We start from the raw sequence: 72,089 nt of genomic DNA, 5'->3' as shown, positions 1-72,089 counted from the left end.
ATGACAAAATCAAACCGACCAATGTGACAGAGGTATTATTGGATTCAATAAAGAAAATCACAGAGTGTAATGCACTAGCATACAAAGCTATTGATGATACAATTCCTATTCTGAAATTGATTGCACCCAAGTGCAATGTGGAAAATAAAGATTCTTTGAGCCAATTAGACACATTGTCTAAGTAAATCACCAGTAACATTTTGACAGTTGATCAGATTAATGAGGAGACATTTAAAGAGAAAATGAATAAGGAAAAAGATAAATTCTTTGATGAAACAATAAAGAAGTGCATGGGACACATTGATACCCTATTACCGACACTAAGCAAAACAATAATAGAGTTTAAGGAGTTGTACAGAGACACATGTAAAACTAATATTTTGATAGTGGATATAGACAAGGAGATCAGCAAAGTACAGAAAGAAATAAATGATATAGCTGAAAATCTCATTGGTTCACCAGAACCCATATCAGTTATAGAGCAGGAAATAGTAGGTTTTGAGGAGAAAATTGAGAAATTTGAAAAAGAGAAGGAAAGAATAAAGTACAAGGCAAAAGAACTCAAATGCAGACTTGGTCCAAAACTTGATACCTCATCTCTTTGAGAAAAGAGATCTTAGAGGCACTTGTTCAGGGAATGAAGACATCGGAAGAGAAAATGCACACCCTCACCGGTACAATTCAAAGAATAGAGGCAGCATTGAAGGATAGTGATAGGTTCACTGACAACCTGAATTTTGCATTAGCAGACCTTTTTCAGATTGTAACCAACCGGTTAAAGGGTTCTAGCTGATAACTACACTTAGTTGACATTTTGACAGCCTTTTTCATTGATGTCAAAGGAGGAGGAGTAGAGGAGAAAAATCCAATGACTTAGATATCATCTGCTCAGGGGGAGCACACTATTTTGGTAAGATTTTTGGACTTCAATTTTTGGATACACTTTTAAATTTTTCTCATGAGTGTTGCCATCAATGCCAAAGGGGGAGATTGTTGGCATTGCACACTCCAATGAGAATTGTAGGTGATTGAAGGTATTGTCATTGATGGCAACCTTGCACTCGTATGGCACCGGCACTGGCAGACTCTACACCGACAGATAGTTCACCGACAGTGACAAAAATGATTATCGACACTCTAGCCAACAGGATTTTGATTATTGTATATTGTATTTAATTGTAATATCTTTTTGTAAGCCGATATGGCATATTGTAATAAGACTCATCTATAAGTATGAGATCTTGTAGATCATTTTGAATATATAGGACATACACATAGATGATAGATGGATATGATGAGCGAATATTAAGGCAGATTTTGGATTAAGGTTTATGGTTGTTGTATGAGCTTAAACCAGTACTGAATCTGACATAGTAGATGCTTTTTGTAGCAGTACATCACATTGGATTTCCATAATCCATTATGTAAGTCAGTGAGATTTCCTTTTGTAATTGAGCAGTGAGCTCTAGGTAGTTGGCCTTCTTGCATGTGCAGGCACTACCTCTTGTAAGTATTATCCATTCATTGGCCAGTGAGTGAATACTGTGGGTCACAAATCCCACCGAGGTTTTCCCCACACCAGGTTTCCTCACCAAAAATCTTATGTTATGGTGTGCTTTCTATGTTGTGTTTATTGTTCATATTTACTGCATTAATTCTTGTTTATCAGTACACTGTTTTGGAATGCAATTTATTTGATAAGGTCAGAAAATCTGCTAACCGATTAGATACTGATTCACCCCCCCTCTCAGTATCTTTGAGAATCCTAATAGAATCAGTGTCTAACTAGTTAGCAAAATATTTAAACTTATTAAGAACTTTGTATCCCAAAATAGTGTATCGGTAAATAAGAATTAATGCAGTAAATAAGAATAATAGAGACAGCATAGAGAACACACCATAACACAAGATATTTAACAAGGAAACTCGGTGTGGGAAAAACCTTGGTGGGATTTGTGACCCACAATATTCACTCACTGACCAATGAATAACTATTACTTACAATGAGGGGCCTGCACATGCAGGAAGGCTAATAGCCTAGAGCTCACTGCTCAATTACAAAACATAAGTCTCACTGACTTACAAATGGATTATCAAAATCCAATACAATGTACTGCTTTAGATCAGCATCAACTATGCGAGGTTCAGTACCGGTTTAAGCTCAATCTATTACCAAAACCTTCATTGTCAACTATATCACCTTATACAAAAATCTCATCTATATCATATCTTCTTATCTCCTACAATGACCTATAAGATCTCACACACATATATATGAGTCTTTTACAATATGCCATGTCTGCTTTTACAGAAGATAATTACAATATAAAACAATAAATAAAGTTTATTCCATGTCGGCTTGAGTGTCAGTATGCATTATTACCATTGCCAGTAAAGTGTCTGTAGGTGTATGTAGAAGTCTATTGCCAGTGCTGGTAACTACCGGTGGGTAGCCAAATGATTTTCAGTTGGTTGCCAATTGGTTTCCATCAATGACAACATCAACTATTCTCATAAGAGTGTAGAATGCCAACAATTAGCTTATGTGTCCTCTTCATCTTGTACATTATCTACCGGTATATCCTCGGTTGCAAAATTTGACTCACTAACTGGTACAGTGCTAGCCGTTTGCTCAATATCTACACTTTGTTGTTCTATATCTGCCGATTATTGATCATTTGGTAACTGAATATTTTTAGACTATATAAAAATGGGACTCAGTTCATAACCCAAACTCAAAAGAATTCTTACCCAAATATCTACAGTTTCCTTTCAAATCTCCTCATTGAACCTTTCCAACATTAGGTTGTTTATTCTATGTTTAGGGTTAAATTCGGATGAGCCGGTTTTATTTATTAGATCAACCATCTCTAGAGGGGTTATCGCTGGACAGAGATTAACCAATTCTGTCTCTTTTATTTTTTGTTCCAGAGTCTGAGCATGTAATTTTCAGGCCTCTAACTTATCATACAACTCCTTACGCAAAATTTTCTCAAGTTAAATCAATGCCCTACTAAAAGAATCAAGATATAAAATAATTGCTTCCTCAATTTGCTTTTTGTCCTTCTCAAATCCATCAAAGAATAAAGAAATATTATCTAAGTTCCCATCATTAATAATTTGATCAATTAGATCCTGAGCATCCAATTTATTCTTACCAGTTCTCCTCTTGGCTTCCGGTTTGGGTTGCTCATCTGAATTATGTTTTCGCTTATGTACAATTATTATTTTGGGCTTCCAAGGAATCTCCTTAATAGGTTCTTTTTTTGCTCCTCCCTCTTCTCCCTCACCACTCCTTTCTTCTTTAGAATTTCCTTTATACCCTCATCTGATTCTGTTTCCTCAAAAGAAATAGTCATGTATTGTCGGGTAGCCTTCTACTTTTTCTTTGTAGGCTCATTCGGTTTAGAGTTAGCAGGCTCAGTGGATGATGCTTCTGGTTGCTTGGAAGTGTTTGTTTAAACTGGGACAATATTGGGAGTGGCCTGAGCTACTTTTCGAGCTTCCCTTTCCTCTTTACTCTTCTTCTTCATCTCTTCTTTCCTACGGGCTTTAAGAATTTTAACTTTCTATTCAAATTTTGCCTTGTCATGTCCTTCACTGGTAAATGGTTCCACTACAACCTTAGTCATCTTCTTTCTAATTGTCGGTGCAACCTCCTCTTGGTGAACCTTAAGCCCCTTTTCTTGGGCTATGCCAAATTTCTCTTCTTTTTCATCTACCAGTGCCTGCAGTAAGTTCTGTGTATAGGCATCCAGTGTGGCCTCATCCACCTCATAGCCCATAGGCATGATCCATATAATTTTGGGTTGTATGGCTTCCATCATGCATTCATCTTTATCAACCATAAAACATATAGTATCCTTATACTTTTCTACTATAGATTTTGGAATTCTAGATCTTTTTTTCATTTCTTCTTGGAATGTCTTGAAAAATGCCCATAAATTAGCCTTACTAAGCTTATCTCCTTGCCTATCCAAAATTTGACCTATCCGAGTTGCTACCGGGCAGTCAAAAGTCCATTAAATCTTTCCAAAACTGGGAACAATGCCCAAAAAGTAAAATACCAGATAAATAACAAAGGAGCCATACGAGAAAGTATTCTTCTTATCTTGTTTGATTTTCTGGAGGTTTGTCATAAGTTCTTTCAGCATCACACTACAAAGATCGTAGTGTGCATCCTCCTTTACCATTTGGTGAACAATTAAAATATTATTCTCAAAGATATAGTTTAGCCGGTTAGACTGATAGACCTTGTAGCCAATAATCATTGCGAAAAATTTACATTAATATCTCTTACATCATCAATCCTCATTGATCGTCCATCAAAAGTAGTGTTGATAAGTTTGTTGAGTTTTGTGTTAGAAAGCTTGCACCTAGGGCTGGGTACACCTCCAACCTTGTGAAGACAGGTGACATTCTTAATCACTTCCTCTATGATTTTGTATGATCGGTCCAACTAGATAAACTCTCCATGAATACGACTCAAAATGTATCGCACCCATTTCACCTCATCAAAAGGAAAAATCCATGAACTGTGTAAAACCCTTCTTCTATAAGTTTACAAATTATGGTTTCAATTGGTTGTTGGTGATCAAGTTTTCTGTGAAAATGTAGAATAACTCATATCCTTTGAGCTCCTCAATATTGCACTGAATGTATGCCCTAATATCTTCAGTGTGAAGAATACCATGGCAAACACATGAGAACGCTCCCAAAGGTTCATCTAGAAGTGACTTTGAAGGATGCTTCTTGAAAAAAGAATGGGGCCAGTTCTTGATTTCCACCACCAAAGGAGTGTCAATGCTCGATGATGAAGAAGCCATGATAGAAAGATACTGAAACTAGGGTTTTTGCAAACAAAAAATAGCTTAAGATTCTATAGGGAGATGAGATCACTTTTGAAAGAAAGTGCTTGTACAAATCATCCTCGACTCTAAATCGCTCTATAATCGCTCATTTGAATGCTCGATCGTTGTGTGAAGAAAATAACTTTACTTTTCCCTCTTATCGTTGTTAACTCTAATTTTTCACTATCATAAATGTTGTCAGGAGGTATTACCAAGTCGCATAGTCTACGAGTAGGTTCCAGTAAACAATTAAAATTTCCTGAGTACCTATCTGCAATCAGAATTTTCGGACTACAAATCTAATTCAGGGTATTTGCATGATCTTCAATTACTTGCCTACCCCTAAGGCAGAGTGCCTTAGTTACCGGTTGTGTCTGCTACCGATGTAGGACCTGATGACTCTACCGGATGTTCTACCTATGGTGTATCTGATCTTCTTACCCATCTTTTCTCATGTTGTTTTCTTATGTCTTCCACTTTTTCCTTTCCCTTCTCATCTGCATTTCCATTAGTTATTGGTGGGTTCTTTCTTCTGCAATGTTTAGAAATATGTCCAAGCTTGTTGCATGCATAATAGATAGTATTATTCCTCTAAATTTCTTTGTTAAACCCTTGATTTCTTTGATTTCCTTTTGAACTTCATTGGTTAGCCATATGTCCAAATTTCCTACATGCATGACATCTTACATTTCCAAGACTGGTGAATGATACATTATTCTGATTATTCTTGTTTCTGCACTAACTAGCCATATGATCACATTTATTGCAAACAAAGCATGTACCATTCAATTTGTGAACATTAGGTTGTCTTACCAGTGATTTATGGTTCTAGTTGTTGACATGATTCTGCTTTTGTCGAGATGATTGATCTTGTTGTGTAGTACTAGAGCTTTCTCCTTCATAACCAAGACCTCTCTTGTCATTAGCATCTCTCTGATTCTTCAGTAGTTCATCAAGTTTAGCAGAGCTGGCTTGAAATTTGTCGTTGTACTCATTTTTAATGACCAAGTCATCCCTCATGATTATAATTTGTCTCTCAAGTTCCTATTCATTGTTCCAGGACTGGGTCAACTCAAGTTTCATCATATCATTCTCATGTGTCAGTCTGTTGCTTTCATCAGATCTGTCCTTCAATGTTTTTGCTAGGTTTTCTTCATTTTTCTTTTTGTCCTCATTCTCCTTACACATACTCATGGTTAGGGCTTGCATCCGATTCTTCAAGATAGTGTTCTCCTGAGTAAGTTTCTAACATTGATCCTTCATAGCATCTTCCTCACCACTGTTCTGATTTTGCAATTGATCACAAAGTTCCTTCCTCTTAGCCATAACAACTGAAATGTTTCCTTGCAATGAAATGATGTGCTCTTTGGCTTGCTTCAGTTCATTTTTTAATTTACTATTCTCCATCTTCTCATTATCAAGATCCTCAAGAGCAAGTCGAAGTTGTTGTTGCAAACCGGTTTCCATTGATTCTAAATTCCAGATCTTCCTCAAGTAGTTAAACTTCTTCCGAGGAACCAAGCTCTGATGCCAATTGTTGGAATCCAAGAACACTGAGAGGGGGGGTGAATCACTGTTCTACTGGTAATGTTAGTTTTGAACTTATTGCTTATCAACTGGTTAATAGTAAATAAAAATAAAGTGCATACACCAAATAACACATAAAGAGGCAACACCATAACACCAATATTTATACATGAAAAACCTTGCAAAGGGAAAAACCACAGTGGGGCTGATACCCACAATATCTATATACTTGATCAAGGTATACAAATATTACATAAAAGGGATTGCACATGCAATTAGGCCAACCGCCTAGAGCTCACTACTCAACACAAGAGAAGAAGTCTCACTGATTTACAAAGCATTACAAAGTAATTACAAGAAGTATGTACTTATAAGATGGATCTAACCATGCTAGATAAGTTCTGGTTCATGCTCTATTCTACCCTAGACAAGATTCACTATGTACTGGTTTGTTGATGCTCTGTTCTACCCTATTCTACTACCGGTTAAGATATGCACGTGAAACTGCACACAAACGCTTCTAATCACTGACCAAAATATATACCAATAATCTCTGACTAATTCACCACCAAAATTCGCATTCCAAAATTTCATTAATCCGTCACTGAAAGGATCTCCTTAAATATCCTTCTATCTTCCACCATGTCAGCTTCAATAACAAGTATAAACCTATCGGTTGTCAGATCAAATAAATTTCAAACATAATCCCAATGATCATGTCGGCCTTCACATGTTACCATAAATTCCAAGAAAGAAATAATTGGGGCCATAAAATCTCCTAGTCGGGTCCTATCCATTACCAGGGTCCAAATGCACTTTACTGAGATCAGTTACTGGGATCAAGACTTAGCTAGTTGTGAAGCAAAGTGAATGATGATTAAGTGTAATGAATGTTGGTTAAGTGTAATGAATGCCAGTCAAACCAAACAAAGAATATGTACACCTGAAGATGAGTTCCCATGAGTTGCAATCACCTAAAGATGAGTTGCCATCAATGACAACCCAAAATGCCATTAACTCTTACCGGATGAGTGTCAATTGCCAATAGGAGACTCCAATTTATAGGTTAGAGAGGGCCAAAATGGAGGGCTAAGATAGATTTGGAATGAAGGGTTGAGATTGAAAGGAAGTGGGAGAGGATTGAGAGGACAAGGTGTGGGACTCAAGAGATTTGTCATTAAGGCATTTGTTGTCTTCACACTCTTCAAGTACATGGGGAAGATATCCTCAAGTACATTGGAAAAATAAAAAGGAATTCAAAATAACTTGGGGGAGGACAAAGGAATTAAAAATTCTTGAATAATAGATTGAGTGGAAGGAATAAAGAAGAAAAGGAATTAAAAATTCTTTGGAAAGAGGAGGCATGGGGATGTGCAAAGGATTTGAAATCCTTTGACATGACCAAAGTTGGTGCATTTAAGGTTTGGAGGGTGAGATGGAGAAGCCATTTAGGGCAAGGCAATGACTCATTCCTAATCAGGGTGATTAGGGATGTGCAAATGATTAAGGGGATTGATGAGGAATTAAAGTGCAAGTGGGAAAGCTAGGAGGATGTGACATGAGGAGAGATAATGAGTGGATGAATATAAAATTGGGGGATAATGGTAAGCACGATTAGCAGAAGAATTAATTAGGCTAGATGAAGATTAGAGGAAGTGATTTGTAGGAATCACATAGTTAGGTTAATTAATTGAAATTAATTAACTAAGTGGAGATTAGAAGAAATAAAATGATGAAGGTGAATTTAAAAGAATAAGGAAATAATTAATTTATTGATAAATTAATTATTGGATTATAGTGATAAAATTAATTAAATTTGATATAATTAAGTTTAAGAAGAATGGGATAGACTTAATTAAATAGATTAATTACGTAGAAAGGCTTAAATAATTAATTAAATAGTAATTTAATTAATTTTAGACATCTACATTAACATCAACACTTATTGAATTCTAATGTTTACCAACATAAAACTATAACTGTAACCTTGACCCTTATTAAAACCTTACCCTAACCCTAACCCTAACCCATCCAAATTGAACGGTAACCCTTATAAAATAATAACCATAAAAATAATAATATAATAATCAAAATATTATTAAATAATAAAATAATATAGTAAAATAAAGGATGACCCCACAATGCAACGGGTAGCTGTGAGCCTCCTACATGGGAAGTCTTGGGTTCGAGTCTACTCGAGCCCCATGTGTCTCAGTCACGGACAATGGAGAGATAAGGTGATTGCAATTAAAGACGGTTACCAATTCGATCAAAGAAAGCATTTACACTATACAAATTTTGAAGCTTCATTTTGTATTATGTGTTTATGAAAATGCACAATACGGTTTTATAGTGAAGGTAGAACTCTTTCTTTTATTATTCCGCATCATGCATGCATGTCTAACAGACTTTTTAAAACTATAACGTCTGATGAAAATCTCCATGCAATTATATTTTGCTCCATCTCCATGCCCTCTTCAAAAGCTTCCATTTTCACATCGGTAGGCATAATAAAGTTAAGTATATTCGGGCTCTATAATAAGATTTTAGAATTGAATCAGAATTCATATATGTCAACAAGATTTTCATAAATTATTGCATGTTAACTAATTGTGCCATGTGTATTGATTGTTTTATCTGCAACAATGGTTTTATTGACTGGTTAGTCTCCATTGTTTTCTTATCTATAATTTCTCTTAAGGAATTCTGCCGACTTTATCTTTTGTTTAATATACATATAAATTTTTATAGATTATGGATGCAAACTCTTATGAAGAAGTGTTTGTGAATGAAAATACAAATGTCGAAAGCAACAAGAGAATTCATTCCCCAACTTCTGTTAAAGCCGAAAGCAACAAATTTGTTCACGCCCCCAGTCCCGCAGATTCGAGTGGCTCCAACAATTACATTGAATCTGTAATGGACAGAGCAATTGGGTCCATTGACAGACACATTCGTGGTATTGCATTTCAAAGGGGAACACGTCCCTCAGTGGTGGCAGTTTGTGTAAAATAATAAAAAACTTTGATTTTTTGTTTTTTTTTAATTTTTTCGAATGTTTTTGGGAATTTCTTATTATCAAATAATGTTTTCCATACTTTATTGTTATTATCAATTAAAATTTTTCCTCCACATTTATATATTATATTCAAAGAATATTAATAAATTTTGCAATATGCAATTTATTTAAATATAAAATAATTACATTGTTGAACATATCTACGTAATACAAATTAATCAATCAAAAAATTAATTTAGTACTATAATAAATTGATATATATATATATATATATATATATATATATATATATATATATATATATATATATATATATATATATATATATATATATATATATATATATAAAATTAATTTTAAAAAATTAATTCGTTCAGAAAAATATTTTAAATCATTCATCACATCAATATCGACATTATTGAAAATATAAAGTTAAAAATGTTAAACCATTATTGATCACTTAATATTAATCAAGTTATTATGAATAAAATATAAATAATATTAATATTAAGTAATACATCTTTACTTATAATTTAATTATTAACACAAATAATGGTATTAATGAAATATTTATAAATAAAATTTTAATTTAATATTGAATTAATAAACAATTTTTTTTCGAGAACCATTAAGAAAACCCTACCCTACCTACCCATTACAAAAGTCGACTGGGCACATTCCACCAAAACCCCATCCCATATTATATACAAGCATAATCTATCATTCAAATCATAGAGAAGAGCAGCAACCACCAAAAAACTGAAAGATCAGCACAAAAAGTTGTCCACGAACCACCCCTGTCTACAAAGAATAAGTCTTCAAGCCACTTATTAGTATGAGACAAAGAACAAGAAAATAAACCACTACAATGGATCCTGCCAAGATAAGAATCACGAGCAAACAAAGAATAATCCATATAGGAAGGAGGAGGGGATGCTGGAAACCTGATGGAACCAAAATGAGGCCAATCCAAAGAATAGCCCATAAAAATAGCCAAATAAGCAAAAGAGAAACCATCGCATATACCATACCACTTGCAATCTCCAAGACCCCAAAGACAATCACCATCTTCCGAGCCTTAACAAATTCATTCGAATGAAACAAAACATCTTAACATGTGAGAAGAACCACTAGAATAAAGGAGAGAAAAACATGGATAAAGAAAAAACAGAGCCCGTATATAAACCAAGCTAGGTTAGAGAGACCATCATGAATGCAACCTTGGCAAAGCATGATATAACACAAAAAGTGTAGAAACCAAACATACCCAAGCATAATTACCAAACCCACTAGCCAAAGGAGTGAACAAAGCACATCCAAACATAATTACTCAATCAAGCAACCAGGCTGCAAACCATGATAAAAATAACTGCTAAAGAAACAAATAATTAACCGAGACGACATCACTAAGAAGATGTTGTAAACCAACTTACCCAAGCAATTACCACCATGATTACCAAATCAAGCAATCAAGTGTAGATCATGCTAAAGAAGAAATGCCAACTTATAATAATGAACAGTTGAATAAGAGCGTGTATGGGCATCAAACCTGTGATTAACCAAATAAACCCAATCTGCCAGATAGGATAATACCACACGGATGAAGATCAAACACCCTCCACGCTTGAAAAAGAAGTACTAACTATGAATGCCATCATAAAAGAAAGTTGTCATCCTCCTTAATGTAACGAGGATAAAGAACACTTCCCACCATGATAACCAAATCAAAACATCCAACCTGTAGATCAAAATGCCCACTAACATTAATAACCAACTGTGTGAGGGCATCAAAACCTGAGAATGACCAACTAAGTCCGATCTGAGAGACAAGATACAAACCACACGGATGAAGCTTCATCACCCTCCTTACTCGTAGAGGAAATACTTACCATGAATTAATAAACAAAATTGTTCAGCTTACCAATTATAAAATTTATGATAATTAGTATCTTATGTAAAATAATAAAAAAGTTTGACTTTTTGTTTTTGTAATTTTTTTGAATGTTTTTGGGAATTTGTTATTATCAAATAATGTTTTCCATACTTTATTGTTATTATCTATTATGATTTTCCCTCCTCAATTATATATTATATTCAAAGAATATTAATAATTTTGCAATATGCAATTTATTTAAATATAAAAAATTACATTGTTGAACATATCTATGTAATACAAATTAATCAATGAAAAAATTAATTAGTACTATAATAAATTGATATATATAATTAATTTAAAATATTTAATTCGTTGAAAAAAAGATTTTAAATCATTCGTCACATCAATATCGACATTATTGAAAATATAAACTTAATATTAATCAAGTTATTATAAATAAAATATAAATAATATTAATATTATATAATACATCTTTACATATAATTTAATTATTAACACAAATAATAGTATTAACGAAATGTTTATAAATAAAATGGTAATTTAATATTGAATTAATAAACAAAATTGTTCAGCTTACCAATTACAAAATTTATGATAATTAGTTTAATAAACTATTGAAATTTCTTAATAATATAAAATGACTAATTAAATAAATGTTAAAATGAATATTAATAACTTCATACTAATCAAGATAATATTCATAACATTATAAGTTTTAATATTAATAAATTTCTTAAAATTCTGAAATTAAATTAAATTTTTAACTGTAATGAAACCTTAACCCTAACCATACCTCTAAGACTATTTGGAACATAACATTGATGAAATTGATGAAATTATCTAATCTGCTATACTATAATTTATAGTGCACTTGAGGATGTCAATTGGATAATTTCATATAGATATTTGTATTTGTAAACATCCAATAAAGATCGATAAAATGCTTACATGAAACATGTAAATTTTTTTGTGAAATGTTGTGTTTAGAACTTTTCTTTCGCAAATATAGTGTATTAAGTTTCAATCTACAATATTGGTAATTTTTTAAATAAAATGCATTTATTAAGTTTGTTGAAATCTAAAATTTCCTGTAGTGATGCCATGACAAAGAATGAATTTTGAGTCAGAAGAACAACAGAGGCAACATTAGAGGGATTATCAAAGAGAATGTCATAGAAGACAACATGAACAAATGATGGATGTTGATAGGGAGGAACAAAGACAAAGACACAATGTAATTGAAAGGCATAGATATTGTAGACGTGGAGCAAAAGTAGCAGTACAAGAATTGGAAGCTCAAAATAGACAAGGTTTTAATATAATTGGAAGTGGTTATCAACAAACTTGTAAACAACAATCTCATTCTTAGAGAGATGATACGCAACAAGCTCATCAACAATCATACAGACATTTCAATCACATACAGACATTCAAATGAATTATCATAATGAAGAATTTGCATCTGTTGACTATATACCTCAAAATACTCAACATATTCCTCTATCTGAAATAAATGTTGGAACAGTAAATAATGTCCAAAATATAGGAAATCCTAATGGAATTCTTCAAAACAATTTGAAAAATATTCAACTTGCATTTCAACACCGAATAGACAACTTTGTTTCTCCAACAGTGTGTTATATATCTCAATAATTTTACCTTGGCATAAAAGTGTATCGCACTACGCAAGGCCTTGCATGTGGTAGGTGTCGTCAATAACGAGTGAATAACAGATTCTCTTTGTTGAATAATATGGATCCAGGACCACAGCCACACGAACTTGCCAACCTTACACAAGTAGAAGAAATGTTGATTGCACGTGTAAGTCCGATTCTACAAGTCACACATGCAACAGGTGGTCAATATAGGTATAAATGACACACAATTAGTTTTCCACAAAATATTGAACGAATTTCCAATATTCTACCACATTCAATCAAAGACTTGCCAATAATCATTGTTCGAAGAAAAGATCAGCATGGCACAAATTACAACTTTATAGTAAATAGAGAATGTGTCTACAAAGCTTTAAAATACAAAATTGAGCATGACAAGTTCTATTCAGGTGTTACAATTGATCATAATGCTCTGCATGATTTGGACAGAGATTGTGATCAAAATATCTTTGACAAAATAAGGACTGTGCATATGGAATTTTATTCTAACTCAAACCAAATTGTATTTGTTGGTCCAATTGTAGAAACAAATGATTCTAATATCATAGATCACACAACATCAATGGCCTCAAAACCACCTAACGTACAAAGAGAAATATAATTAATCCAGGCATGGGTGAATAATCCAAATGCAGATCCTCCCACATTGATTGATTGCCCTGCAATTGGTGTATCTCTAATAAATGAATACATGACAACAGGTTTACTTGACATGGCATTTCCAACTCTATTTGTTGATGCTAGGTGTGATTGGTTGGAACCAAGAATAAGATGAGTACACCTATATGAGTATGCCAAGCATTTGCTTTGCTATAGGGACCACTGCTTTTGCAAACACCCAAGGTTTTGATATTACATGATGAACATGATAATGAGGCACAAAGCACAAAATTCAATTGATTTATTTGCAAAAAGGAACCTTTGAGAGTTGCCTATCATAATAAATGAATTGTGTGAACATATGCAGAACTTGCCAAACTCACGACTGGCTGATAAATTGATGCGATTTGGAACAACATTGTGAGAAACCAGATCATATTGGATAAAACGCAGAGCAGAACTATCTGACATGCTCCATCAAATCGAAACATAGATAATATTCTTTACACTTAGTGCTGCAGAATTGTATTGGCTAGATTTGCATGGACTGATGCCAGGAATAGCACCAACAAGTCCACGTGAAGCTCAAATCTAGAGGAAACAAAATGTGATTGAATACCCTCATATAGTCGCCCACTATATGCACTTAAGAAATTCTATATTTAGAAAATACATATTGGAAAAGAGATTTAATGTTAAAGAGTATTGACACAGATATGAAAGACAACATAGAGGATCACCACATGTGCACGGTTTTCTATGGATATATGGAGCACCAAATATGGACAGTATAGATTGGTCTAATGAACGAGAAATAAAGATTGCTCAAAGATATTTCCATGGCATTGTTCATGCATGGAATCCAAGAGTAGATGTTCATCAACAAAACGTACAAGTATCATTACAATGAGTTTCAATCGTAACTTATGTAATCCAATGTAAATGTGAATGTTTTCTACATAGGAAACTAATACGTTCATCTTTACTATTGCAGGCATTCCAAAACTTTGCACAACATCCATGTTTGAAAAACACAAGACAACTTGCCAAGATAGATATTGGTAAGGATTACAAAGAAATTATAAGCACAGTACAAAGACATACAATGTGTAGAGAGGGTGCATGTTTAAGAAAGAAACAAGGAAGAATGGTTTGCAGGTAATTACTTTATAATAAATAATTTTCTATATACATGAAATGTAAACATTTGAAAAAAATGCTAAATAATATTTATAAATAAAATTGTAGATACAATGCACCCTGGGCCTTAAATATACATGGATCAAAATTATATTAATACATACAGAGTAGTGAAAATAAATTTGAGCCAGCAAGAAATGATGACAGAGTTAATTCACACAACCACTACATACTACAACTGTGGAGAGCTAATATAGATTGGCAACCGATTTTCTCAAAACATGTAGTGATAAAGTACATTGCAAAGTATGCAGCGAAAGCAAAGAGGAGCTCAGAAACCTACCATCAAATGTTGTTGCATCTTGCAAATATAGAAAACCCAGATGATCTAGCAGCAAAGGCATACAGGAAGCTCTTGACTGAAACTATCATAGAAAGAGATGTTGGAGCTCAAGAAACATGCCATATGCTCTTAGAACTTCCCTTGGTTGAAATTAGTAAAAGATTTGTTAATCTAAATGTTTCACGTGAAGTATTCAAACCCGTTGTTATATGTGATGAAGATAACGATGAAGAACAAACGAAATCATTCATTGATGGATATAGGACATGGCCATACTCAATGGAAGCTATCACACTTATTGATGCAGCAAGACCATGGATATATAATCCTTGATGGATAAGAGATAACAAATGGGGGGCTAGGAAAGAGAAACTATTGTCAGAGTGTTTCCAAGGTTTCTATCCATTCCTTCATGTGGATCACAAAAAAATGTTGATTTCTATGTTATCAGAATTGTTACTTTACAAGACATTTCATGGCTTTGAAAGAGATATAGGTCACAAAAATGACACCATAATATCAAACTAGGAGTCGCTCAATTATACCCCTTGGCATTTGGAGCAAACAATAAGTACAAAAAATAATGAAAATATTAGTGATTCAAAAATTGAAGACAATGGCATCGTTCAATAAAAAATGACAGAGCATGAATGGGAAATCATATCTAGGCTACATCATTATGATGCAATGCAACTCTCAAAAATAGATATGTTAGGAAGAAGGGATATTGACAGACAAACAAATTGGTCTAACGAATATCAAAATAATAAATACACAGCTCAGACAATCAATTTCATAGAAACAATGAGAGAGAATAGATGCATTATATATGATGATATAACACAATATATCAATTATGCAAGCTTGAGTGAGAAACAAGAGAAAGCATTGAACATAAATGTGTCACATTACCATATGAATGAAAATAGGATGCCATTGTATATGACAATTCAAGGAACAATAGGAACAAGAAAGTCTTATCTAATTGGTGCAATTAGTGAAAGTCTTAAAAGTGCAACAATGCCTAATCGATCTCCCCTTCTACTGCTTGCACCAACTGGAGCAGCAACATTCAACATAGGAGCTTCGACTATTCATTCCAAGTTGAGAATTTCAATAAAAGATTTTGCTCAGTTAGAAGGAACAAGACTAAAAACTTTCCAAGAAGAACTATCACATGTGAAGTATATATTGATTGATGAAATGAGCTTCATTGGAGAGAACTTACTAGAGAACATCGATTCCCGTCTTCGTCAAGCATTCCCACAAAATTCTGATCTAAGATTTACAGGTATGTTCGTAATTGCCATGAATTATAAAAAGCATTTTAGAATGTAATAAATGTAATATCCACGTATTAAATTTCCATATTTTCATTATATAACATTTAAAATTATGTTTGTATATTATTTTCAGGTGTTTCAATCATTTTAGTTGGAGACCTAGGCCAGTTGCCTCCCATCAAAGACAAACTGACATATGAGAGCAACGAACGAGCAAAGATTCTATGGCAAGACTTAAAAATTGTGGTTACCTTAGACAAAGTTTTAAGATAAGATGTAGAAGATGTTGAACAAATACAATTTCATCAAATGTTGACAAACTTAAGAGAAAAACAACCTACAATTGATGACTGAAAGTTGCTAATGTCGAGAACAAATAGTAACATGAGTACAACAATCAATGAATCCTTTGACAATGTTGTTCATTTGTTCTCCACAAATGATAATGTTCACAATCATAACAGGAAGAAAATATATTCTCTCAAACAACCTATTGCACGTAGCATTGCAACAAAACTTGGAACTATTAATGCAACTGAAGGAATTTCTCATGACGAGCTCGATATGGAGTTATTGATTAGCAAAAATGCAAGAGTTATGCTAACTTCTAATGTATGGATAGAAGCGGGTCTTGTAAATGGAGCATTAGGTTATATTGAAAATATTGTATACAAACCTGGAAGTATGCCAATAGAACCACCAACATATGTAATGGTTAAGTTTGATAACTACTCAGGATTTCTGTTCGATGATCACAATCCACAAACAGTTCCTATTAGTGTAAGATAAAGAGGTTCTACACTTCAAATACCATTGAGACTGGCTTGGGCATTGACAATACACAAGTCGTAAGGTTTCACACTTGGAAAAGCCATAGTTGATAAATGACCGACTAAAAGAACATGAATGACATTTGTAGCTATATCTCGTGTAAAGTCTTTGCAAGAATTGAGAATAATGCCACCGTTCACATATGATTGCTACGAAAAATGAAAAAGGGAAAACAACTTGCAAAGAGAAAAGATGAAGAAAGTAGATTGAAAGATTTAGAAATAAATTCATGTAATACTTTTTCATAAATATTCATTATTTCATGTGGTCAACATTAAATTTGCATATTGTATTAGATTAAGTAGTAATCTGGATTTTTTTTGTATCATTCTATTTGTAATCAATTTAATTACATTCAGGTGTTTGTGCAATAACTACCATGCAATACTATATTGTTATTAATTTAATTACAACGCAAAGTTTCAACTTGATTATAAATGATATATAAATAATATAAATTGTCCATAATACTTCTTTACATATAATTTATTTATTCACACAAATAATAGTCATTTTCCTTATTGAACACTAGATAAAATTGAATGATCTAACCATAGATCAAATTGAACCTAAATCCAAAACAAGTTGAACCCTCACACTACAACAAATTAAATTATAACCCTTAACCAAAAATGTAATAACCCCAAACCTAATTGAATATTAAACTAAATTTAAACTTAACCATAATCCTAAACCAAAAGATACCTTTTAAACCCTAACACGACTGGATAGAACCAAACCAAATTGAACCCCAACCCTAATCCTAATACTAAACCAAAGTGAGCCACATTCACCACATTAATTGAATGATAACCCTAATCCAAATTGAACAATAAAACCCCAACTTTAATATGAACCTTAAACCAAATAAAACCATAACCATATCCCTAACTTTGAACCAAATGAATTTATAACGTCTAAAAATTATTAATCTTAAAACTAAAACGAAAACAAATTAAAACCTAACAGTAAAAATAAATTAAAACCTAACAATAACACTAAACAAAAATCTAACTATAATCGTAAACAAAATTGAACCACAACACTATCCTTCAATTGAACATTAAACCAAGTTAGACACTAACCCTAAACCAAATCATAAACTAACCTAAACACTACACCTAATTGAACCCTAACCCCAAACCAAATCGGGCCCTAACCCTAACACTAAACATAAAAAAATTATACACCTTCCACTAAAACAAAATCGAACCCTAACGATAAACCCAATTCAACACTAAATATAATTAAACCCTAACCCTCATTAAATTAGGGGTTAATGTTTTCATCCCAACCCTACATCTAACACTAAACACTAAACCAAATAAACCTATATCCTAAATCAAATTGAACCATAACTCTAACCCTAACCCTAACCCCAATGCTAAACTCAACCAAATTAAGCAATGAAACAAAACAAAAGGGAATTGTAACCCGTTAACTTTAAAATATTATGAAATGATAAACCTCAATGAAATGAAAGCATAATAATAAAAATAAATAACATATAACAAGTCTTGCTAATTTTAAAATTATTTCAATAATTGATTTAATATAAATTATTTGATTTATAAGTTATTAAATATTTAAATAATTAATATAACATAAAATCTTGTACTTATAAATTAATAAATATTTTATAATTTAATTTATTTCCAATTGCTCCTAGAGATGCTACTAGCATATATATATAAATATATATAAAGAAAGAGAGAGATATAGCTTTCATTTATTATTTACAAAGTTAAATTTTAAATCTCTAGACTTCCTTTATACATATTTCTATATATATATGCTAGTAATAATAATATTTAAATCAACATAGTAAAAATTAAATTAAACAAACTTTCCACTTTTCACCTAAATAAATCAATTTAAACCATCTTTTAATATCTTAAATAACTGCCGCGAGTTAATTCGATAAATATAAAAGAAAAATAAATTGTAAATTACTCCCCACATGATTTTAACGGAAAAGACACTCCCACGTTGAAACAAGAAAGAAAGCACTAATTTAAAATAAAATAATTTATTCATAATTTTATAGGTGAAACTTTTCTCTTCAAACCATTAAATTTATTATTAACTTCAAGTTATCTTTCATTGGAGTGAAAGTGAAAGGCACTAAAAATGAGTAGTTTCTAATTTTATTCTTGCGTCCGACTTACGTTTTGGATCTACGGTAGACTTTCTTGAGCACCGAACTTGACGGGTCAAGCAGATTAAGACAACCTTCTTTATCACCTTGTTTTAAGGTATATGTAATAATGTACCCCAAGAAAGGGGCCGTCCGCCACAACGCGGGAAGATTCCACGCAATGCATTTTATTTTATTTTAATGTATATTTGTTATTTGTTATTTGTTATAGTGGGAAAAGTGGGTAAGAGATAAGGATGACTGCAAATGAATAATGTGAGTCGTACAGATCGATTCCATGCAAAAGATGAAAAGAGTATTATTGGTCATTGGGACATAGAAAAGACTGAATTACCATTAACCACGGGTTGAGCTCATAAGGATCAATTGAATAATGAAATTATGGTAAGGATCATTTGTTTGAATAATGAAATGATGTAAAATGTTTCTTTACAAAATCAAGCAAGGTAGTAAATGTTTTTGTCAAAAATCACATGAGAAATATTGCAAAACTTTTAAAGAGCATATTTAATTATCATTAGTTCTAAAATTTTATAATATAGTAAGAGTAAGGAGATCTTGTTAAAAAAAAAGAAAAGGTGAATTTTTTTAATTGGAAACTTAAAGGTTGGAGTTTATTGCATTGCAAATCATCCTTTGAATCATAAGGATCAAATTTTAAAATGAGTTCTTCATTTTAGAATAAAAAATCACAAGTGCATAATTGAATTCAAATTTCATCTTTAATAAGTACCTTCATTTCTATAAAATCCATTCATGTTGTTTAGCCAATTTGAACAACAATTTTCATAAACTTTGTTTAACTAACTGCTATAATAGATAATCTTCATGCTCATCCACCCTAGAATCCTTGTTCATTTTAATAATAAAATCATATTATATAAATATGGATAAAAACCCTTTCTAACATTTCTCTTTGACTATGTGTTTGACTTGTGTAGGGAATCATCATCCAAAGATGGGTTAAATTCATTTTCAAGGTAATGGATGTCCTAAGCCATCCGACATCATAAGTTGGATGAAAAGTGTGTTGTTGAGCTAAGTCATAAAAAATAGTCTAGGAGTTCTCATAAATATAGAAGCCCGACATACATACCTTACTCCCTTTGAGAGATTTGAATTTGTGACCTCTCTTGCAAAGATCACAAATTCGTCACAAATTCTCCACCACTAGAACAACTAAATAATAAGTACAATTAAAAAACAAAATATAATAATAAACCCAATCAACCTGTAAAAATGATATGATGACCTTGCCAGACCTTTTAAGTAGAAAAAAGTTTCCTCTCTCGTTTCTTTTGTTTTCATTATTTATTTTTCTTAAATTTCAATTTCGGGAAGAAGCGAAAAAGGTGACGTCTGTTTCCGCGTCCTTTCGAGGAAAGAGGGTGGGATCAAACCTGTAGGCTCTTTGACAAAGAGTCTTTCGTCTTTCTCTCAACATAGGTACCTATTCCTGCTTATTTGCGGTAAAAAATAAAGGGGAACGGTTTCCTTCATTTCCCCATCTTTTCCTCGAAGGAGGAGGATCCATTTATATGCAGGCCTTTATCTACTCCGGTTCACTCAATTCTTCCTCATATCATATACATCTTTTGCGAGATTTGCTTGGCTTTTGTGTTTCAGCTCCATTCTTGCATTTATGGCTTCTTCGTCCTCATCTCAGCAGCAAAATGCTTTGTTTGTTATCGAAGCACCCAACAAACCTAGAGAAGTAGAGGAATCTTCGAGAGTGTTTGATGTGTTCATAAATCACAGAGGTCCCGATGTCAAAAATACTCTGGCTGCTCATCTTTACAATTCCCTTAAGGCGCTAGGTATAAAGACATTTCTTGATTCTGAAGAGAAGGAGCTTGGAGACTCATTTCCTTCACTCATCGAGACTGCGATTAGTTCTGCTTCTGTACATATCGCTATCTTCTCAAAAAGATATGCAGAGTCAGCTTGGTGTCTGGCTGAGCTAGTTCTTATGTCACAGAGTAAGGGCAAGATTATTCCCGTGTTTTACCAAGTGGAGCCGTGGGAACTCCGCTACTTCGAAAAGGAAGGAGAAAAGAGAGGAGTATATGCCGAGGCATTTGTTAAGCATGAAGGGAAGAATAGGTATCCGGACAAGCAGCTTGACGAGTGGAAGAAAACCCTTCAACAAATTTCATATACCGCAGGCCACGAATTCAAAACTCAAGAGTAAGCTTTCTGTTGATTTTCAATTTTCCTTCCAAATCTATTTATATGTTTTCTTCTGTCCAAACAGGTTAAGATCAAAGAAAAATTTCGTTCTCATCAAATTCCCCTTTCTCTCTGCAGCTATGGTCATTGCAAAGACATAGTGTCTGCTGTAGAAAAAGAAGTACAAAGGACGAAACGTTTACTTGTTGCCAAATATCCAGTCGGACTTAATAAACTCGTAAAAGATTTTGAAAGGCGGTGCCTTGATGAGCTTGTTCAAGATTTTGAAAGCCAGTGTGGAACCAAGAAAGCCAATGTCGTTGGCATTTTTGGTATGGGCGGGGTTGGGAAGACAACTCTCTCAAAAGAGTTGTTCAACCAAAAGAAATCAAAATACACAAGGGCAAGTTTTCTGTTTGATGTTCGAGAAGCCTGGGCCAGCGGTAAATTTCCTTTATTGCAAAGTAGACTTCTCAAAGATATCTTTTGTGAAGATCGCAATTTTCTAAGTCCTGAGGAAGGGACAAGCTATCTGAGGGATTGCTTGGAAAGGAACAGCGCTTTCAGTTTCCTCATTGTTTTAGATGACATTGATCGTGTGGATCAGTTAGATTCTCTCTTAGTAATGGATATATTAAATAGGCCTGGTAATAATCTGGTACTCGTTACAACCCGAGAGGTAGGGGTCCTTACAAGTGCAAGAATTGACACAGCTTATCATTTGAAAGGACTAGATAGAGAAGACGGGAGAGAGCTGTTTTGCTGGCACGCTTTCGGCCAATCTCATCCATGTAGAGGTTACGAGGATCTTGTTCAGGGCTTTGTTAATATTTGTGGAGGCTTACCTCTCTCTCTTCAAGTTCTAGGCCGGCATGTATCTGGTAGAAAGGAGTGGTATTGGCAGGAAGAATTGCAAAAAGCACGTAAGGCTCTGCCCGGAGATATAAAGCAGAGACTGAGGATAAGCTTTGATGGATTAGATGACGAAGAAAAACAGATTTTCTTAGACATAGCGTGCTTTTTTATTGATAAATCTATTGCCACGGCCATGACCATATGGAAGGGATCTGGATGGAGGGGTCGTCATGGTTTGGAAAAGCTAAAAGAGAAATGTCTGATTGAGGAAAATGTAAGTTATCTGCCTTTCCTGGAATGGGAAGTAAAATGGAAATCGAGGCAGGACGAGTTTGCTTTCAGAATGCATGACCACCTGCGGGACTTGGGAAGAGAATTGGCAAATGAACTCAGCCATCCTCGTCGTTTGTGGCAACCCAAAGATCTTAAATCATTGGTATGCTTGACCCTCCTAATTTCTATTTTCTTGTTGATTTTTAAATTTCAAAATCCTACAAATTTAAGTTTCATTCTGTGGATGCAGGAATCAAAGGAATTCCAAAACATCGTAGCCCGAACCACAAGCAGGTGTTTTCATTCCATTCTGGACAAATCCATGGATTGTCAAATTACATTCTTTATAGGGGAACCGGAAGATAGTTCCGAAACTTCTCTGCTTTGGCTTCAGCTTGATTACCTGAACCGGACTCAACTTGAAACGAATTCAGACATAAACCCAAGTATTCCTCAATGGATTGATCTTCAAAACTTGAAGTGTTTAAGAATCAGCGGTGGGCGTTTCCAAAGATTGTGGCAGAGCGATGAGCAGGTACTTTGTTCTTCCACATTGACAAATAAGTCTTCATTTTAAGGGTATACGTAGATGTGCATTATGTTAATGGTAAGACTCTTCTTTTTTTGAATATCAGGCACCTACCCATTTAAAAGAGCTGCAGGTTCGTGAAACCTTTGTGAAAGAGTTCCCAGATTTGTTACGAAAATTAAATAATGTGCAAGAGGTGGAGATTATATGGAAGAGGTAGTTGAAGAAATGCAAATGGATGTCTACAAATGAATCTCCGTGGTATAACATGGGACTTGGCAAAGGACTCAATGGTGGAGTCGTTTTTGGTCACTGCTGCTGATTGTTTTAATTTGAGGGAGCTATTGAGATGCTACTACGGATTCTTGGGCTTCTGCTGTTCTGTACCTTAAAAGAATGTTTTAGGTAGCTGATAGTTATTAATTTGTCCAATTACAATGCTGGCTGTTTGGTTTATTTTGCTGCTGTGTAGCTCATTCTGTAATCTCTGTTGTTTGTAAATTCTTCTTTGTTTCAATATAATATTAAAAAAAAAACACGGGACTTGGCTTCCACTGATAAGTCCATGTTTATCTAAGCTTTGTTCCTGCAGCAATACTGAATTGCATTCATAAATTGGAATGTGATGCATTCATACTGCTTTTCAGCAGGCTATCATAAATATTGCTTCTTAACGCAGTGTTCTTTCATTTCTGTATTGACCGTGGAGGAATTAGAGCATTGTCTTCTGGTCAAGAGTTTGCCGTCAAAGGGATAGACTCTCTGTTTTCTGACATTGATATTGGCGTCGACCGAGTCATTGAAACCGTTACTCTTGAAAATTATATCAAAGGTTAATTCATTGTTTAATGCCCATATGCTGTTGATTCATTATTTTAATGGTCGTATCGGTCAAGCTCAGAAGAACTGTAGAACTCACCTACTCCCACTCACACTATTTCCAAAAAGCTTTACGATAAACGAGTGTACGTTTCACAAAAAAAGGTGAGATGCCTGTTGAATGCATCTTTCCAGAAAGGAGTGGACGGCAAGTTGACGCTTTTTGTCTGAGTAGTTTGCAAAACGACTGGAACTCACTGCACTAAAGGCGGGAGTAATTTGAGGGAGTGAAAATATCTCAAACTAGTTAAAAAATGACGGTATTATTATTTTAATTAAAAATTAAATAGTAGAATTTTAATCATGTTAATAGATTTCTACAATTCATAGATTTCTACAATTCATAGTATAAAGTATAGAATAAAAGTAGTTTTTAGATTCAATGTATACAAATTTTTTGCATCAACATTTTGGATCATAAATACATTTGTGATCCATCATCAGAATGATGTGAGCCAAAGGAATCAAATAAGATGTAAAGTGAAAGGAAACACAAAAATGGAGAGGCCACAATGATAAAAAATTCAAACTAAATTAACAAAATCAATTAAAGAAGGGAAAAAACAAGAAGAGATGAAATCAAAGTTAATAAAATGATAAAAATAAGAAAAAGGAAAGGAATAAGTAGCACAATAAAATAAAGCAAGAAAGAACAAGAAAGCATAAAAAATTACAATATTAAATACAAGCAACTAAAAGAAAACAAAAGACAAAGACGAAGAATTGTAAATAAAAAAGACAAAAAAGGAAGGAAGAAGAAATCAAATGAAATTAACAAGCAAGTTATATATAATTAATTTATATTTTAATTTTTAATTTTATGTGGTGTGTGTACCACAAAAGAGAATGAGCCTTATACCAAGTAAAAATACTAAGGAAAATAAAATAAAACAAATAAAAACTACCTAAAAGAGAAGGAAAAAAACAAATGAAGAGACCAAAAAAGAAAAATACAAAAAACTGAAAGCAAAGGTTTATAGACAAAGGTTTATAGACCAGTAAAGAAACACAGAGCAAGAGAATCTAAAGTAGAAAAAATAGACAACAGAAACATACAAGAGAACAATAAAGGAAAAGGGTAAAGCAAGGGGAAAGAAGAAGACAACAAAATGCAAGACCAAGAGAAGAGAGAGGTAAGGAGACAAAAGGAGATCAACTAGAAACAAAAAAGGAAAAGAGAAGCAAGGACAAGTGGGGAAGAAGAAAATCAAAAGGAAGAGGAAATAAAGAAAGAGAGTGAAAGGAGAGAAGAGGAACAAGAAGGAAAAGGACTAGGCCAAGGAAGGATTGGGGAAAAAGAAGGGCAAGGAAAAGAAGGGAAGAAAATGAAAAAAAAGGGGTGCAGGGAAGTCGAGGGAGCAACAAGATAATCAAAAGGAATTGGCGGGCCTAGGGATGGTGAGAGGCAGAGAGGAAATGACAAGAATAAGAAGGAAGAGGAATACTAACAGATCTTGGATAATAAGGGGTGCCAAGAGATGCTAAGACTCCAATCGTCATTATGGTTAAGATTGGTTGGGTGATTGTAGATCTCAATAGCTTCCTTGAGCTTTATCTTGAAGTTGTCTTCTTTGAACAATACTTGGTTGTTCTCTAAACAAATATGGTGTTAGGTAGAGAGGGAGTGGTCAGCAAGGGTTGACTTGAGGGTTCGCTCATGCTTGATATCTACACTATGTTCTTTGATTCTAGTAATAAATGAGCATCTAGTCTCGGCTTTATAAGGTGTGCCACAAGAGCAGACAATCTTGTAGACACCAAAGTCTTGAAAGATGTTTCTATGGTCTTTGAGAGGAGGGATGCAATTATTCAACATAGAGAAAGGCTTGAAAGAACATCAAAGGCCTTTTTAAGGAGAATCTTGTCTATTTTATGGGAAATGCCTTCGATGTAATGTATGGAAGCACTAAGGAGGAACTAGAGATGGGTAGGTTCGTTTAAGCATTACAAGCAAGACTTGGCTTGGTTGAAGGATTTAGAGATTTTCTTGTTGGTGTATCCATTCAAATTGAAGACATGATGAAGAAGGGCCAACTCTCGGCTAATGTTCTCCTCGTCACACATGTAAAAAGCTCACATGACAAGTGTCTTGAGAACGTTGAATTTTTGGCTAGGGTGGTGCTGAGAAGAAGAGTGAAGGTGGAGGTTAGTGTGGGCAGCTTTGGGATAAAATTGATGACCTAGAGAGCCATAAAAAATTCTTATGAGAAGTCATAAGAATGTCCAGGAAAGAGAGTTGGTTACCAACTTCAAGTTCCTTGGTGAAGGAAATGCAATGGGCTATGTTATTAAGGTGGTTATGGAAATCTTCAAGTTCCTTGTTGTAGTTGTATGAAGTACATTTGTTAGGAACTATGATGTATTTATTTTTTGTGTTAATTCAAGGAACCTACCAAGGTTAGTAGATGCTAAAGTGTAAAGAGAACTTAGTTTCAAAGTGTGTTCTCTATGAACATTGTGCAATTTATCAAATTCCTTAAGCATAAAAAGTGATCAATTTTTTTTTTTAAATTGAGGAACTAATTGGAAGAATCAACTCCTTCCCTCATTTTCCATTTCTTAACAATTCCCCTCCTTTGACTCCAAGAATAATTTGAATTTGTAACTTCCAACTCCCATAAGTAGGCCAACTTTTAAGAGTCAACTTTTTTTATCATGTGAATACACAATTGATATTTTTATTTAAACTAAAGAGCTTGGAGTACACTATCTAATGCACTTGTTCTTGATAGAGAATTGAGTAAACATTTATCAAAACCTCATTTGACCATTTGAAGGTCCAAAACTCAAGTTTATTGTTTTTATAAAAATTTTGAACCTTGCAACTTTAATATATCACTATTTGTAAATGATCTTGAAATAATTTTTTTAATATGGATTGATTTTACAATTCCAAAACTTTGGGTAAATTGTCAAGTCCATACATGTTTAAATGTAAACTTTCTAAAAATAGCAAGTTACAAAGAAGCACACAAAACCAAAAATAAAATGACGATAAATATTTTGGATAATGTAAGATTTCTCTTGCACATCTCGATGTTCCTACATCACTTGTGGACATTATGTAATGAACCTAGAGGAGTTTAGTTTGAGAAGTATCAATCTCCAATAAAAAATCTTTATAAGACTTTGTATAAAGTATGATTTTTTTAAATAATAGGGTTATAAAATATCAAAATATTATTTACATGTAGTCTAGAATGCATGTTCTTCATTCTAGCATATATTTGTGTCTCATTTATCACTATCAAAGAAGACCTCATTATTGGAGTACTTAATATATTCTTTATAGAAATTGATAGGTAATGCCTCTTACTAACATTAAGGAAGGGCATTTGAACATAATATTATTAAGATCATATATATATGGCTATAAACTTTTTATTTTATATGATTTATTAACTATATCCTATTAAACTAATTATAGTACAAAATAACTATCATATTATTGATTATTTATAGTTGATGGTTTTGAATGTGTTCTGATTAATAAGAAAAATAGGTTTTGAGGACTCGAAACCTTTAACATAGGAGATTAAAAAAGATTATCATAAAGTATCCAGACCATATAAAAATGGCTTACAAAACGACTGGCAATAAAGCCAGTAAACAGAAAGGACAACAAAAGATAGAAACAACAAAACAATAGAAACCAGGAAAATACTGCATAGTTATAGAGTCTTCAGGAGGTCCTTCGCCTTAATCACCAGTTGGTCGTAGTTGGCCGCAACAGCTTTGAGTTCATCCAGGTCCTTATTAGGCTTCTTCTCCTTCTTTTTACCTCTAGTTCTTGTTCTGGGTTGTTGAACATCTCCTGTGCCTTTAGTGTCAAGGTCAATTTCTAGGGTGTCCTTCTCCTCATCCAATTTGCTGATGAGGGTTTTGGTATTGCCAATAGAGAGCTTCAGAATGTTTAAGCTTTGCTCTGCGATACTTTTAAGACATTCCTCAATTTTGTTGACTTTACTGATAGTTTCCGACATTGTTTGATCCATAGCATTAGCATTTGCTTTCCTCTCAATCAGCTCTTTCTTGATTTGCTCAAATCTGGGGTTGAAGGAATCTCTTATATTTTCAGTTTTTGCAATAGTATTGGTCAAATCCTCCATATAATCTGCCATAGTCTTCCCTTTGCCAGTGTTGATAGTTTCCAGAATCTGGATTCTGTGGCTGAGCTTCTTGTTGTCCTCCACAACTTTCTTGTAACTGGTGATTAACCATTCCATTGTGTCTATAAAACCTTTCATACCCTCTAGGGGAGGGTTTGAGGAGGGATCTATCTTATCGGAGTTGTCCTGTTCCTTATTTGGGGTGTCACCAACAGTGGCTTTATCTTCAGCCCTTTGAACTTCCCCAGTGGTCACCTCCTCCAAGTTTTGGTCAGCTTCCAAATTTTTTTCTGCTTTTGTTCCTCCAGCTCCTTCACATTCTCATCCTTTCTCTTTTGTTTATTTCTAGTTTGAATATGGACTTTAGTTTTCTTTTTTAGAGAACTGTGGGGTTTCTCCTTCTCAAAGTCTTTAGAGACCTCCGAGGAGGAGGAGGAGCTAATCTGGAGAATTTTGCCTATAGATTTTTTTCCCTTTGAGGAGGAAGGCCTGGTTTTCAAATGTTTCCTCTTCTTACCTACTTCAGCTTCTGAGTCATCTAGACTCTCCTCATACTCGCTCGTTGAATCACTGTTAGAACCCTCATCCAAAGAAAAAATAGAGTCTGACCCATCCTCCTCAGACTTAGAAATAGAGGGCTGAGGGCGGGCTATTTGGTTATCCTTGATGTGGTCATAAATAAGAACCATTAATCCTTGATGCATGGCAGTGTCACCCGTAGGGTTCTCTTTATGGGCCTTAATGGTGGCATTCATAGAACATAACATAAAATGTGGAATGTTAACTTTCTCATCATGCCTAAAATGATTCGGTAAAACAAAATGGTAGCCATACACTTTAGTGAATCTACCATCCAAAGTTATATAGTGCATTATAACAAAAAGGACCTCCCTCCATAGTTTAACAAAAGCCCTAGGGGGATAGTAAATTTTACTTAGCTTCACCAGGCGTTTTTTCTCCTTTTCAGTTTCAGGATATCTATCAATGGCCTCCTTGCTCACTTTGAGTGTTTTGCTCACTTTAGTGAATATGTGTTACTAATACCCCTTTGAGTGTTTTGCCACCCTTTTTATATTTCGAGAGGTTCTCTCTCATTAATAGGCAGTGAACTTGAAGATGAATAGTGAATTATATCAGTGGACATAAGAGGTATTATTAGTCATGTAAAAATAGGTTAAAGTGGTTCCCTAGTTTTAGTCTATGTTTTATTAGACCATTATGTCAACTATTTTAGTTTGATGATGTTTATAAGACTCTTTTAGTCTAGAAAGAGTTTTCCTATGTATATCTTGTATAATATGTTTGATTTGTGTATCTTGTAATTCTTATTTTATTATTTTACATTTATTTGTAATGATTAATAATCTGATACCCAAATTTCTAACATGCATATGTTTTTAAAGTTTGAATACAAGTTTTAGAGAATAGGAATATACTTCATGCAATATGTTTTGGACCCACATTCTTTCCCTTAAAGTGGGTCCATTATTTTGCACATACCTATTTCAAAGTGCCCTTTCATATTAGATCTCACAATTTATTGTTTTTATTATTTGGAGTGACAACCCCCTACTTCAAACAACAATAATCTTGTAATTAATAATTTAGTTCTCGGGATTAAATTTAACTTGCAACGAATGAAAATTATCTAATAAATGTTGGTATTTTGGATGTGTTGTACTAGTTTTGTCATTGATGTCAACACTTTTCAACACCTATTAGCACTTGGAGATCTTTGGTTATGTTCACCGACATGTTCAGTGACTTATGCACAGTCACTGGTATATGGTTCACCGATAGGGTATATTGCTCACCGACACTAAGAGTGACTTGGAGATTACTTGGTTATGTCGAAGACATTGTTTGGACACATTGTTTTGATGTTTTGGTTATTGGTCTAATCGAGTTTGCATATTTGTTGTTATCGACAAATAGGTCTAGGTTATAGACCGGCAAGCGTTATCCATTCCAGATCGGCATGACACGTTATGGAGATGATTTGTTATTGTTGTAAATGCTTTGAGCTGACATGATGCATCGCATATGGATTCATTTGTAATTGAATTTATTGTAATATCTTTAGTGAGCCGACCTACACATTTGGTCTTAGGTTTTGGTATATATGTAAGATCTCATTTGTGAGATTGATATGAGAATGTAATAAGTGGTAGAGCATAAGGTATATGTGAATATAAGCAGAGCTATACACGCAGAAATAATTTGAAGATTCATGGAAGACTTGGAGAAGGAAAATCAGAGCTTAATCGATACTGAATCTAGCATATGAAAATGCTATTTTGAGCAGTACATTATCATTGGATTTAACCATCCAATTGTAGTCAGTGTGACTCCCATTTTGTGATTGAACAGTGAGCTCTAGGCAATTGGCCTTTCTGCATGTGCAAACACCATATTGTACACACATACTATCTGCAGTAGTATCGTCTACTTGTGGGTAAGGTTTCCCACCGTGGTTTTTCCCCTTATAGGGTTTCCACGAATAAAATAAATCAATAAACTATTGAAAATTACATAGACATAAATTAATGAGATTATTTAATTAAAGACGTTAGGTTTCTACCATTCATATTGATCAATATGTGTTGTTTCTAGATTATATTGTGTAAGATTTATTTGTGTCAATGTTTTAAATCATATTTTGTGATCCATCTCAGGATATAAAAAGAGATATATAGCAATTTTTAAAAATGAGATCATATAATGTGATCCAAATTCAATTAAGAAACAACATGTACTAATGAGATTGTTTCAGTTAACACAATATTAAAATAACAACAAACAATAAGATAATAGAATACTAAACAACATTATATAAAAATAATCTCAAAACAAACAATGGCCATGTTGAATTGCCTTGAGAATGGAGGAAGAAAATTTAAAAATCTTTTCAGAAAGTTAGATTATTATGGGGTGTTGAGTAAATTTGACTGAAAATATATCAAATTGGCTCTCGAATTTGAAAAGTGAGGAAGATAAAAGAGCGAGTGGGTGATAAAGATAAACTAACAAAAATTAAAAAGTGGAAGACAAAAGAGTTCATGTTTAGACGGGCCCCATCACAATGAAGAAAAGGATTTTATTCTAAGAAATATGCAAAATCGTGTTGTTTGGTACAAATGTCATTTCTACTTTTAAAGATGGCGCCAAAAGTACGCCTATATTTTATTATTGGTAATAATGTGATTGCACAAGATATAATGAGTTGCGTCGATTTGTATTGGAAACATCGTGGAAGAAAGGCGGTAAAAAGGTCGCGCTCTGTAAAATTGCAGAACAATACAACAATTTTATATAGACGTTTTGAAAGATCAGAATCTTTGTGTACGAAAGAAATCCACATCTCACGTGATTCTCCTTTTCTTCTACGAAATTTCAGACACAAATCTCATCTACTCAATTAGCGATTCCGGGTTTCTTCCACGCGGTTTCGTTTCTAAATAAGCCCTACCTACTCACTTTTTTTCAAAATAAACGAGAAGCGGAAATTTCGTGTCCTTGTACAAATAGAAGAAGCAATCGGTGACAGAGATAAAGATGAAATGACCGAAATCATAATGTGGTTTGCATAAGACATAATGAGTGGCTTCGATTTGTATTGGAAACAACGTGGAAGAAAGACGGTGGAAGAAAGACGGTACTGCTATGTAAAGAGGTTGAAGTTATTCTGGCTTCAAAATAGATCTTTCGTACATCGTGTTAACAACAGGTTAGTCAATCACAGCTGTTTATTGTAAAATTGATGGTGTAAAACGTGCGACTAACACGCGTGTTAGTCAATCTGTACCACCGTTTTGAAACCAGAATAGACGCATCCGTATAAAGATGCAGAGCAGTACAATAATTCTTTATAGACGTTTTGAAAACTCACAAACTTTCTATACGAAAGAAATCCACCCCTTCTCACGTACTCAGATAGGAATTCCGTGTTTCTTCTCACGTACTCAGAATAGGCTTCTTTAGTGGCTTATATTAGTAAAGGAAAAAACGCAAGCGTCTCATAACTGTTTTGAATATTTCATACAAAATAACTACCAAAGTCTTAGGGACAAGCATTAAACCTTTAGCTAAAGGGATAGTTAGGCCTAAACAAACTAAGTTTCTTGGTGGAAGATATATTTTGGACAATCTAATTCTGATTTGGGAGACTAGTGAATGGGCACAACAATCACACTAGAATACATGACTGGTAAAATTAAAATTTCATAGAGCTTATGATAGAATGAGATGGAGTTTTATCATCAAAATGTTGCAATATTTGGGTATTGGATTAAAATTATGCAAGTATGTTCAAATGCTTTTTAAAGATGTCAATGCTCATTTGATGATTAATAGCTCATTGACTTAACCATTCTTTCTACAATGTTCTATTAGGCAAGGTTGCCCTTTATCACGTTTTCTATATGTCTTGGCAGCTCATACTTTGGGATATATGCTGCAAAAGTATAATTAGATGAATTTGATTAAAGGTATTCCTATTCCCAACAATGCAGTTGTGTTGAATTCACATTTTGCTAATGACACTTTGTTGTTCATTCAAAAGTCTAAATCCAAAATTAGTAATGTGTTGGAGGTTCTTAATTTATATTGTTTTATTTTTTGATCAAAATTGGCTCACAATAATATTGAATTCTTGATGATCCAATCAGACCCAATTCCCCATTGGATTCAACAAGAATGGGCACAAATTAAACATGGACATATCACACAGTACCTAGGCATCCCTTTTGAATTGGGAGTTAGTTTGTTTGATATGTGGACCTAGTTCTTATATAAGCTAAAAAATAAATTATTCACAAGGGGGAACAAAATTATTTCATTTGCAAGAAAGATACAAGTGGTTAATAAGATATTCTTGGCTTTTGATGTTTATTATTCATTCTGTTGGATGCCTTCCAAAAAAGACTATGAGTATCTTAACAAAATCATTCATCAATTCTTGTGGACAAATTGGGAGGGAAAAAAAGCCTTCAAAGCAGCCTCTTGGTTACATCGTATTCAACCCAAAGATAAAGGTGGTTTGGGTTTGCTGGATCCAAAAACACAAGGGATTTGTGCTAGTGACAAAATGGATTGTGAGAGTGATCTTGAGAGAAGAACAATGGAAAATTTTGATTCGACACTGCATTGTTAGTACAACTATGAATAGTAAATGGCAAGGACTGGGGTGGTTGGACAAAATCCTCCTTATTCCCTTATTTCATATTAAAGCTTCCTTTCCACTGCAATCTATTTGGAAGACTTGGCAACTAGCTTGTAGATTTTCTAAATTGGAAAAAAAGCTCTCTACAACATGGGTTTAGGTTTAAGACTTCTTCCATTTGGTGGAACAAGCTTGTATAGTATCATAGGTAGCCACTAGCAGTTATCTTTCCTAGACAGACTCAATTTCTCTTTGAAAAAGGTGTGCAACAGTTTGGGGATATTTGGGATTTCCAATCTCTTGATTGGAATGATTGTCAACACTCTAAAGAAACTTTTTGTTTAAATAATGATTATAAGGGGTTTGTGACTTTTGTTAAATCATTAGTACCTATAGAACTTCTTATGAAATTTTGTACACCTCTAAAATGTATCGGTCACATCCGCCATTCCCATGCAAATGGGGGCAGAAATTTGCACTGCCGCCATTTCCATGCATCGGTCACATCCGCCCTGCCATACTGCTGCAGTAGTGGGTTAAAATCATGTTTTTTTCCTACGGTATCTAGAATATTTTTCTACATGAAATTAAGTTAAAATCATTAACTTGGTTATATATTAAGTTATAGAATATTAGGTTAAGTTTTTATATATACAGCAAATAGTAATTTATTTTTATAAATATATTTACTTTTTAAATTATATATTTTATTTTTTAATAATAAATTATATGTTTCTTTTAAAAAATAGAGACATCTCATTCAAACTTTTAATTATTATGTTATTATATCTAAATATTATATTATATAAATATATTAGGCTCTGCCCTTGATCAATAAAATAAATGTTTTTTTTTTTTTGATCGGTAAGAGGCTGAGGCCAAAATTTTTTATTAATTATTTGAAATTTACAATGCTCCACTCGTGCGGGCGCCGGTAGGAAAGAGTGGAGGCGAGAAAACCTCCGGCCGTGCCCGGGACCATAGTCCAGCTAGTATTAACTTAATACAATAAATTCCAAATTTGATACAACACTACCCTGGGCCAGGGTGATTAGGAGGGGTGTTTCTATTTTACCCCTCCTTTACAAGCCCTAATTTACAAGTTTCAGATTTTGAATTTCAGAAATCATTTGTCCCTTTATCTCCTCCTGCATGGCTCTGAATATACTCTTCGATTGTAAATACTATCCTTAAATAGCTCAAAAAAATACATGTTTGGCCTGCATGGTTAGTAATTAAAACACTAGGCAGATATGTTAGTATCGATCAATCCTTTATCATGAAAGAAATTTTAAGTGTCCATCTAGAGAGATTCTTTAGTAAAATATTCTGTGAAACCTATCCTCACAGAATATGCATAAGAGATGAAAAACTCAAAACTGAGTGTATAGCCAGGACTTTATCAGTTAGGGGATCTCCATCTTACCACTCTTGTTAATGCTCCTAGATGTGCTCCTTGAGAAGGATGAGATCCAGGCTACAATAACAACAGTAAGTAAGTGGGATTCAGTCAGTCTCCCCCCCCTATCCCCATTATTTCTAGCAAAGAGGATGACTGAGTGTGATTATAACCTGCAGGCAATAAATTTCTATCCAGACCCCGAATTAGCTCCCTGAAACCATAATCTTAAGATATGACAGGCTAGTGGTGCTAGAATACTCACATAGAAACTAATTCTAAAATAAATATCATCAGAGTAGTAAATACCAAAAAATCCATACGATCAAGTGCTTTGCTAATGTTTGAAGTAAATATGCAATTTACTGGTTTTGCAAAGCAAAATGCTACATTATGACTATGTATACATTTGTCTTAAAGAATCAATGCTCACTACTATATTGCCTCATTCACAGTTAGTTCTATAGGTAAAATCCTATTTTATTAGGGATGGTAGACAACTTAAAAAACCAATATAATCAGACATTTTTAGTGGAGAAATTATCGCCTGCCACAGTGACCTTGATCTATTATCCAGAGTGATACCTTATTAAGATTGAAGATAAGAATGTAAGAATACGAAGGCTACATACTAAGAGAAGGCAAGAATCTGCAAATTTACCTACCTTAATGTAAATATAGTTATATAGGTTGATGTTTAAGAATAATCTTGAAAGATGACCGAGAGTATATATATATATATATATATATATATATATATATATATATATATATATATATATATATATATATATATATATATATATATATATATATATATATATATATATATATATATATATATATATATATATATATATGTATATCTGTATTAGTAAATGAGTATAAATATATAAGAATCTATATATTTTCATATATATAAATACGTATACATGTGTTAGCATGTATACCTATGTATATATATATGAATATGCCAATATATGGATTTATGACCATGAATGAGTTTAAATATGAGTTTATATATATATATATATATATATATATATATATATATATATATATATATATATATATATATATATATATATATATATATATATATGGGAATAAATATGAATATCTGTATATATCTATTTATATATATAGATAGGTATGAAGATATGAATGTGTATATATCTGTAGAAAGAGATTTGTGTTAATGAGGGCCTTAGGATGACTCCTGGAAACTAAGACTACCAGTACCCGTATCAAAGCACAAAAACCCTTATAAATGCAGCCTCAAAGCATAAACATTGGCTCTGAGGGTCTTGGATAAGCAGTTTGGAGGATTTGAGCAATTAGGGCTGACTCTAAATCTAAAGATAGACTTGTTGGGATCCGAACCTATCTTGGACATAAATAAGTTTGAAATATATGTTTATATATATATATAAGTTTAAATCTTAATAAATATGAATATATATATAAAACTTATACATGAAAATGTATTTATATATATATGTAGATATATGTATATAGATATATCTTTCTCAAGCATATGTGTGTGTGTGTGTGTGTGTGTGTGTGTGTGTGTGTATATAACTTGAAGAAATATATGTGTGAATGTCTGTATATACATACATTTGTGTATGCATACATCCATACATCCATACATACATACATATAATTGTATATATATATATCTATTTATATGTATTAATGTATGAGTGTGTGTATGTAATTGTATCTATGTATATATACATACATGCATATATATCTAAACATGTATATATACGATATATATTCATACATCCACATATATATATTAGAGAAAGTTTTGAGGTCGCCCAGAATCTCTTCATAGATCTAAATATGGAAATGAGAACTCTCTAGGTATGCCTAGATATATTTGTGAGATTAATGATTCTCTGAAATGTACGGTTCAAGGGATGGTTTGAATATGGAGCTAAACCGAGGAGACTAAGGTCCAAACATGCAAGATGAGAGGGAATGAAGACAGAACTTGTCTTAGGTTGGCAAAGACAGGAGCTTGATGCCATCAACACCCATGTTGGCAAGCTCATCTGCCCTTTTATTACCTTCCCTATAGATGTGATTAACTGTGAACCTATCAAAACCTTTGCATAGGTCCATAGCCTTTGATAGAAATGTATTAAGTTTCCAATTGGGCATGCTACCTTTTCTTAGAGCATTGACAACTATAGCCGAATCTCCCTCAATATCTAAGCATTTAGCTTCAAGTTTCCTGCATAAGAGCAGGCCTTCCACAAGGGCCAACAATTCTGCCCAGTTGTTTGTATTGATGCCAGTTGGAGAGGCAAGGGATGCTACTTCCTTGCCTTCCCAATTATGAACAACACATCCTATCCCTGCTTGCCTTGGGTTGCCCCGGGAAGCCCCATAAAAGTTTAACTTCAGCCACCCTTCACCAGGGGGCTGCCATCTGCATGTTGCTCTAGATCAGAGGCTGGCTGGAGGGCCTTCACCTACAAAGGGGGGAAAGGATAAGCCCTTCCATCATTTTTTAATCCTTTCATCCCAATAAGATATAGAGGCGTTTTTAAGAGAACCTAAGGTGAGTCTATTATTCACAAGCTCAATGACAGCTGACTCTATCTTATTGATGATTCTTAGGACATCTAGTTTTTCATTCTTAAAGATGTGCCTGTTTCTTTCTTTCCAAAGTTCCCACATTATGGATGATGGGAGAGCTCTCCATAAACCTTCAAAGAGACAACCACGCCTAAGGAGAGGCCAAGCCATGAGCATCCCTAAGATGTTAATATGTTAAATAATGTTTATATGTTTAATTAATTTTTGTATGTTAATAAATTATTTATTTTAATAGTTATTATATTATAACTTACATTATGTGACTTTAATATACAATTTTTTTAACACAAATACCCTATAACTATATATAATATATAACTTGGTATTAAGCTATTTTATATCAAATTATTTTGATAAATGTTAAAATCACTTAGTTATACATTATGTATGTTATAATATAACAACTATTAAAATAAATAAGAAATTTTTTTCTAAAAAAATTACATATAATTCATTATTTAATAATTAAATATATAATTCAAAAGGTAAATATATTTATTAAAAAAAATTATTATTTACTTATATATATGTATTTAAAAAGATAAAAAAATATTATTAAAATCTATTTAAAAATAAATAAATATAAATTATTATAAAAAATTTAAATACATAATTCATTATTACTGTTAATTTATTATATTTATTAACATACGAAAAAGTAATTTAACATAGAAGATAACTAAGTGATTTTAACATGAATGATATATAACATAAGTGATTTAAAATTTAATATAAGTGATTTAACATACATAATATATAGCTTTATAACTTAATTACTTAATATATATATATATATATATATAATTGATATATATTAAAATAAATAAGAAACATTTTTTAAAAAAAACATATAATTTATTATTAAAAAATAAATATATAATTTTAAAGTGAAAAAATATTATTAAAATTTATGTACAATAAGTATCTTAAAATCACTTAATTATATATATTATAATATAATTTTTATTAAAGTAAATAAAAATACAAAATTTAAAGAATTTAAACATATAAATTATTATTTAAATTTTTAAAATATATAGTACATTATTGATTTATTATATTTATATATTACTAATTGTAACTTTTCAAAAATAAAAATAAAATAAATAAAAATAAAATATATTTATAAAAATAAATTATTATTTACTTATATATATTTTAAAAATTAACTTAATATTCTATAACTTCATTTTTTTTTGGATGAATTTATAATATAATTTAATTACATAATATATAACTAAGTTAATAATTTTAACTTAATTCCAGGTGCACGTACCGTATAAAAAAAGATTTGAACCCAACGACAGGCAGATGTGAGGGGTGCATGGAGATGGGGGCAATGAAAATTTCTGCCCCCATAGCCAGTGCCATAAAATAGTGCCTTCTATGTTTATAAAATTTTAGCTATCTATTGTAGGATACTAGGTCTTTCGACAAACATTTATAATGATATGTATCATCTACAATAGTTGTGTCTAGTCATTTTTTGTCTTTATTGTGTATGTTATTGACCACAGGAAAGTGAATAAATATTTGACAATTGTGGTTATTTCATTGTAGTGCACCATTCTTTTTCATCAAATTAAGAAAATAAATTACAATTATTAGCTTTCAGCTAGAGAAGGTTTTTGTGGTGCATATTCTTTCATAGTGCAACTTGGGCAATGCATTTTCTTTCTAAAGTTGCATTGTCATCTCGAGGGAACATGTCTTAAAGCACAACAAAGTTTTTATTACCAATTTGGAGCTTGAGAAGGTTTTTGTAAGCTTGTTGGCAACAAATAAGGTTTTGAGAACCATGTTGAAACTCAAAGCAATGTTCATAACCATCACTTTAAACTCCAACAAATGATTTTAAAACCATGGGCAAAGGTCAATAAGGTTTTTAAAAATATATCAAATAATGAATGAATATATGCATGAATATCACACTATTATAATGCATGGGCTAGCATTAAGGATAGGACAAACATAGTAATGAAGCTTGATAACATGGAATGTTATCTAATAGAAAGAACAAGTGAAATGTAGAGAACACATTCTAAGTAAAAATATTAAAGAGCTAACAAAAGTACAAAGGTCAATTCAAAGGGTACAATCAATGACCAATGAAGAGAGGATTTTTTTGGCATTTGCATGAATATTGCATTAATGATATGTTATGTTGTCATTGATGTCAATTATCTGGTAATGATATTGTTGATATTGTTGTTATTGTTGATATTGTCTTGTAACCGGTAGGAAGAGCTTTGTGAAGGATATTGTAAACCGGTATGTAAGTTTGTGAGTTAAACTGGTAACCGATGTAAAATGTTAAACTCTATCCATGTAATGGAACCAGTAAACCCTACCAGTTGTTTTTGTTAAACCCTAACCGATTAAGGTTGTTGAATTAGTTATGCTGGTTTATGATCTCATGTTGAGTGGTAATAATGGTGACACGTATGAGATCATTGTATGAAGACAAGTTCACAATGTTTTGGTGCGTTTGTTTGCCTAGGGAATGAGCAAAGTGTATTTCATCTAAGGCAAAGCGTGTGATGACTTACTGAGCTCGATGAAGCGGTAATCAAGGAGCGGTTGAGGTTTTCTTGATTGATGTGCAAAGATTGCTATGTAATCCAACGGTCATACTTGAACTAACTTGTTTGTAATCTTGATGAAAGAATTGGGTTTTTGTTGTGTTACCGACCTAATTGATTTGTTTATAAGGTCAATGATGTTGTCTAGCTAAAATGAGCTGGTAGAAATCAGTTGAGTGTGTGGTTGCCGAACCAGATGATGAGTATGCAGTTTGAGTAAAGGTAGATAGGAGCTTAAAAGGATCTGATCAAGCAAGTGTAGTTCTATTCAAACAGATCAAGCAAAATCCTATTGTTTGCTAACAATTATAGGAGAATTGAAATGCCCTAACTAGGTAAGCTCTAACAAGCTTGGTTACTTATTAAATCCTCTTACAAGGTGGTCCATTAGATTGGATTTTCAAATCCTCTATTGAGGTTACTCCTTATAGGGTATTTGCTTCTAACAAGGCATTTGTAGTCAATCCCTTAACCGGGTGATTCCTAACAGGATCAGTTCTTAACAAGACTTTTGTAAAAGCTTTAACAGGCTTGTCTCCTAATAGGACAAACTTCAGAAGAGTTCAGATATTATCTTGTGAGTCCCATCTCACAGTGGTTTTTACCTATTTGGGTTTCCACATCAAAAATACTTGTGTCATGTGGTGAATGTTTTTGTGGTTATGATCTTATGGTCGATTTGATTAACTACTTAACTATTTCTGATAAGGCATGATAACCAGAAGCATTTAGAAATGAAGTATGTTGACATATGATAAAGCATTTGGATGTTTACAAGTTGAATGTTGTTTACTGTTAACTTGTTGTAACAATCAACCAGTTTTCTTATGAGTATTGATCTTGACAATGGTATTTCATTGATACGTTTACTTTGTGCGATTGAGATTGAGTTTGGGAAAGTTAGTATCAATTTTTCTATTTGTTGATTCACCCCCCCCTCTCAGTAATCTACCAAATACTTATTCTTTCATCATACCATCAATTGGTATCAGAGCATCTTAAGTCCTCTGAGATCTAAGCCTAACAGCTTGAGGAAAAGATCTGCTAGGTCATGATGAAGAAGGAAGGTCTGAAGTTCAACAGAGAAAACTATAGGATATGGAGCAACAGAATGAAAATTTACATCAAGAGACTAGGAAGTCAGTATTGGGATCATGTAGATACTAAGTGTATTGCACCTACTGGGATTCTAACTGATGATCAGAAGAAAGAACAACAAGAAAATCATCAAGCATTGGAGGCTATTATCAGTTCCTTGTCTGATGCTGAATATGTAGATGTTCATGGTCTTGAAATTGCATATGAGGTATGGAAAAAACTTGAAGAGATTTATAGCAGTGATGAACATGTTAAGATTGCTAAAGAGGAGAGTCTAAGAGGAAATTTTGATGACATGAGGATGACTAAAGGTGAGAATATCCAACACTATGGTCAAAGGATAAAAGAGATAGTCGGTGAAATTAAGAGTGCAGGAGGGAAAGTGGAAGATGTCGTGCAGTGATTAGTAAGGTAATGAGAACCCTGCTATCGGTCTATGCTATCCGAGTTGTAGCTATTCAAGAGCTGAAGTCTATTGACAAAACTAAGGTAACTCTTGACTCCATCACTGGAAAGCTTACTGCTTTTGAATTAAACAGTTATGATGGTAGTGTACAAAAATATGAGTCTACATTTAGATCTTTTGTTTCTAACCTATCTGTGAGAAAAAGTAGAGATACTAGTCATGGTTTTGAATCCAGATCTAGTAGAGATGTTGATGATGAAGACAGTTTAGTGGAGCTTGAAGCATTGTTGGCAAAATGATTGCCTAGAGGCACTGGTAAATATAGAGGTAAATTACCTTTAAAATGTTTTGCATGCAACAAGATTGGTCACATTGCAGCTAACTATCCTAATGGTGAAAATGAACACAAGCGAGATAAATTCAAGAAGTATAAGGGTAAAGGCAAGAGACATTGTCTTATTGTTGTTGATAGTGGTATCACTGATGAAGAATCTGATGGTGATGCTAGTGAAGATATTGTGTTTGTAGCTATTAAGGAAGAGATATCAGACCAAAAGGCTTTAGTATCCAAGAAGGTTAACTCTAATGATTGGATCATTGATAGTGGTTGTTCACATCAGATGACCAGTGATCAGAGTAAATTTCTTTTCTTGAAAGAATTTGATGGCGGTGTTGTTAGATTTGGCAATGACTCACCCTGCATGGTTAAAGGTAAGGGAGTTATTTCTCTTAATGGGAAGAGCAGTGCAGATGATGTCTACTGGGTTGAAGGTCTAAAGAACAATCTTTTGAGTGTGGCACAACTCAATGACAAAGGATAACCATTGGAGTTTAAAAAGGGTATGTGCAAAATCTTTGACAACAAACTTGAATTGATTGCAACGTGGAAACAAACTAAAGGTAACCCGTTTCACCTTAATTCTAAAGTTAGCAACTATTTTATTGCAAAAATAGATGATAGCTAGCTTTGGCATAGGAGATTTTGTCATATAAACTTTGATAATATTGTTAAAGTGAGTAAGTCCAAGATAGTGAGAGGTTTGCCTCGGTTAAACAAGTCGATGCTCTTTGCAAAGAATGTCAATTAAGAAAGATGACTTCTTCAACTTTCAAAAGAAAATCCTTTTCAGCGGAGCACTTGTTAGATTTGGTTCATATAGATCTTTGTGGACCAATAAGAACAAAAAGCATTCAAGGTGACAAATATTTCATGATTCTCACTGATGATTGCTCAAGGATGATGTGGGTCACATTCTTGAAGGATAAGACTGAAGCTTTTGGTAAGTTTTGTAGACACCTAAAATTAGTATTTAATTAATTTAGGCCTATCAACATAATTAATTTATTTAATTGTGTTATCCTTATTCCTCTCAGAATCAATTAAATCTAATTTAATTAATCTTGTCAGTATTATCCAATAATTAATTTATCAAATAAATTAATTATTCCCCTATTCTTCTAAAGTCCCCTTCAATAATTATTTCCTCTAAGGCCACTCAGTTAATTAATTTTTATTAATTAACCTAGTCATGTGATTCCTACAAATCACTTTTCCTAATCCCATTAGCCTAATTAATCCTTCTAGAATCTCTCATAATCATGCTTATCATTATCCCTCAATTTTTAATTCCCACTCATGTCACATCAACATTGAGCCTCTCAAATAAATTCAAATTTCTTTGAATCCCTCAATGCATCCTTATTTTGGGAATTTTTAATTCCTCAAGTTTGAAATTCAAATTTCTCCCCCCTTTTTCCAAAGGAATTTTATATTCTTGTTTATTTTCCCAAGGCACCCTTGATCCATGCCTTCTATCTAAAATCAATCTCAACCCTTCATTATCAAATCAATCTTGGCCCTCCATTGGCCTTCTCCAATCTATAAACTGGAGCCTATTCTCCTCACAAATCATCTACTTCTCATGCATTGTCATGATTCTCTTTTCTCCTCGCTCTTCATAATCCTCTTTCAAATCCATCCATCTTTAATCCATCACTCAAATCCAATCCTATCAAATCCACTTACCTTGTTGAGCATTTGGAGAGCATTCCACATCCATCAAGAAGGAGCCCATCCAATCAAGTTGAAGAGAGGCGCTATTAAACTTCACCAAAGGCTCAATCTGAGGGAGAAGGTGAAGGTTTGCAAGGTATAAGCATTATCTTCATGTTTTTATGTGGTTGTATTCATGTTTCATGTTTTAATATCTTTTAGTGTTTTGTTTGTGCACTAACCACCTGAATCCACCTTGCTTTCTTTTCCCCTCTTTAAGTTCAAGGCATTTAGGGCCTTAGCTGAGAAAGAGAGCGGTAAGAAGATAAAATGTCTAAGGACATATCAAAGTGGTGAATTTACTTCTAAGGAATTCACTAGGTATTGTGAAGAGAATGGTATCAAATGACATCTTTCTGAACCAAGGACACCACAACATAATGGTATTGCAGAAAGGAACAACCAGTCAATTGTTGAAGCTGCTAGGAAAATATTGATACAAGGAGGTGTAGCAAAAACCTTTTGGAGAGAAGCTATCAACACAACTGTCTACACAATGAATTGGGTTCTGGTAAAGAGAGGTAAGGAAAAGACTCCTTATGAATATTGGTATGGAAGATCACCTGCTGTTAGCTATTTTAAGATATTTGGAAGCAAATGTTTTATTAAGAGAGGTGATTACATTAGCAAATTTGAGGCTAAGAGCGATGAAGGTATATTTCTTGGCTATTCCACCAAGATTAAGGCCTACTAATGTATTAGCAACCGGACACAAAGAATTGTTGAGAGTGTTGATGTTCGAGTTGATGAATTTTCTGAAGTCTCAGAAGGAACTAGTTCAGAGAATAAGGATGAAGATCCTTGCATTTTGTTTTTGGAACCAGAAACTGTGAAATCTGAAACCGACAAAGCAAATTTTGATGCACTTGGTCAACCAAAACAGATAAATTCAGAAGAAGATGATGATAACGAAGAAGATGAACATGAAGATAATGATTATGTTATTCTTAGATATGTGAGACTGAATCACAATCCTTAACAGATTATTGGGGATAAGGATGCTGGAGTACTAACCAGAAGAAGAATCAGAGAGAATTCTTGCATGATCTCCACCATTTAACCAAGAACTGCTAAGGAAGCATTTGGTGATGATCATTGGGTTAAAGCTATGGAGGAGGAATTGGATCAAAATGAGAAGAACAACACTTGGACCCTAGTAACCCAATCAGTAAATAAGCATGTTATAGGTACTAAATGGGTATATAGGAATAAGTCGAATGAAGATGGTGTTGCAATTCACAACAAGGCAAGATTGGTTTGCAAGGGTTATGCACAAGAAGAAGGAGAAGATTATGGAAAAACTTTTGCACCAGTAGCAAGACTGGAAGGTGTCATAAATTTACATGCATTTGCAACCCATAAGAAGTTCAAGGTATATCAAATGGATGTTAAGTCTGCATTTTTTAATGGGATATTGGAAGAAGAAGTATACATAAAGTAGCTAGATGGTTATGCTTTGATTGATGAGAAAGACATGGTATGCAGATTGCATAAGGCTTTATATGGATTAAAGCAGGCACCCAGAGCATGGTATGAAAGGCTTCATACACATCTAATGAAGATAGGCTTTCTAAGAACCACTGATGATAGTAACATATATTTCAAGTCCGAAGGAGATGAAATACTGGTTAGTGAAGTATTTGTTGATGATATCATATTTGGAGGTAATGATGTCATGAGAAACAATTTTGCAGATGAAATGAAAAATGAGTTTGAAATGTCTTTAGTAGGGGAAATAAAAAAATTTATAGGCTTATAGATACAACAAATGAAGAAAGGTATTTTCATTACACAGTCTAAGTATGTGAAAGAGGTTTCAAAGACATTTGACATGAGTGACTGTAAACCAATTGGGACACCAATGGTTACAGGTTGCAAGTTGTCTAAGGAAGATGAATCTAAGTCTGTTGATGAGAAGGAATATAGGTCAATGATTGGCAAATTGCACTATGTTATTCACAGCAGACTAGACATAGCTCATGTGGTCGGCTTAGTTGCTAGATTCCAGAAGAATCATAAGGAAACACACCTGATAGCAACCAAGAGAATCTTTAGATACCTGAAAGGTACTGTTGACTATGGATTATGGTATCCATATGGAGGAAATTTTGATTTGAAGGTACACATAGATGCTGATTGGGCAAGAAATGTTGATGACCAAAAAAGCACAATCGGTGGAGCATTTTTTATTGGAGGAAGGCTTGTTTCATGGAGTAGTAAAAAGCAGACTTGTACTTCACAATCTACTACTGAAGCTGAGTATGTTGCAGCTTATATGAATTACACACAGGCTATTTGGATGAGGCACATTTTGGAAGGTTTTAAGATGAATATTTCAGAACCTATAAAGATTTTATGTGACAATAAAAGTTCCATAAATATTTCCAAGAATCTTGTCTTGCACGCACGAACCAGGCACATTGAATTGAAATATCATTTCTTGAGGGAAAAAGTGTAGAGAAAAGATGTTATCTTAGAGCATGTTTCTACCAAGGAAGAGCTTGCAAATATTTTTACCAAACCTCTACCTAAGACTACATTTGAGTATCTTAGAAGTCAACTTGTACCCCTTCATGAGGTTAGTTGAGCATGATGTTGATTGCATCAGTTCCTGAATTACTTGCAAAATTTTACAAGGATTGGTGTAGTAGTGGATGTATTCCACAGAGGAAGCATCAAGTCGCAGTATGTTGTTGATGCAAATTGAAATTTTGACATTACATGTTTTACTTTGAATTTGGCATTACTGTCAAAGGGGGAGAAGAATTATGTGATTATGGGAAGGAAAACCAGTGACAAGTTGAAGACAGAGAGAGCACGTGAATACTTGGTAATGTAAACCATGATTCCTATTCACAATCACAAAAACAATCAATGGTGTTGATATTTGTATTGCCATCAATGCCAAAGGGGGAGATTGTTGGCATTTGCATGAAGATTGCATTAATGATATGTTATGTTGTCATTGATGTCAATTATCTGGTAATGATATTGCTGATATTGTTGTTATTATTGATATTATCTTGTAACCGATAGGAAGAGCTTTGTGAAGGATATTGTAAACCGGTATGTAAGTTTGTGAGTTAAACTGGTAATCGGTGTAAAAGGTTGAACCCTATCCATGTAATGTAACTGGTAAACCCTACCAGTTGTTTTTGTTAAACCCTAACCGATTAAGGTTGTTGAATTGGTTATGTTGGTTTATGATTTGATGTTGAGTGGTAATGATGGTGACATGTATGATCATTGTATGAAGACAAGTTCAAAATGTTTTGGTGCGTTTGTTTGTCTAGGGACTGAGAAAAGTGTATTGCATCTAATGCAAAGCGCGTGATGAGTTACTGAGCTCGATGAAGTGGTAATCAAGGAGCAGTTGAGGTTTTCTTGATTGATGTGCAAAGATTGCTATGTAATCCAACGACCATACTTGAATCGACTTGTTTGTAATCTCGATGAAAGAATTGGGTTTTTGTTGTGTTACCGACCTAATCGATTTGTTTATAAGGTCGATGATGTTGTCTAGTTAAAATGAGTTGGTAGAAATCAGTTGAGTGCGTGGTTATTGAACTAGATGATGAGTCTGTAGTTTGAGTAAAGGCAGATATGAGCTTAAAAGGATCTGATCAAGCAAGTGTAGTGCTATTCAGACAGATCAAGCAAACTCCTGTTGTTTTCTAACAATTACAGCAGAATTGAAATCCCCTAACCAGGTAAGCTCTAACAAGCTTGGTTACTTATTAAATCCTCTTACAAGGTGGTCTATTAGATTGGATTTTCAATTCCTATACTGAGGTTACTCCTTATAGCGTATTTGCTTCTAACAAGGCATTTGTAGTCAATCCCTTAATCGGGTGATTCCTAATAGGATCAGTTCTTAACAACACTTTTGTAAAAGCTTTAACAGGCTTGTCTCCTAATAGGGCGAACTTTAGAAGAGTTCAGATATTATCTTGTGAGTCCCATCTCACTGTGGTTTTTACCTATTTGGGTTTCCACGTCAAAAATACTTGTGTCGTATGGTGAATGTTTTTGTGGTTATGATCTTATGGTTGATTTGATTAACTACTTAACTATTTTTAATAAGGCATGATAACCAGAAGCATTGAGAAATGAAGTATGTTGACATATGATAAAGCATTTGGATGTTTACAAGTTGAATATTGTTTACTATTAAGTTTCTGTAACAATCAACCGATTTTCTTATGAGTGTTGATCTTGACAATGATATTTCATTGATAAGTTTACTTTGTACGATTGAGATTGAGTTTGGGAAAGTTAGTATCAGTTTTCCTATTTACTGATTCACCCCCCACCCCCCCTCTCAGTAATCTACCGGATACTTATTCTTTCATCATACCATCAGATTTTAGGTGCCATACAGTTTATAAGAGCTTTGTGGTAGGGGCGGAGGGTTTATTTTTTTGGTTCTAATAATGTGTAGAATGGAAATTTTTCTCATTTAAGCTAAATTCATAAAAAAAGTCCAATGCACTATTGTTAGCCATGAATTAAAAAAATTGGAATTCACTTAGGTGTTTGTTAAGGAATTTGGTTTGCATGCTCTGGAATTTTCAGACTAAAATGAGATACATTTATACCTCAAGCACAAGGATTTGTGCAATCTAGAGAACACCTTGCCTAAAATTGAGGATACAAAACTAGGGCACATCAATCTAAAGTATATATGGAGAATAATGGATCTCAAGAATACGTCCCGAGTTACACAAAAGCTAGTAGATAGTGGGGTATTTGCAGGATGTTAAATTTTCTATGACAATAAAATGCACAAACCCAGTTTTGGAATCCATTAATAACTATGACCCTAAGACTTGAGAGGTGAAAGTTGCAAATGATACATTAATTGCTAGGTTGGATGATGAATATCTCACCAAACCACTAAAATTGAAAGAGAGATATGTTCCAATTTTGATACTATAATTGGTCATCAACATTTTCCTAAATATAAATGGACCTATCATAATGCAATTTTCAAAGCAATGGTTTGTAGTCCTAAAAGGTGTAAATTATAATTGCTAAGAAAGATACATAGATCATTTTTTTTGGAGAATATTTCAAATATGATTATGGTCCTCCATAGACTTTTTGTAATGAAGATGCTCTTCACTTTGAAGAATGGATTTATTTGTTCATCATTATTGTTAGTAATAAATATGAAGGAGATAGATTGGAGTTATATTCGCAAAGGATTTCTACAATTGTAGTCTTAAAACCCTAGACTCAATCTTATTGGGGCAACAAATAGAGTATTTCATATCCTACTTTATTTTTTTTAACTCAAAAGAAATAATATGTACATAGATTAGGCCCAAAATTAGATGTATTTATATTCATATATCAGTATATTAGGTACATTCCTTATATCTTTGTTATGTCATATATCTCTTATCTCTATTCTAGTAAATAGATTTCTTTCTTATACTTATATCTCATAATAGGAACACAACCCTTAGATATAGTACCTAACTAACATCCTATCTTCCAATCTAAACATTTCAGAACCTTATTTCCAAATTACACCCTTATATATTTAGACTAGTGTTTGTATACTAATGTTTGGTCAACATTATCTCCTCAATAAATGTTAAACACTTTCAGATGCTGGGAGTAGAAGTTGAATTAGCATATTTAAAAATTCAACCATTCATTAATCATTCATTACAATTATCACACGTCCAAAAGTAAACAACTAAAAAAAGAAAGACCAATCACACAAGAACACCAAGATTTTTGTGTGAAAAAATCAATTTGGGAAAAAACAAAGTGAGAATCTTACTATATGTAAATTTATTATAAAGTTTTAGGTTCTTGGCCAAAGAAGCTGATTGCTCCTAATTTGGACATGTAGACTAAGGCACACAACCTTAGGGCAAGATACAACATACTTGAAAAACACTGAAGATCACTTCTTCAGGGAAAGGTACACTATATGTGATTAAAATGAACTTTTCTTCTGGGTAATATACTCTAGCTTTGATTACAATAAATTATTATGGTTGAACCAAAGAGATGTGCATCCTATGAAATGTTGATTATAGTTCATTGTTATAAACATATGAAAATAACTTCATTATTGCTCATCTACAAAAGTGTACCTTTGCTTTTACACAACTCACCATACACTACTTCTTATTCAATACTTACTAGATACTCCAAAAGATCCCATCCCTTATATACCATCCACAACAAAGAGATGCATCAATCAGGTCACCCTAATTTGATGTACCATGTAAAATATAAACTTGATTGGCCCCAAATAATTTCTCTGGAGAAATACGGAGTGGAAACGACACATGTGTAGAAACACACCATGTCGAAACACCTTTCTATCAATCCCAACTCATCACCTTCAACTTTGCATGCTATTGCAAGGACCCAAACCACTCAAGTGGGTTCCAGAAGATAGAATCGGTAATGCAATCGAATGAAACATGTTCAAATATGATGCAAACCTCCACAACACCCACAAATGGACAACATAGCACCACCTAATACCAACAACACCATATCAACAAGCCATAACACCAACTCTTCAGAAGGCAAAGGAATGCAAAGAATTCATACAATTAGGCACACTGTTTTGTATGACTGAGACTCAAACTATCATAGATTAAACTGCAAAACAACTAAGAACACAAAACTTGAGTTCTAATATTATTTTGCATCCACCAACATAATATTACAATGACAAGAAAATATGAATCAATGCGTCACAATGTAGACTAGAATATTGAGCCTTGTCTAACAAACTATTCATCAGACCAATCATACTTAGTCATAATTGTTGTAGACACCTCAATACTTCTTCAATGCTTCAAAATAGACATGAGATAATCAAACATATCATCTATAGTCACCATCATCAATCTCCATATATCAATGTGAACACATAAGCAAGCTTCTGATACAACAACACTCAAGAACACAACAAACCTCATACTTTCAAACAACACACTCATATTTGCAACAATCTGCCCCTTTGCCATTGATGGAAACACTTGTAATACTTTTGTATCAACAATATATCTCTCCCCTTTGATATTAAAGACAAAGGGTGTCTCTAGATCACTCAATGTTCTCTACATTAATCTCCCTAACTAAAAATATCATATCTAGAACATTCTGCAACACTTATCCATATTTACAATTTATCCCCCTATCTGTATCAACTCCCCCTTAGGGTATTGACAAAAAATAATAAAGTAGAATTCTAAAATTACACAACTGTAATCCTAACTAAATAACAACCTTCATTTAATTGTAACTTTAACTCTAAGTGAACAATAACTCCAAATGTTAAAACTAACATTAATTGTAACTTTAACCCTAAGTCTAAGTCTGACCATAAGACTAACTTTAGTTAAACAATAACCCTAATTAATCCCTATCCCTATTTAAAAACTAATTTCACAATTGAACCTTCATTTAACCTTAACCTTCTATTAGCTATAAGCATAAAACACAAACTCTTAATTATCAACCCTGATTTTAACCTTAAGTGAACATTAACCCTTATTAAACTCTAATTTTATCTTTATAACACCATAACTATAACCTTGACCCTTATTTAACCCTAACTCCAAATTAAACCTTAAATAAACATTAGTTTTTATTGAACTCTAACTTCAATCCTTATTAAAATCTAATTAAATCTAACGGGGGGAAATTACTCCCCACGTGATGTCAAAGTCTTTCCACGTTGAAAGAAAAAGATAGAACTAATTTAAAACAACTCATGCATAATTTTCTAGGTGAAATGTCCTTTTCAAATTATTAAATTTATTACTTAAAGTTCTCTTTGATTGGAGTGAAAATGAAAGGCACTAAAAAAGAATAAGTCAAGTCTAATTTTCTTGTTGCGCTTGACTTACGAAAATGAAAGAAATTGTACATTTCAGACATCCCCGCTTTAGACTTCCTTGAGCACCGAACTTGAAGGGTCAGGCAGATAAAGACGGACAGCCTGCCCGGGATGAATCAGCTTTATTTTATTTTAATGTATACCCTCCACAGTGCGGGAAGATTCCACGCAATAATTATTATTATTATTTTGGTTATAGTCGGAGTCGTAATGGTTGCGAAATAGGTAACGTCTCTTTCCCCGACCTTGCGAGGAAAGAGGGTGAATCAAACCTGTACACTCTTTGACAAAAAGTCTTTTCATCTTTCTGTCCACATATTCCTTCGTATGAACCCGTTTCTTTCATTTCCCCATCCTTTCCTCGAAGGAAGGAGGATGTCTGATTCACCAAAATACATCCATCGTTCGCCAGATTCTAGGAAGGAGCGTAAAATGTAAACGTCTTCTTTCCCAGTCCTTTCGAGGAAACACAAACTGTCTTTCATCTCTGTGTTAACAATTTCCTTTTATGTGCGTTAAGGAAAAATAGGAACGGTGTCTTTCATTTCCCCGTCCTTTCGTCGAAGGAGAATGGAGTAGCATCTATTTATATGCAAGCCATGATCTAGCCCGATTCATCCATTCTTCCTCTAAACATATCCATCGTTTCAGAGATTTGCTTGGCTTTTGTGTTTCAGCCCCCATCCTTGCATTTATGGCTGCTTCATCCTCATCTCACCAACCAAATGCTTTCTCTGGAATTGAAATAGAAGAAACTTCAACAGTGTTTGATGTGTGCATCAACCACAGAGGCTCCGATGTCGAAAATTCTCTGTCTACTCAGCTTTACAATTCCCTTAAGGCGCTAGGTATAAAGACATTTCTTGATTCTGAAGAGAAAGAGCTTGGAGACTCATTTCCTTCAACAATTAATACTGCGATTAGTTCTGCTTCTGTACATGTCGCTATATTTTCAAGAACATATGCACAGTCACCATGGTGCCTAGCTGAGCTGGCTCTTATGTCAAAAAGCAAGGGCAAGATTATTCCCGTTTTTTACCAAGTAGAGCCGTGGGAACTCCGCTACATCGAAAAGGGAGTATATAATGCTGCATTTCTTGAATATGTAGAGAAGGGCAGGTATCTCGACAAGATTCAGGAGTGGAAGGAAATCCTTCAACAAGTTTCATATACAGCAGGCTACGAATTCAAAACCCCAGAGTAACATTTCTCCTTATTTTCAATTTACTTGGCAAATCTATTTATATATATTCTTCTAGCAAAACAAGTTCGTTGGTGAAAAATTCCTTTTCATAAAACTCCCCTTTCTCTTGCTGTTGTAGTGACTTCAAAGACATAGTGGCTGCTGTGGAAAAAGAAGTGCAGAGGACAAAACGTTTACATGTTGCCAAATATCCAGTCGGACTTCACAAGCTTGTAAAAGATTTTGAAAGGCGGTGCCTTGATGATCTTGTTCAAGATTTTGAAAGCCAATGTGGAACCAAGAAAGCCAATGTCGTTGGCATTTTTGGTACGGGTGGGGTTGGGAAGACAACTCTCTCAAAAGAGTTGTTCAACCAAAATAAATCAAAATACACAAGGGCAAGTTTTCTGTTTGACGTTCGGGAAGCCTATGCCAGTGGTAAATTACCTTTATTGCAAAGTAAACTCCTCAAAGATATATTCTGTGAAGATCAAAGTTTTCAAAGCCCTGAGGAAGGGACAAGCTTACTGAAGGATCGTTTGGAAAGGAGCAGCTCTTACAGTTTCCTAATTGTGTTGGATGACATTGATCATGTGGATCAGCTAGATTCTCTATTAGTCAAGGATATATTAAATCGGTCTAGTAATAATCTTGTAATTATTACAACCCGAGAGGTAGGGGTCCTTACAAGTGCAGGAATTGACATAGCCTATCATTTGAAAGGATTGGATAGAGAAGAAGGGAGAGAGTTGTTTTGCTGGAACGCTTTCGGTCAACCCTATCCATCTAGAGGTTACGAGGATCTTGTTCAGGGCTTCGTTAACATTTGTGGAGGCTTACCTCTCTCTCTCCAAGTTCTGGGTCGGCATGTATCTGGTAGAGAGGAGTGCTATTGGCAGGAAGAATTGCAAAAAGCACGTAAGAATCTGCCCGGATATAAAGCAGAGGCTGAAGATATGCTTTGATGGATTAGATGATGAAAGGAAAACATATTTTATGTTTTAGGTAGTTGTAAGTTTTTAATTTGTCCAATTACAGTGCTCGCTGTTAGTTTTTATTTCCTGTTGTGCAGCTCATTCTGTAATCTCTGCTCTTTGTAAATTCTTTTTTGTTTCAATATAATTTTTTTTATTAAAAAAATCAGGGGACTTGGCTTCCTTGATAGTGCCGAGGGGTATTAGGGGAGAGGAGCCGGTACAATCTCACCCTAATTTCACGCTTCTCAAAATCATGTGGACATTTAAAAAAAAAATCAATTTTACATGACAGCTTATTTGTCAAGTCCCTTACTCAAAAACAAAATTTCAAGTCCATATGGTTAAATATGATGCCACATCAGCATGCATTTTTGTGAAGGTGTCCAAAATGGTCCCAAATTGTCATAAAACCCATAGGCGTGCACTATGTCATGTTTACTTGTGTGCTAATGTGGCATCACATCATTGGCTTTTTTAAAAAAAATTTAGAGGTACTTTTTGGGGGATAAGCATTGACATGACATTTTTAGAGCACCACCACTATTGGTCTAAAAGTATCTATGTATTATAACATGTATTGGTACCCCTATCACCTACTAGTCCCTCTCCCCTATGGCTATCTAAACTTTGTTCCTGTGGCAATATTAAATATTTGTGTTTTGACGCTAATGTTAATCTCAACCAAGTCCATTATAATGTTTATTTCCAACAATTATGTTTGATTCATTATTTTAATGTCCGTCCATTGTCGAATCATTATTATGGCTGCATAATCAAGCTTAGAAGGACAACTGTAAATCTCACCTACTCCACTCACCCTTTCCAAAAAGTTTTATCGTAATAGAAATCTTAGATGAACATTTATAATGTGCAAAGACTTTAACCTGTAAATATATTGGGAATTACCAAAATTTTGAAGGTGAAAAGATCCCTGATGTATGCCTTTTTCTTTTATCGATCAAAGCTGATTAGAATAAAAAATAACAATAATAGCAATTCAAAAGGGTACAAGGTAATCTTCATACAAAATGATATTACAAAAAATTTCAGATCTGTAAAATACAATAATTTTTAGTTAGATTTTTTGTGATTTAACAATAATGGGGATGGAGACCATGAAGATTTAATTCATGAAAATTTCACAAAAATCTATTGTGTTTTTTAATTTTTGAGAACTGTATGAAATGTCATTTTGTGTAGAGTTTAACCATTTTTGTTTAGAAGAAACTGTAGGAAACGAGATAATCCAAGGAGTTAGAGAAATCTATCACTGATAAAAAACATACAAAATAACATTACCTAAATTAGTTAATAAAAAAATTCAAATGTCTAAACCCAAGAGATACAATGAACAATAGATCATAAATCAGTTGATCGGTTGTATGCCATTTTTCATAGAGTGGACAACAAATGAATATTAGATGGACAACATGTTTTTCTTTCTTGAACTTTTCTTGATACTCTTCCATATTAGCAGGAGCAACTCTCAATTCTCCCTCAAGATCTACTACTGCATCACTATCCCATCTTTGTGGTTCCATAGCATCCAAATCTTTCTCAGATTCAAACATTGTGTTCTAATTCAGGATTTATGGTCTCATTTGTTAGACCATTTCTTTAGGAATCTTGCTTTTATATCACTTGTTTAACACTTTTGGATGTTGAGAGGAGGGTGAATCGACATATATCAAAACTTAATAATTTATTAAGCATTCAGACCATTTATCACATGTGCAAAAGTAAACAACTAAAAATAAAAAGATCAACACACAAGGGCACTAGATTTTTATGTGGAAAATCCAATGTGGAAAAAATCATTGTAAGAACTCTATTGTAAACTAAATATAAAGTTTTAGGCACTTGGCCAAGGAAGCTCATTACTCTTGATTTGGACATGTAGGCTAAGGTGTACAACCTTGGGGAAAGATACAATGGACTTGCAAAACATTGAAGATTACTTCTTCAAGGCAAGATACAATATATTTGATTATAATGAATTATTGTTGAATTGAAGTGAAGCGCATCCTTTGCGATGTTGATTACAGTTCATAGTTCGAAAGATCTAAAATTGATTTCACTAAATTGCTCATTTGCAAATGCACATTTTTGCACAGCACACACATTCCTCCAAGAGATCTCATCCCTTATATGCCATCTACAACATTAATTAGCTAGGTTTGAAGTAACGTGTAGAATATAAATAGTCGACCCCAAACACCTTCTCCAAAGAAATGTGAAATGGAAACAAGATGTATGAAACAACATGCCATGTTGACACACCTTCCACTTAATCCCAAATCATTTCCTTCAACTCCCCACACTACCACACGAAGAAAAACTACTCAAGTTCACTCTAGAAGATGAACTAATAAAGCAATCCAACCAAACATACTCAAATCATGATGAATAGCTCCAAAACACATGCATATGCATAACACAACATCACCTTACACAAATAAAACTATATTAGAGAACCAAAACACTAAATCTCTAAAAGGCAAAGGAATGCAATACATTCCTTCAAATGGGCATATTGTTATTGTAAGACTGACACATAAACCATCACCAAATCAACTACGAAACAAATAGAAAAATGAAACCTAGGATATAAGATCATTTTGCATCTACAAACATCATATTACAACTGCAAGAAAACATTAATCAATGTGGCACAATGTGAATTGAACCTTGCCTAATAGACTGTCCACTAAAATAGTCATACTTATCCATAATAGACAACCATATATATCATTAGTAGTCTCCACCATCAATCAACATTCATCAACACAAACTCTTGATATTACACCACTTAGTAACACAACCATTCTCATACTTTTAGACCTTAGTTGACATTAATGACAACAAATTTAACATCAATGATAACACATGCCCATATTACACCACTTTTTCCTTCCTATAAAGAATATTATTTTCTCAAAGCACTCATAAAATCCTAGACCTTAAATAGGATAGAAATGATCACGCCTACTACACTTAGAGAATGGTGTCCTTGTAAGAGACATTGCAACTATTAGTTAATTTCATATAAAAGTGTACATGTTTTAGAATCTAGAAGGAATACAAATATTTTGAAGGAAATAAACTCAACCTTAATATATTAATTCAAAACAACCTTTCTCCAAAGTCCTTTGCTAAATTCATATTGATCTCCCTCTACAATATACTTTACAAGATCTTCTCCAAATATATAACTTGTAGGTTGCGAAAAATAATCCCCTAAATCAACTTTGTTGGTCAAGGTAGTGTTGTGATAGGAAAATATATTGTAGAAGGTTTACTCCTCGCTAATGAAACCCTACTTGAACAATTTAAGAACATAAAATTTCATCTATGCTAATTGAATTGGATATGCAAAAAACTTATGATAGAGTGAACTAGTAGTTTCTTAGTCTTAATAAACTTCTATGAGCACAATGGTGTAAGTGGATATTAGGATGCATTTCAAATATCAGCTTTTATTTTTTCTTAATGGTCATCCAATGGCCTTCTTTAGATCCCCTTAAAGTATAAGACAATATTATTGTATTTCACATTTCTTTCTCATCATTATGGTATATGCTCTCACCATATTACTTTCAATGTTACATTTGAGTGATTCCTAGAAAGGATTCATGTTTCGAGGACATCTTTATCTTCCACCCATGTCTTATTTACTAATTATACTATTCCCTTTGTCCAAGCTTCAATTTTAGAAGTAAAATATATCAAGGAATCGCTGACAAAATATTGCTCTGCTTTATGTTGGATAATAAACTCTTCAAAATAAAATATTTTTAAGCCCATATGTGTATATTCAAACTAAAATTAATTTTGTTTTTTGTTTTAAACTAGATATCATCTCCCAAGTGAACACCTTGGAGTTTCCCTTTTTTGTGGTTGCCAACAAAAAAATCATTTTAAAGCAAGTTGTCATTAGTGTTCGAGATTAAATCTCAAAGGTTCTCTTGCTCTCAACATTTTAAACATGGCTCTCAATGGCTGTCCAACCCTCACTGGTTTGAATTCTTCCCTCCCCTCTACGTCTGATGTTCCCCCTCGAGCCTTGGCTACTACACTGGGAGCTTCCCTCCCATCTAGGGATCCCACTTTAGTTTCCTCTCCTAGTGCTACTGCAACACTTGTAAATCCCATGGGATCGATTGCCTCGGATCTGACCCATAGTGCAGCGACTCTTTCTGGTAAACACACTTTGGACACTGCCCCTCTTTCAAGGAAATATAACTATGTTTGTGTGGCTCGTTTTGTGGTTCCACCCTCCAATGTTGTCTGCCTAGTCCCCTGTGCCAAGACATGCCTTGTGATTGTCTCTGGATAGGATGTAGTGGATAACATTGGATTTTATCAACACTATGCCTTGGTGTGCCTAGATTTTCTAGGTTTTGGCCATCTCTTTAGGATCTTCACCGCTGGGTAAGTGACTCTTGAAAACCCTTGGTCACTTACAATATTGAATTGTTTCCTTGTGCTAAGGGATTCTTTATTGCCTCCTTTACTTCCTTAGAGGATAGGGATTTGGTCTTGGATAAGGTGTGAGCTTGGGACACCACCCTCTCTCGATCAAACCTTGGACTACTGCTTTTAATCCTCTCATTGAACCACTAGATGTGTATCTAGTCTAGGTCCACCTTTCAAATCTCCCTCTCCATTTTTGGGAGAAGTCGTTCTATGAGGCTATTGGAAACTCCATTGGTCACTTTATGATGGTGGACGAGGACACCTCCTCTATGGGCCACTCCACCTTTGTCAAAATCTTGGTCAACACTGATATTGTTGCACCACTCCCTGGTGATGTGGTCCTTATGGTTGGGGATCAACTATTGACAAAATCACTCGATTTTGAGGGCCGCCCATTCCATTGTCAAAAATGCTTCGTCATTGGCCACTTGGCCTCGTACTACTCATTTTCTCGTTGAGGAGGGGTTCCCACCTGGTGGAAGGATGCTACCCTGGACCATTTGGCAGTTTACACTTAAGAGGGACTCTCTGACAACTTGAGTGAAGGTTCTCTTATTGCTCAACCTAATTTACAATATGAACCCACAACTTCCTTATGCCCAAATGCTACTAGTATCTCTCACGATGCAACTTTGGTCCTTGCTTCTACGGCCCCCTTGCAGTCTAAGGAGATCCCTACTGGTCTACCTTTTGTTGATTCCTTTTCAAATAATTTATAGTTTGTGGACCCTAATGACCTCATTGCTTGGACAATGGTTCGTCAACAGTGGAAAGGGAAATCCTCTCTCACCCTTACTTCTTCCCCCAATATTGGGCTAGATGTCTTTGTACCCCCCTGAGTGGGGTTGAGTTTGTATTGTTTTTACAAGCTTTCTTCTCCTACCTGATTAGTTTGATTTTTTGGTTTTCTGGATAGTCCTAGACTATGTAAAGGGTTGATTCCCTACTCAATGCTACTTTTTTAATCAAACACATTAAATCTCATATTGTAAAAGTAGATAGTTGACTCTTGTAGGTTGACTTGTTATGACAAAATTTGTTCTCTTAACAATTGTTGTCTATATGATGTAAGATCTTAAAATTTCAAAAGGTATAATTAAAAAAAAATTTAAAAATACCTAAGTTGTTTTATTTGCAAGGACAACATAGCCATAGACAATAAAAATAAAATATATTTGATTTCATGGTGTAAAATTTATAAACCAAAGAATTGGGCTAGAGCAAAAATCTAAAGCATTGAAACCCATAATATTTCTTTAAGAGCCAAGCCAACAATTCAGAGAAATAATTGATAGAAAAACCTTAACCAAATTTTAAGGATTAATATTATGTTATGTGTAGTCAACGTTGGTGTGATGCAATAGAAAGGGAGTAAGTTATATATGTGTTGAGCATCAAATTTGAATAAAGTAAAATATCTTGATTCGTAAGATTGAATTACAAGAGCCCTCCATTTTTAGAAAAAACCATTATTTTTATTGACATCATAATATTCCATAAGTTGTCGAGCAAGTGTAATAGCATTCTATCGAAATATCCAAAATTCAAATAGTATCGATGAGACCCAACGATGTCTCATCAATATAAAAGGAATATCAAAGAAAAGGGAGTGTCGGTGAACTCTAGAAAAGACTCACCAAAAGCAATCATTCCACCGACAAAAGTATCGAAGAAAGCAGAGGTGGTCCTCACCGATGAGAAAAGGCTTTCGAAGAAACAATACCATCGATGCAAGATGAAGAAGACTCACCGAAAGAAACGCTCTCATTGAAAGAATGATATCGATCAGACAAAAGGAAGCTACGTCGATAAAAGATATCGATAAAGATATGAGTTTCAAGGAAGCTAAAGGGCATGTTACCGATATGCATGATTTTGCCGATACAACTTTATCGATGAAAGATGATAGCGGAAGCAAGTCATCAAAGTAAAGAAGACTTCGATGAAATGACACCCATTTATCGATGGGGTGTAGTGATGTCAATAGAAAGGGTGTTTTGATGGAAGGATAAAGGAAGTCACCGAAGCCCAAAGTCTCTTCGACATGAAACCCGACAGACATAAAAAATATATCGATGGGGAGATGGCTATAATGACCAAATGCAACATTTTGATGAAGGGAGAAAATACATATTCGAAGTAATATTCAAAACAAAAGTGTCATCGATAGAGACAAAGAGATCGATGGAATAAAAAATAAGGGATCGAAAGACATATTCTTATCGAAATGATTGTCGTGAAAATCAGAAACAAATCCCAGGGAAGGTCACATCGCCATTAAATTCAAACGTGTTCCCAAGTAACCGTTGTTAAAACTACCATTATTAACTGATCAAAGACACCATGGATGCTTTGACGGATGCAATATATTGGAGGAACAGGGCCGAAAAGACATCTCGACAAGTAGAAAAGATACAACAAAAGATGGACAAGTTAATTCTTGAGATCATTGAACATAGATTCAAAAGTATGTTGCAGGTTGTAGAGAATTATTGGAAAACATACACTAGAACAGCTAGAGCTTTGAAAGAGCACGAAAGGCTCAGGTCATGGTTACAAGATGTGATGAATGATAACAACTTGTTGAATCCAGATGAGAGAATTGAAGCTAAGGCTTATTTGAACTCCCATGATGAATTTGCAAATCAATTGAGGAAAGAGTTTCAGAGTTTGGATGATGGGAATACCCCTAGGGTGCCCTCTTTTACAATTATGGTGAATTGGCATTGTTAGAACAGTGTAAACAAGAGTTCGTTGATGCGAAGAATCGAGTAGTGGCAGAGTTGGATCGGGACAAAGACTTGCCACATTATGTGAATCAAATTCTGTCCAATTATTTCCTGATGGAAAATGACATGAGGATGCTAAAGAAAGATATTGTAATGTATAAAGATGACAAGTACATCAAGCACATGGGGGTACTCAATTTGTTTATCTTCCAGTTTGTTAACAAAAAATGTTAGTTAACGGTTATATGTCATATAAAGGATGAAACTTTGGTAATGTGGGAAATCATTAAAGAAGGAGTAGATTATAGCCTCAGGCTTACCATTGTACTATTTTGGCAAATATATATAATATAATTAGTCATTTTCCTTTGCATTTATGTTGTGGATTATTGCATTTTCTGCAGGTAGATGCTTATGATATTATCTAAAGGAGATAAGGTTATTTGTGTTCTTCCAGTAAAATTCTGTGTTTCATATTATAGATTTGGATCAAAAAGATTTACTCGCGAATTGTAATTGTTCCCTGTATTTCTTCCTTGGATGGTCTCTTAAAAGTTAGGGTTAAATTCATTCAAGCGGTTTACAATATAGACACTGAAGTAGAGCTCATAAGAAACAGTAACTGATAGACTCATCGAGAGGGGGTGGGTTTAAAAATTGTCTCATAAGTTTACACAATAAGTCCTAAAGAAAATATAAAGACTCTGTAGCCCAAACGACAAAGAAAGGCACTGGTCATCTATAAAATATAACTCATCATTTCATATTTCACTTTAGAAGTAATAGAGGTAGTTGAGTAGGTAATATAGAGTAACTAGCAATAGTGTATACACATAAATTTCAAGCACAAAGATAGAATAGCTTCTACAACAACAATATTGAACTCATCTGCTATGTCTCCATCCTAGGAATTTATGCCATTTTGAGATAGGAGGAAATTAGATCAAGATACTTAATCTACTATAAAAATCATTAGTCATTGAAAACAACTAGTGTGTAGGTATACCTGCCTAGGTCCTACAGAGCCTAAAGTGAGAGAGTTAGTAACCAAATAGGTGCACTCTATAAGTTGGCCAAGTCAATTGGAAGGTTTGAGCATAGGAGCTGGCATTTCCTTAGAACCTATCCAATCTGTTGATTTGAGACCCAACAATATGCATTAGTGTGAGATTTTGCCAAGATCAAGAGGTCAATGAAATGTACAAAATAGAGACACAATATAGGACAAGAATAAACTGTATTCTCATCCATAGAAAATGATCAATAATATCAATTTCATACAATGTAGATGAGCCTGCTTATATAGGCAAGGCTAGGGATATGTGAGCACACAAACATGACATGTGGCTCAATAAGAAACAAGGGTAGGTAGGAAATAGGTGTGGGTAGATAGGAGAAATAATATAATAGTCCACATGAGGTGGATCACCCATTGAATGTGGAGTGTAACAACAAGATCAACACCATAAAAGGTGGAAATTCTCCTACACACACTATCCCAATGTGGCACAAACACCCAAATGTCTCATACCCAAACCACTATGAAATGCATGTACCTAAGTAAACTTAAGTAAGTGTAATAATATCCAAGATGAATAATTATTTACACCAACAATTAGGTATAAATCTCTCTCTCTCTCTCTCTCTCTCTCTCTCTCTCTCTCTCTCTCTCTCTCTCTCTATATATATATATATATATATATATATAAAATTCTACACATGTTTTCGCATGATTCCACACTCTTATCTCTCATCTCCCCCCCCCTCTTTATGTGGCCTCCTAATGCATTTTCACATCCTTTCACAATAACTCTTAATTATCTTATTCCCACAAATTTATATTTAACTCTATAATATTTTACTGTCGGCAACTTATTTAGGCATAATAGAGGTGTTTTAAGGCTATATAAGGGTCTAGAAATGACTCAAATGACATATGTGGTGCTTCACAACCCTATATCCCCCCAACGCCCAACTTTCTTGTGCCATTAATAATATAGAGATAGCTCCATTCTAGGGTGACTCATGGAATGGTCACCCCACTTTAATGTTGGGATTAAGATGTCTTAGCCTTAGAGTCAAAACATGTTTATTTAATTATTTTTTGTTTTTGTTTCCCACCCAGGTCAGATGTCCTAAAGTTTAGGGGACCAGTGTCATAAGTTGCTAAGTTAGGACTATGATAAATTTCCATTATGACTATGAAAGTTAGTAGTTTAGTGGAAGAGTCATGGATAGTTATTTTTTGGTAGCTAGTTATTTTTTCTATTAATAGAAGAATCTTCAGAAAGAGAGAATAAAAATGGGAGGAGGTATTCAATGGAGTGAAAATGTCAATTTTAGAATCACTAAGGACTCTAGTCCACAAAAAACCTAATTCCCCCTTAATATATTAAATATTGGAAATAGGTACAGGGAATGTAAAAAAATATTGTATGTTCTTGCAAATGATGCATGTGGCCAAAGTTTATTAACAATATTGATTAATATGCAAAAACTAATCACTTTCGGTATGTAAAAATGGTGTGGGAGTTTGATAAAAAAATTGCAACATGATTTATTTGACCAGAACTTATTATTTACTCATGTCATTTCTAGGGGTTCTACTTTTTAAGTTAAAAATGCATGTGACCATTAAAACCAAACTATACATTAACTCCTCTCCCCACAACTAAGTTCTTCAAAGATCTTGTATCACTTGCAAATACTTCACAATACTTTGTTTGGTGCCATATGTCCCTCTAAACATCATATGTAATGGCTCACTCATTCTCTAGGCATGCCTCCAAAATGAATAATTTTTGTACACATTTATAACTTCATATCAATTGTTAATTAATGTCTTTACATTTTTTGGCACTTGTTTAAATTTCATAGGTCATAGTGTATCTCCAAAAGGTGATCAAAATGTTGACCCCAATAAATAAGTGAATGTGTCTTCCTTTCAAAAACTGGGAAATTGGACAATCAATAGAGAAATCGACATAGAGGTTATTCGGTCAATTTTTAAAATCCACTATGTTGAGGTAGTGCAAGCTCTATGAGTGATCTTTGGTCAATAATATCTCACAAACTTTCTATGATTTTTATTTCCTTCTCATTTTGTCTCTACTTTCTTATCCAATATAATGGACCTTATCTAAGATGCAACCTTAATTTTGGAGTTATCTTTTTGCTACACCTAGGATCCCTATATTTTACAAGGAATTTTTTCTTCTAATCTCCATGAATGTAATTTTTTGAAGCTTCATTATGCACATCTAAGAGGCTTATTCAAGATCATAAACATTCAAGCATACCCACTGACCATTTGTGTTTATTTTGCAATTAAAAGCAACCTTCATAATTTATTTCATATCACATTGTGCAAATCAATTCATGCACATAGCTCGGTGACTAGGTGCAGACTTTGTAGAACATGTTTAAGAGACATTCCAAACATTGATCTTTATGTAAGCCATCACCCACCACCTTTGGCTCCAAATCCTTAATTTGTTTCAACTATTAAAGACCAAGATAAGTAGGAAGACCTTTCCTAACATGGCTACATCAATGTAATGAGTCCTCCACAATTTTAAGATATTTTTTGTTAAATTTTTAGTTTTGGTGCTTCTTGTGTGTGTGAAAGGTGGACTAAGGATCTGTATCTGCAAAACACAACACTTCAATTTAGTCGTTATATGCATGGTTAGTCAGATATAAGTATTAATAAGAAAACCACAACAAAGCGACCAATTGCCTTCTAAAAGATGCGAGTATAAGATTACTCTCAGATTTTCATAAGCAATACCAGTGACTAGACTACACCAAGACAAAGGATTTAATCTATATGAGTATGATATTAAGCTAAATGGATGCAAGATGGATGAATAATTCAAGCAATAACAAATTCAAGCAATATGGATGCAAGCAATAATGAGTAAACTAAATATGGATGCGAATAATCTAAAAAGCACAATATATCAATGACTCTAGAGCAAAATCAGTATAATAATGACGTATTCTCAAAAATCTCTGGGGTGTTTGGAATGAGAGCTAAAGGCTGAATTTATAGAGAATTACAAGAGAGAATGACAATTTAACAGTTACAGGACAACAACAGTTTTGTTTCGTACGAGTTATTGCCTCGTACCATACGACATATGGGCATGTGCAGGACGACAAAAGACTTAAGGCAATTTTGTCTCGTATGAGATAGGACACATAGCCAAACGACAGATTAAGATGACTCGTACGACACATGATCTCGTGCAGGATGACAAATCAAAAGACTCATACGATACAGGATCTGGTGCAAGACGACAAATTATCATACTCGTACGATTGTTAACAGGGCAGAGACTAAAAATTCTGAGTTTTCTGACTGCTGAGTATGACAACTGAGTATGACAAATTATGAGATGGATTGATTTTTGACTGAGATTGACTGATTTTGGACAAAATTTTGACTTAGGATAGACTAGTTCTGACACGGACAGAGTTTTTGATCACTGAGTTGTTTCTTGTTTTCTCCAATTTTGGTATTCCAGTTTTTAGTGTCAGGGATGAAAACACATAAAACACGTAGTATGAATAGTAACTCCAATCACAACATGCAAACCCTAAGGAATTTGGTGAGGAAAGAAAACCTTTGCTTGTAGACTCAAGTACACACCCAATAGCTAATCAGAATATGACCGCTAAGTCTCACGCAATGGATTCTCAACGTCGTATTAGCAGACTCCAAATGCTAATGTGGGCACGAAATGACAAGTATCTTGGGAGAGTTACTATCTCTCTTGCACAAAGATTATCTCCCTTTTGGAGGTGAACCAGGCAGCTTCTAATTTCAATTGGATCTAGTAAGGGTTCCGTTCGATGCGTCGAGGTATAAACTCAAATAAGAGGTCTCCGAGCCTTGAAAACCAAGGTTTAATATACCCGAAGGTACTGAAGAGAGCTATTCCCAAGCATTGCCGTTGACATGATTTTCATCAAATCATGTTTATTTTATAGTGGGTTGGAGTACTTGGCGTTTAGCCATTCCCACTTAGGTCGTTCCCCTCTCACCGACTGTAAAGGCTTATAGAGTGATTAGCTCCTCGGGAGGGCAAACTTGCTAAAGCTGTACAAATCTCAAACAAAGAAAAAGCCTCAAGGGTTTGGATTTCTGATTGTCTAGAAAAAGACAAGAGCATACTCTCCTACCTCTCAGAATTTTTTAAAAACATGAAAGACAGATTTGTTCATTAACCAGATAGCAAGTTAGGTGCCTAAAAATGAATTTAAAGAATACATGATGTTTAGTCGATTCTCCTCAAGCAACCTGCAAAGACAACGAATCAGTAGTCATATTGTCTTTGTGCGACATGCATATTCTTCAACAAGTGTTCTGCAAAAAACTGGTTAGGCTGTGAAAAATTCTGAGATGGACAGATAAACAATCAAGGTCAGTCATCAGAATAATCAATCAGAAATGAGAAAATTATGAAATTTGCCCTTTTTACTAGAAAATATAGAATCGTACAATAGATTATTGACTCATACAACACAGGATGCAGTCTCGTATGAAAGAAAATTACAGATGATCTCTGCTTGTACACTAGAGGATTGCTGCTCGTACGACAGATGATTTGCTCGTACGGTATGATATTTTAGCTCGTGCGACACTTGTATTTTATCATTTCCTTTTGTGAAAATTATTTTATGAGATGACGTAGAGACTGTACGACCAAAAATCCGAAAAGTCAAAAAACCTGAAAAATAACAAAAATAAAAAAATCAATCTTGGAGGCCAAAAAAAGTAGTCTTCCGCCCCACGGTGGGTGCCAGAAATGTGTGTGTGAAAAGTGGAATAAGGATCTGTATCTGCAAAACACAACACTTCAATTTAGTCATTATATTCATGGTTAGTTGGATATAAGCATTAATAAGAAAACCATAACAAAGCGACCAATTGCCTTCTAAAAGATGCGAGTATAAGATTGCTCTCAGATTTTTATAAGCAATACCAGTGACTAGACTACACCAAGACGAAGGATTTAATCTATATGAGTATGATATTAAGCTAAATGGATGCAAGATGGATGAATAATTCAAGCAATAACAAATTCAAGCAATATGGATGCAAGCAATAATGAATAAACTAAATATGGATGCGAATAATCTAAAAAGCACAATATATCAGTGACTCCAGAGCAAAATCAGTATAATAATGATGTATTCTCAAAAATCTCCAGGGTGTCTAGAATGAGCGCTGAAGGCTGAATTTATAGAGAATTACAAGAGAGATGAAGAAAAAGCTCAATTTAGGATTAATTGAAAATAATTGAGAAATCAGGTTCAGTTAACCTTGAGATAGACTCCAATTATAGTTTAATTGAAATGCATTCAAATTAGAAGTTCAAGTTGCATTAGTAAATAATATTAAATTAATTTCATGCATTTGTGAGAAAAATAGATAATTCTTTGATTTATTCAAGAAAAAGATCTTTTTAATGCAACTGAACTTCTTTTTCTGTAAAGCTTTGAGTTCCAAATTAAGAGAATAATCAATAATTCAATTAAATTGCTTTTCTGATTTCAAGTTCTCAATTTAGAAAAAGAAATAATATCTCAAGTTTGATTTCTCCCTTAATTCAATTATTTTATTTAATTTTCAATTCAACTCTTGTTTTGTAATAAATTCTTCTTTTTGTAATAAATTAATTCTTTTTTTGCATGATTGAATGACAAATTTATTAATCAATTAAATATGCTAGGATATTTAATAAATTAAAATAGGATAATTGATCAAAAATGAATATCTTAGAATGATTCAATTAATTAAATAAATATTTAATTAATATTGGGTGATTGATTTTGCCATGTGATATTTAATGATTAAAGAATTAATAATATGCTCAAGATTTGATTTAATTGCCTTTTGGTTAAGACGTGGTCATGTTGTCGAAATTAGGGGCCCATGGTTTAGATGACCAATTTTAGGGTATTACACTTCTTTCTCTTTATCAATAAAATTTGAGCCTTTAAATGAACACATTTGGCTATCTTAGAGATTTTTTGCTTCTATTGCATCATCACATTTTATCACCTCAAGGCCCCTTTTGTCATTACATATATGTCGCTTTGTAGTTATTTTAATTTGTACTAGGCGTCATATATGTCCCTTTGTAATTATTATAACATCTAATTTTGGTCATTATAGGACCACTTTCATATTTCCTCATAAAGTTATACTTATAGATTAATATATTTTAGTTTCTCTACAACTTACATATTTCCCATGAAACTAAACTTAATTTAAAGATATGTTTCTTCATGTCATTGATTTTCAAACAAATCACGAGAGAATATGAAGTTTATGAGATGCAATGTTACAAGTATTACATTGGAAAATCATAATCAAGTCTGTGAAACAACTCATCAAAATGAGATTAAAGGAATATACACCTTATAAAACTATCATGTTTGCAACACAATTTTTGGAAATCTATTCTCATTGAATCACCTTGTAATTATTGATCCCTAGGGTAAGAAATTATTACAAGAATTTATGCTACATATGATTCTCTATATTTAATATCATCAAGAGTGAAGCCTTTCCCAAAAATATTTCTCTAACTACCCAAAAATAAGAATTTTTTTTTTTTCAAATTCTAATGTTTTCTCATTGTGCAATGTCATTTTGCTACATTTGAGTAACGCACAAGAGCTCAAAGCATTAAAATTATATTTTCTGAAGATGGATATCTTAACCTTGAAACTTTTTAACTTGAGCACAAGCCTCAAAATTAGGGATTAACTCACTGCATAGGACCATATCATATGATTCAATCCAAAAAAATAAATTTACTAGTCTTTGCACCTCTTTGTAATAAAGTAACCATTTAATTGACATGCACTCAATGTAGAGTAATAGGATAAGTTGTCGCAAAAACTGATTTGTTTTTCTTTAAGTGTTATGATCCAAAGATCAATGTTAAGGAATTTATCATTGTTTGTTTTGTTACAACTATAATTGAAATCACTTCTTGATTTAACCATTAGAAATTGTAAATATGATAATTTCACATGCTTATTTTTTTTATAGATTAAAATGAATCTAACTTGAAATGTGCTAAAATAAATAGAAAATTATAAGAAATTTTGTTTGAAAATTTGAATATGAAGAAATATGACTAGAAAAGACTTAGTATGAAAGATGGATATTTTGAATATTGATGAATCAAGATTTTCTCTATAGTCAATGAAAATATGCAAATCAAAATCTTAGAAATAGAAAATAATTTGAAACCACTTTAAATACTCACACATGTTTAACAAAAATAATGACAAAACCATTACAAATTTACCTACATCTGTCATAAAACTTCTTCCTCTATAATTTAAGAAAGTAATAAACAAGAATACATGAAAATATAATATTGAAAGTTAAGAAAGCACAACAAAAGAAAAACTAATATTGAAAGTTAAGAAAGCACAACAAATGGGTCATAGCCTTAGTAAGGTGAAAAAATACCTTGACAACTTGAGTATCTTAAAGCCTTATGAAGTTTTGAATATGTATATCTTTTCTTGTGTCGAAAAACACATTTCCTAGTGACCCACATGAAATTGGGTGGAAGGAAAAGCCATGGTGATAGGTTCGTCACTTGTCTCTAGCCCTCAAAGGTGGCTACAAAAACCAAAGGAAAGTACAATTAGTGAAGATTAAAAATAATGTATGTTACAACAAAACAATGAACAATGGGTACAAACAATGAGAAGGCAGACATAACAATAATGAAACAAAAGAAATTTATACTCCTTACCTTGCCCTCCATGAATGAAATGGGGTGTGACAACTTTATTGATGCTAGACACATAGTTGTGGGAGCATGTTGTGGTGGAGAGGAAATTTGAGATAATGGAGAGATATTAGGAACAACAAAGTGGTCGATTGAGCAACAAGGTGTTAGGGTTAAAGTTGTGTTATTTTTAGGGATGCATCATTTAGGGCTAGGTCAAATTAGGTATAATAATATATAGTTGAGTAATAGTTTAAAGTTAAATTTGTTTATATTTATAGAATGTTGTTTAAATAGAGAGAAATTTAGAATTGTTAAATTAATAATGTTATGATGCTTATTTTAATAATTTTTTATGTTCATATTTGTGAATTAATATATTGGTTTTTAAAAATGACAATATTACAAATTTAATGTTTTGCACATTATTTTTGGGAGAAAATGTTCAACTATTGGTGCAAGTAAAATCAACAATAAGGTGTGATAATTATTTATGATAGATAATGAGTTCAAAAAGTGATATTTTGACACTTTCTTTGACTATGTATTTTAGATATGAAAATCGATGACTTATCTACTATAATTTTTTAATATTGTTCAACATTTTCAAATAAGATTTTAAAATGTATAGAATAAAATTGTACTTATTATTAAATAAATAAATAAAACAAAATAAAATTAAAACACCTCGTAAACAAAACTCAATCATAGTCAATCAAAGATATATTATAACTTCTGAGTTATTTTTTATTTTCTTACTATAAATTTTGAACTACTATTTTTCTCTTTGTGATTAATTTTGTTCTATATTTAAAAAAAAAAAAAAAAAACCACTACTGATTCCACTCCTCTAATAAATCTTTTCCCCTAGATATTTTTAAGAAAAAAAAATTAAAACAAAAAATAAAGCACATTGTAAATAAATAAATAAAATTGAAGAACTCAAAACAAGCTCGCGAGTGGAATCTATAGATTGGATGTCTAAATTTTATAGATGTGGAAGATAGAAGAGGGAATCAGTGATAAAGATTTTAAAAAAAAAAAGGAACAACTTGTAGAAGATAGAAGAGCAACTATCAAACAGAGGTGACATCATCCCAATTAGGAAAAACATTTTATTTTGAAAATTACGCAAAGTCATTCTGCTTGTTGACAAAATTGTCATGTAAATTGGAGTAAAAAATTCCCCTACTTTGTAAAAGTAAAAAGGAAAGGGTCTTTTTTATAGTCCATGATGTCAACAATGTGTATATTGATCTACACATGGATTAGAGAAATATGAGACTGCCTCATACTCCTTACAAGAGGTACCTAACTGCATTAGAAACAAGATATACATACCTAGCCTCCTTCTGAAATTTGAACTTGTAACCTCTTTCAAGATCACAAACTTAGACATAACAAGCCAGCTTAGATTGTAGGTAGAAGACGTAGGGGAAGAGCACCAATAGATAACATAGTTCCAAAAACCGTGACGTTATTGTCATGTTGACCCCCCAATAGCTGTCATAGTGAAAACACCATTAATAAATTTGTTTTGTACCAATAGACGATCATTTTGTTGTAATTTTTTGTTCATAATTGGCCCATTTGTGCACCACTATTGGGACATTTGTCAACAAGTACTAGCGATTTTGAGTTGACAGTTACTAGAACATCTATAGTTAGGTATCAGGCGACACTTTGAGAAGCCAGATCAATAGCTATAAACAATTAAGTCGCATACAAAGACAACTAAAAAAAAATCAAAATTTGATGTATCATTTAAGATATGTGGGTACACGAAGTTAGCTATGACGACCAGTGGTGCCCTTCCCCTAATAGGTAAAAGAGCCAAGAAATAACCAACGTGGGAAGAAATGATGAAGCGCATAATGGGTTTCCATTTTCACGAAAACACATGGAAGAAATGCGAAAAAATGTGAGAGGTGGCCATGTGTAAAGATTCAGAGCAGTACAATGATTTTTGTTGGGCGTTTTGAAAAATTGCAATCTAGGTATCTTCTAGGTGCTTGCTCTCTATACCAAATCACTATACCTCTCACAATGATTCTGCAATTTTTCCCCCAAATCTTCCGACACAAATCTCACCCCCTCACATATTTTGCTCTCCTTCCACTCAATTTCGCACGTAAATAACCCCTACTCACTTAATTTCTCTTTATCTATCTGGTTATTTTGTTTTCTTCCCTAAATGTCACTTATTTACTCTTGTTAAGCCGATAGGCTTTTAGTGTGCAAAAGCAGCTGAAAAATTGAAAGACATTCCGGCCGCCGAAATGTCTTGCCGTCGGTTTTCTCCCTCCGGTGCACGTGTGTTGATTGTCTAGCCAACTTGCTAATGTGTGCGTCCATTGTGGTTGTCTTCGTGCGTGCACTCTGTTTCCGAAGCGACCCTGTCTTTAATGATTTCATCCCCGAGGCTATGCATGAATGTCGACGTTCTTTATGGTTGTTTGCAACCATAAAATCTAATTTATTTTGTTGTTGTCGGCAATATTTCAGTCTGCAATTTTCGCTCTCCAAAATTTTCACATAAGGTTCTTAGGCTTTGTTCTCATTGTGAATGTTTTCCTGGTTAGGTTTTGTTCTCGTTGTGATTGTTTTACTAAGCTTCTTTGTGACTT

At 33.5% G+C, this 72,089-nt stretch overlaps 2 protein-coding genes across 2 annotated transcripts; both read left to right on the top strand.

Moving 5' to 3' along the window:
• Positions 1-20,794: 20,794 nt before the first annotated feature.
• On the top strand, positions 20,795-24,003 carry LOC131046463 (disease resistance protein Roq1-like). The gene is made up of 4 exons (XM_057980218.2): positions 20,795-21,511; positions 21,632-22,784; positions 22,872-23,156; positions 23,257-24,003. The coding sequence occupies exons 1-4, from the start codon at positions 20,967-20,969 to the stop codon at positions 23,368-23,370; spliced, it is 2,097 nt and encodes a 698-aa protein (XP_057836201.2). The 5' UTR covers positions 20,795-20,966; the 3' UTR covers positions 23,371-24,003.
• Positions 24,004-51,830: 27,827 nt separating this feature from the next.
• Positions 51,831-53,569, top strand: LOC131857047 (disease resistance protein RUN1-like). The gene is made up of 2 exons (XM_059209057.1): positions 51,831-52,529; positions 52,652-53,569. The coding sequence occupies exons 1-2, from the start codon at positions 52,024-52,026 to the stop codon at positions 53,475-53,477; spliced, it is 1,332 nt and encodes a 443-aa protein (XP_059065040.1). The 5' UTR covers positions 51,831-52,023; the 3' UTR covers positions 53,478-53,569.
• The last annotated feature ends 18,520 nt before the right edge of the window (positions 53,570-72,089 follow it).

The sequence above is a fragment of the Cryptomeria japonica genome, chromosome 7 (genome assembly GCF_030272615.1).
Source record: "Cryptomeria japonica chromosome 7, Sugi_1.0, whole genome shotgun sequence".
Taxonomy (NCBI): Eukaryota; Viridiplantae; Streptophyta; class Pinopsida; order Cupressales; family Cupressaceae; genus Cryptomeria; species Cryptomeria japonica.
Note: the sequence above shows the minus strand (reverse complement) of the source record. Positions and strands in the feature narration are given on the sequence as shown.

Excerpts from the sequence above, each read along its gene's own strand:
- LOC131046463 (XM_057980218.2), top strand. The coding sequence starts at position 20,967 with ATGGCTTCTTCGTCCTCATCTCAGCAGCAAAATGCTTTGTTTGTTATC. Across the intron at positions 22,785-22,871 it reads CCAAAGATCTTAAATCATTG|GAATCAAAGGAATTCCAAAA; the intron begins GTATGCTTGACC and ends CTGTGGATGCAG. Across the intron at positions 23,157-23,256 it reads TGTGGCAGAGCGATGAGCAG|GCACCTACCCATTTAAAAGA; the intron begins GTACTTTGTTCT and ends TTTGAATATCAG.
- LOC131857047 (XM_059209057.1), top strand. The coding sequence starts at position 52,024 with ATGGCTGCTTCATCCTCATCTCACCAACCAAATGCTTTCTCTGGAATT. Across the intron at positions 52,530-52,651 it reads TACGAATTCAAAACCCCAGA|TGACTTCAAAGACATAGTGG; the intron begins GTAACATTTCTC and ends TTGCTGTTGTAG.